The 71,321-nt window shown below is 41.3% G+C and overlaps 4 protein-coding genes across 7 annotated transcripts in view; 3 read left to right on the top strand and 1 right to left on the bottom strand.

Moving 5' to 3' along the window:
- LOC138601751 (programmed cell death 1 ligand 1-like) overlaps positions 1-9,021 on the top strand; it is an 11,641-nt gene extending 2,620 nt beyond the window's left edge. Inside the window, exons 5-9 of the mRNA XM_069672913.1 lie at positions 174-440; positions 2,290-2,397; positions 5,513-5,563; positions 6,043-6,169; positions 7,092-9,021. Coding sequence (XP_069529014.1) covers positions 174-440; positions 2,290-2,397; positions 5,513-5,563; positions 6,043-6,169; positions 7,092-7,581 — 1,043 coding nt within the window. The 3' untranslated portion in view covers positions 7,582-9,021. The remainder of the gene's footprint in view (positions 1-173; positions 441-2,289; positions 2,398-5,512; positions 5,564-6,042; positions 6,170-7,091) is intronic.
- Positions 9,022-18,803: 9,782 nt separating this feature from the next.
- mrrf (mitochondrial ribosome recycling factor) lies at positions 18,804-36,799 on the bottom strand. Of its 2 annotated transcripts, XM_069673794.1 has the most exons (7): positions 36,749-36,799; positions 33,115-33,291; positions 32,837-32,989; positions 28,014-28,132; positions 21,871-21,962; positions 20,299-20,458; positions 18,804-19,535 (listed from the first exon to the last, which is right to left on the bottom strand). In XM_069673794.1, exons 2-7 carry the CDS (start codon positions 33,287-33,289, stop codon positions 19,458-19,460), a joined length of 777 nt encoding a protein of 258 aa, XP_069529895.1. In that variant the 5' UTR covers positions 33,290-33,291; positions 36,749-36,799; the 3' UTR covers positions 18,804-19,457. The 2 variants fall into 2 exon arrangements, with proteins under 2 accessions (XP_069529895.1, XP_069529897.1); XM_069673796.1 differs by lacking the exon at positions 33,115-33,291 and having other exon boundaries at positions 36,749-36,773.
- A 243-nt stretch (positions 36,800-37,042) lies between these two features.
- On the top strand, positions 37,043-54,440 carry rbm18 (RNA binding motif protein 18). Of its 2 annotated transcripts, none has more exons than XM_069673798.1 (6): positions 37,043-37,231; positions 38,926-39,039; positions 44,251-44,377; positions 46,305-46,385; positions 49,668-49,768; positions 52,443-54,440. In XM_069673798.1, exons 2-6 carry the CDS (start codon positions 38,933-38,935, stop codon positions 52,624-52,626), a joined length of 600 nt encoding a protein of 199 aa, XP_069529899.1. In that variant the 5' UTR covers positions 37,043-37,231; positions 38,926-38,932; the 3' UTR covers positions 52,627-54,440. The 2 variants fall into 2 exon arrangements, with proteins under 2 accessions (XP_069529899.1, XP_069529898.1); XM_069673797.1 differs by having other exon boundaries at positions 46,305-46,391.
- An 878-nt stretch (positions 54,441-55,318) lies between these two features.
- Positions 55,319-70,833, top strand: lhx6a (LIM homeobox 6a). Of its 2 annotated transcripts, none has more exons than XR_011309186.1 (9): positions 55,319-55,641; positions 56,533-56,604; positions 56,765-56,947; positions 59,022-59,143; positions 68,090-68,310; positions 68,669-68,769; positions 68,877-68,972; positions 69,113-69,267; positions 69,362-69,449. XR_011309186.1 is itself a non-coding variant. In XM_069673322.1 (9 exons), the coding sequence occupies exons 1-9, from the start codon at positions 55,564-55,566 to the stop codon at positions 69,439-69,441; spliced, it is 1,128 nt and encodes a 375-aa protein (XP_069529423.1). In that variant the 5' UTR covers positions 55,319-55,563; the 3' UTR covers positions 69,442-70,833. The 2 variants fall into 2 exon arrangements, 1 of the variants encoding a protein (XP_069529423.1); XM_069673322.1 differs by having other exon boundaries at positions 69,093-69,267; positions 69,362-70,833.
- The last annotated feature ends 488 nt before the right edge of the window (positions 70,834-71,321 follow it).

Here is a 71,321-nt window from a genome sequence, read left to right as displayed (position 1 = left end):
GAGCCTGGCTCATACTGAAAGTAAAACTAAGACTAACATTACTCAATTTTGTAGTGAATGCTTTTAACCTCCTGCTTTTGGATCTTCCCTGTCTTCACAATGTCTTCAAAATTATCATAAATTCATAGAATTGCTACCACAGCTTAGTAATAATGTTTCTGATTCTCTCCTAGCACCTTATAAACCAGTGAAGACAGACATCCAGAAGGCTGAAGAGGGGGATAAGGTGGTGCTAACCTGCCAGTCTGAGGGCTACCCCTTGACCTCTGTTACGTGGAAGAATGGAAAAATGCAGGAAATCAACTCCGACACAGATTTTGTGCAAACAACGGACCAGCTCTTAAAAGTCACCAGTTACATACGCGTCTCATCATCGGACAAAAACAACTATACGTGTAGCTTTTCAAATGACGGCTACTCTAGGACATTTCAGGTTCCAGGTAAATATGTATTCCCAATATTTAACTAGACAAGAGGTGCAATAACAGGGGTATTATTCAGAGAAAAAAATTAAAATTCAGAGATTTATATAGTATATTTGCCAGAAAAAATGGCAAATTTGTCAGATCATAAAGTCATACATTTGCAAGATACAAAAACTAGGAAAATTGTGTTTATTTCGGTGCTCTGCCCTTTTCGCACTGCTGCTTACGCAGTCGGCATGGCACATAGGGGCAGACAGGGCAGACGGGAGCTCAGTCTGTAGGGACTTGGGAATCAGAGGGTGGCTGGTACAAGTCCCATAATGGACCAAGCATGGAATTGGGGCTGGTAGCTGGTGAGGTGCCAGTTCCTTTCCTGGGCATTGTCGAGGTGTCCTTGAGCAAGGCACCGAATCCCCCGACTGCTCGGGGCGCATGTCCATGATCGGCCCCCTCACTCTGACATCCCTCCATTAGCGCATGTCCGCAGAGATCTGTTTGTTTTTCACATACACATAGGCCTAAAATACACAGAGTGAAAAAATTGAACTTCCTCTAAGGGGTTAATAAAGTATGTCTTGATGTCTCGGCCCATATTTAGCCTTTTCTCTGCGCACAAGACGCAGACCTCAGAGCGGAGTAAGATTGAGCGACTGCTGCAAAAAAACACGTTTCAATGCACCCCGTTTGTCCCAGGGGTTAAGATCACACATGAACTAATAACGCAGAAAAAGAACGTGCATTATGGACAAAAAATATACAAAACTACTTTAAATCAATTTGGCTTTCATTACAGTTCTAAATTTAATTCAAGATCAGACAGCACAACTCCTTCTGAAGGAGACAACATGGCGGCTTACAAACGGAATGATGAAAAAATGCACAGACTCGGGCCAGCATGTTCTCACTGATGTGCCATTTATTCTCACAAATTTACTTTTTTTTTTTTTTTACAATGGCCCTAATACACCGTCGTACCTTTGATGTATAAAAGGGATAAAAGACTCAATTTTAAAAGCAAACAAAGATCATAAGTATGAGAGTAAGTATATCTTTAGTCATGAGTATATCGATTGTTTTCCTTGATAGTGTCCATGTTTCAAGCTCCCTTCTGTATATTGTCCTACTTTTAATTTACGTTTAAGTTTGAACCTCAGAAGCCAAAACAGGAAATAAAACAGCATCACCTGCGTAGTTATCACCCTCAACTTCCGTTTCCTGTTATGTTCACATTTTCCTTTTTATTTGACGTGTCTACTCCCACCACATATTAAGAATGTTTTTTAACAAGAGGGGGCGTTTTTATCACATTTGAGCTTTTCATCTCTTGCCTACAACTTTTCCGTCAGTAACGAAGTTTTTCACCGCAGCTCAGTGATGCTGTGGGTGTTTGGTTTTTGAGCTTTGAGCGATGCAGCAGCGTGTAGAAGTGCTCTTACAACAGATCTTGTCATGTGGAAACACATGGCTTGGTTGTGTGTTTGTATTTAGGTATCATGTTTCTGCTTATGAGTGTGCTCTTAGACAGAAAGTGTTGTATCTGCTCATCAGGTGTTACAGCTCTGCACATGAGATCAGATAAAAGGAGGTGATTTTAAAGTTTACTGTTAAACAACAAGAAAGTCGGCCTGCGTGCACGGCTAATGAGAAACTATTAAATAAGCTTGAGTCATTTTGATAGCTGTGCTTTTTTAAGTTCTCGACCAAAAAGGGGAAGTGTAAAACAGGCTTTGGTATGTTTGGTTATTTCCATAGTGGTCAAACATATTTGGAGCATCGGTACCTCTCACGTTAGCCAATAAGTAGTCCTGGCTGTGTTATTCCCGTTACACTGCATGTGTTAACATTAATCCACTCTTTTTCACAGATGACCTGCCTCCTTCTAAAGAAAGCAACGATGCTCTGGTCATCATAATATCGTGCCTTGTAGTGATACTGGCTGTCGTTGCACTTGTCATGTATCGACGACGAAAAGGTAAATAATCACTCAGTAACTCAATTCTTGTTCACTCGTTTTAAGACTTAGCACACGGAGCCTCGGACGAACACAGCAAATGCAGGTGTAGATTGCAGACAAAATATTCTACAAAATCTACATCAAATGGAAATTTGTGTTTCGCAGTGCACACCAGGTAAAACAATGTAATGATATTTTCTACAGACAGCGATTAAGATCAGGGTAGGAAAGTAGTTTTAGAAGTGCTTCTCGTTATATTTGTGCTTATTCTCTTTGGATCCAGACAGAAATCTATATAAAATACACAAGGAAAATGTGTTAATCTTAACCATATTAAAAGAGAAGTGCGCTTGTGTAACACAACATACACAACAGGAAGTTCAATGCCCTCCCATTTCCAATTGTTTTTTATATACCAGTGTGACCATGTGACTATGTTATTGTGTTACGGTATTTCACCCAGACCACGGCGCTATAATCAACCTAAAGCTTTGTCACCGCCAATGCAGCCGGCTCCCTCACAACTGTCAACGATACCGTAGGCTGGGCTCAACTACAGCACCGGTAGCTAGCATGCCTGCAGACTCAAAATGGCAAAACAGATGGTTGGCTGTAGTTTGTGTGTTTGAATGTGTTTCAAATGACAGTGAATTTAAAAAGTGTTGAAATAACTTGGATACACGTTTTTATTAAGAAATAGCGATAGAAAACCTTTTAACCTCTGGGATACCCCCCAAAACAGCCTGCATCTTATATTACGGTGCACTCATATTCCGGATTTTACGGTAATGAATTGGTGTCTAAAACAAGCATATTCCTCAAACTAAAGCTAAAAAGTTGCTTTGACATGTTTCAAACTGTATTGTATACTGTATACACACTCTTTAAAGTGGCTAATCGACTGTTCTTAAACTCATGTATGAAGTCATACAGCATAGGACAGCACTGGACATTCAGTCTGAAGCCTGTAAGAAAGAGTACAGGGTAGGCGATGCCAATGTTCCTGTTAGGATGTGCACTGATCAGCAGGAAGTACATAATACATCAAATCTTTTTGTCTTTAGTCCCGTTTCTCACGTACAATAAGGTAGAAGTGGTGAGTCAGCGCTGAGCCATAGCAGCATCTCAGCGGCCTAAACCGGTTTTTGTCACACTGGTAGAAGAATTTGTGTCCTGTCATTGAAAAACTGTGTCACTTCAACCGTAAGGGTAACACATACGAATGCCTGTGATGGGCTTGAGTCAAGTAGTTAGTGAAAAAGAGGAAGTGTTCACTGACTCTAGGTGCTCTATTTGGCCCCGTAATACGTGCAGTTTGGCTTTTTCAGGGAATTTTGTCGACATGTGACGCTCCGAGACATGCTTTCATGTGACCATGACTTAGCTCTTTAGGCTTTTTTTTGTATGTGTCACAACCAGCAGGTTTGGAAACGCCGAGCTTGGTCTTGCTTGTGCGACAGGGGAATTCAAGGGCTGTTTGTGAATGCATGCGTGGTTTTTCAACCAGCTGCATCATATCAATAAAAGGATCACGTTTCTCCTTGTATGAATGTGTGAACATGATAAGAAGTCTCACTTCAGCCACAGATCCGGTAAACATCGCATGGTATTTTTAAGCTGGTATGAGGCTGCGATAAAAAAGAAGTCCTTGCAAACCATTAAGTGTCAGTACTAGGACCATGCGATTAATAAGTTTTATTAGTTTATGTGTTATGAAGAAATGTAATTAATAAGAAGGTAATCTACAATCTTATTCTAAGCTGACCATAATAAACCTGGATAAACCAGCCCTGTGTCACATAAAAAGCTGAACTGTTGCTTTTCAAACTGTCCCAATTTATCAATTTATGAGCTGCATGAATTAAACTGTTGTATCATAGTGTCAGCTAAACCTCCATCCCTCCCTAATTCCGCACAGTCTGATAAGAGGAAGTAACATAAAGTAAAAGTACTTTTTGGTACTTCGGTTGCAAACCACTCAGCCCTAATGTTTGGAAAAGTGCAGCATGAAGTAAATATTAAAGCTCCTGTGAGGAACTTTAGGTTTGTAGTGATTTTGGCGCCCCCCTGTGGAGAAAGCCGCACCTCTTATCTCTTTGCTGATTTTGTCCTGTACATGCTTAAGTGGTGGTTTCGGACAAAAAATCTGTCATATGCTTCACTCACTTTAAATTTTTGCCCTGGAAAATGTAAACAAAGGCAGCGTGCAGTTAATCGCTTCTTCTGACACCTACCCCCCCCGCCAGCGGTTTCTGGCATTAAAAATAACTACATAGAAATAATCAATCTTGTCGCTGATGGTCTGGTTTGCTTTTGTAGGTCATATAGAGGGATCAGAATTAATCTGATGTTAATTAGTCTGTTTCGTAAGCAGCAAAAAACTCCTCACAGTGTCAACAACTGCAACATTTATTGTATTAATTAGTATTTTGCAGCTCAGTTAGTCGTTTTAGTGACTTCTCAAGCAAAAATGTCCAACATTTGCTGGTTTCAGCCTTTTTGAAATGTGAGGATTTGCTGCTTTTGTTATTTATAAATAAAAAGTGTTGGGTTTTAAAGTTGTTTGACAAAAGAAGCAATTTGAAGACGTCACTTTGGGCTATTGGAAACTGTGATGAGCAACTTTACGACATTTTATGGACTGAATGATTAATCTTTTACTCTTAAAAACAATTGATAGATGTATTAAATGCAAAAAAAATAACTATTTGTTGCAGCCTTAGTTTACTTAGGTTCTTTAATGATCATTTGCATCTTAAATTATGTGGTCAAAGCACGTAGCCCATATACAGAGGCACAGCCCTCGACACCCTCTCTTCCCATATTACTGACTCCATCCACTGTCCTATCAAATAAAGGCAGAGGTCAAAAACATATCATTATTAGAAAACATAATATGGCATTCAAATTAAATATCTTGTGAAATAAGTTTTGAAAGCGTGTAAACTCTTACTTTATTACACAAAGTGACTCATTCTACTGAATACAGAAGTGCAAAGATCCCCTTTTCTGTGTATTTTATACATTACACATCATTTAATATTATATTAATTTACTGTAAACCTTACTGACAATAACATGGACTTATGTAGAGCCTCTGTTAGTTTTCTAACAGTGCTGTTCTTTTTTACAGGCCTGAAAGTAAAGCGAGGAAATGAGGAGGAGATAACTATTATTAATGAAGGTAAGACGTTTGTGGCTGTCAGTTGATATATGAAATGTTTAGGGCGTATTTTTATTAGCGATGAACCTGCTAATTATAATGTGATGCCTTTAAAGGTTGTTTGACCAAAGGTTTAAGCCTAAATATGTTCAGTTTACTACCACATTTGATATAGAGAAGCAGCAAGTGGTTACAATGTAGCTGTTTGAATTAGTGTGTGTTTGGTACTGTTGCTTAAAAATGATCAATAAATTATGAAAACAGCTGCCTTATAATATATATTGCATATAAATCTGTTGGGTTTTTTTTGTTTTCTTTGTTTGGGGTTTGAAAACAAAGGTCTGAGAAAAGACTGATTGGTGAAAAACCACCGTTCCAAAGATCTATAATTGTCTGTAACAGCGTTAGACTAACTGAATCACCTATTTTCACATGATGGGATCCCCCTTCATCTAATGACCTGGTTATGAAATCGATTGTGTCTGTTTTAATGTGCGCAGGCAGCATGGAGGAAAATCTGGGGGCAATTGTGAAATCCCGTTACTCTGACCCCACGTTCTGTGCAGAGATGAGACACCACTTGGAGGCCTTTAATGTGGAGGAGCTGCCTCACAGGCTGCTGAACAAGTGAGTCACACAAATTTCGGTATTGATAGACTTCATCTATGATCTCATTTCCTGCGTTTTTAATCTGAACCACTGACGAACGTGTAATCCCGTCTTCTCTATGACTCTCTTTTCCTATAACTGCTGCACATTTTTATTTACGAGAATGACGATTTCGTATCAAGTGTGTCCAGACAGTTTTTTGCCATTGAGAGTTCACTAATGTTGAACTTCCACTTTGCTAGCACATAAATAGCAGTAATTCAATTTAACTGTATGGATTTTGTGAGATTTCGTGGTGTAAATGCTTTCTTTTTGTCTTGGCAAAATCTGGTTTAAAGGGCCAGTTTGCAGATTTTCAACCTCAGTCCTATCATGCTATCATGGGGAGCTAAGGCCATTATGGTAGGGAAAGAAGGCAATTCCGCTCTGTGCCTTTGGAAGACGCTATCCGCTTCTCCAATGGGCCCTGGAAAACCTCCGCCAGACTACGTAAAACTACACTTAATCAATCTAGGACGCCCGCCTCCGATGTCATGTCTCGTTCAAAATCGTCAGGTTTGAAATGTAGACTGCAGACCTGAAGATATTTTGGACGATCCACCGGTATATTCTAGTCGTATTTCGGATTCTGTACCGCTCTGAGCCATTGCCTGCAGCGAAACAGTAGTATTTCACTCCAGCATCTCTCGCTGGGTTGTTTCTTTCAGAGGGAGGGGCGCAATGCACTCTGGGTGTTGTAGGAATGTAGAATGGGCGAAACCACAAGCTGTTTGTGCAACTTTGCCCACAGCTATGGCGCCAATTACAAATATTGTTGCTTCTATCGATTACAGAGAACACCAGCTTTGACTGACAGGGGAGAATTGCTCCTTAAGTTTTTATATTTGTGCAGGACTGTGAATTTATACTCACAATTCTGCTTGTTCTGTTTTTCTCTCAGTGAGGGCCAGCCTGGGTGTCTTCAAGCTTTACTCCCAGGAGCTGGAGAGACACTTTTCCTCGAGGGACAGCCTGGAAGCGGGAAGACGACCTTAGCTCACATCCTGGTCTCTTCTTGGACAGCAGGGCCCACACATTCCTTCGCTGAGCTCCTCAACGTCAGCGCCCTTCGACTTCTCCTTTACGTCGACTGCAGCCGGGCGAAGGGTGACATGTATCAGGAAATAACCACTCAGTTTTCTCTCACGGGAACGATATCAACAGAGGATAAGCTGAGGACGGCGTTGACTCTGTCCGGCGAGGCTCTGCTGTTGTTGGACGGGTACAGGGAAGGAAACCAGTGTTTTGACGAGTCCTTGAGGAGGTTTCTGAGGGAGAGAGAAGGATGCAGGGTGCTGGTCACGGCCTGTCCGGGACACTGCGGGACGCTGAAGGAAATAGTTGGGACAGGACAGGTTCTGGAGCTTCAAACACAGACTGTGAAGTACTGAAGGCACAAAGATTATGTACAGAGACATTAAGCACTTGTTACTTTCTGAACAAACATTTGAATGATGACTTTTTTTTATATTGACTGTGTGGTCGGAGTTTCTAGATGCCCAAATATGCTGCAGAGAAAGTTGAATTCAATATGGAAGATGCACAGTAAATACTGCTTTTGTATTCTTTCCCTGACAGCCATGATTGTTCTTTTTATCTTTACCTGATACCTGACAGTCAGGCTGCAGAAACTGTGCGGTACAATCAGTGATCCACCATTACTTTCTTTACGCTGTCAAGAGACTCCACATGAAAAACCTCTCAGTTTCTAATACACATATTAGTTCTGATACTTTATTGATGAGTATCAGAGTATCAGCAGTTGTTTCTGTTTCTGTTATGTGTCAGTGAAAACCGAAAGGTCGTCATTCGGGTCGTTTACTAGACTGCAAGCAAAGCAACGAAAAAGGGAAGCGATTCTATGAGTGTTCCTGGCAGGCAGACTCGATGATTCCAGTAACATTAGATTAAAACACCTATTAATAAATACTTATTTCACTGTGTTAATGATCATTCTCCAGGAATCTGATATGACTAATTCAGGTTTTCACTCACTCAGCATATTTGGCTCGTTTCACGTTGCGCTCATTCAGCATAAAGGATTTGATTTACCTGGTAAGCAGAGAAGCAAAGCACATGTTGCAGGTAGTGATGACCATGGTGGAGCAGACAGGGGAAGGTAGCATACACTGGATTCAGAAAACTCTCACAAGTCAGTGACCAGAAGAGCCCTGACCCTCCAGAATCTTTACATGTATTAGCTTTGGGTCGAATAATTATATACAGTTCCTCCCAGCACTCATTTAGCTCATTGTTTTGTGGCCTGCAATTTTATCCTTTGAGGTTAGTCTATCATTGCCTGTGCTTCTCGCTGCAGCGGGAGGTTGTTTTCTGTAAGCAGACAGATAGACAGAGAGAGAGGAAGTGAAAGATTATCTGCTAAACATAGTGAAACAAGTATCTTCTAAAAAGCCCGATATTTTCTCCGGGAGTTGGTGGAGACCAAAAACAGAGCTATGAGGAGACTAGGAACGTTAAGAGGGTTAATTTTGCTCGATAGCTGCTGGATGTTTAGATAAGGTAAATGTTGGGCATACGTGTAAAAAATTCAGTATTTACATTTTGTATAGGAAAAATATCCTTCATCTGCTTGAACTAATGGAGCTTGCAAAGTGATTTGATAGAACCGTTCTGTTTCCCAATGTATGTATATCATGTTTTTGTGTGTGTGTATGTGTGTATATCTCTGTATACAAATGTGTGTTTTGTAAAAACATCTAACATCCCTAAAGTAAGTATGTGTCAATGTACCCAGGAGTACACTCATCCAATTTTTTTATACTGCTAATGTTGAAAAAAAAGATTTCAAAAATAAAAATCCATCATGCACATTTAAGCCGAGATTTTCTGCTTAATTGCTTTACTCAGAAACTTGATGATGACCCCCTTTAACTTGCAATCTCAGCTGTGATTAATACTCCGACTGTCCCTTTGTTATTCACTGCTGTGAACTCTGATTATTAGCATTCAGTCACTCTGGAAGACCCGGTCAGCATTTGCGTGAAGAGGAACAAGGATCATAAACCTATATGTTAGAGCTACAGTCATTTAGACAAAAAACACACAACAGATTTGAGGATTATGATGATAATTCACCAAATTCAAACAGCAGCCATTTTCCTTTAACACCATGCTCGGGGTGGGAAGATCAGAAGCTGTTATAATGTCTTACGCCTGCGGTTGTGTCGTATAAACTTAGGGTATCTGACTATTACTTTTTCACTACTTCTCACCGCTGATGAGCAACTGAAAAGACAGTTTGGAGGGATGTCGGGCCGTATTTTAAGATAAAACAAGCTATGTGATAAGCAGTTAGCCACCGTTAATCAACAGCTAACGCTAGCATTCAACCTCCTCCTAGCTAACAAGAAGTAAATTCCTTATATATTAATATAAGTATAATATTATAAATAATATTATGTTAAATATGAAGTTAAGCCTTTCCTATGTATCATGTGACACTACTAAAACAGTAATATCAGCTCACCCTCACCCTCTGAGAACATTAGCAAAATAAGTGGCTGAATGCTAACGTTAGTTTGTGTCTGACCAAAGCTAACAGGTTATCAGATAACCAGATAAAGCCAGATTTCCCTCCAGATTTTCAATGTTAATTGTTTTTTTTTCAGTTCAAATGTATCCACATTAAAACCTGGAACACAGCAGGATGATATTATAACAGCATTTGACCTTCCAGCACTTGGCATGACATCAGAGGAAAACAGCCGCTGTGTGAATATGCTCAGTAAGCTGAATCATGGGAATTACCAAATGAGTTGCAATACTTTGGAATAAGTGTGTCTGGAAGATAAAAATGTACAAAGGAGAAGTGGTTTATGATGCAAGAAGAGTTTAAACTACAACTATAAGAATTCTTATTTATTTTTTACCACCATGAAAATGTATCACTATCGGGATCTCTTTTAAGGAACATGATTTGGACTTACGTCGAACAGTTTTCTCTGTCAATAAGGGAACTTTTTGAAAGCTGCCTTTTATGGCCTTTTGAAAGGAAGTGTTTATTATTATTTTTTGGGTGAGTAATACCGTAAGCATGTTTTATCAGCCTCTCTTTGCATATTTATTTATCTTATACGTATTGTTAAAGTGCATTCTTGCATTCAATTTGAGTATTAGTTTGTTTATACCTCAACTACTACTTATTATATTCCCACAAACATTATTTCAGTCATTACAACTTAGTTTCACTAGATGGCGCCATCCTCCTTTCCATGCGGGCTCAGAGTGAGAGCTTGTGAAGGATTCAGATGTTGACCGATTATGAATCCATGAAATTATGTCCACTTATGTGGGTAATCTTGGAACCGGGGGGTCAAAGGCAAAATAATTCAGACATAAAATATACAAAAAAAGCACTTTTTTATGATGATGCTCTGATTTTCTCTTTATTTGTTTATGTCTCTTTACTGTCTATCTTATTATAGAGCTCTATGATGTCTATTTAATTGTTTCGTATACTTTTGCATGTCCAAAGTTGTTAGCTCTGTGGTTTTGGTCGCAGTTTAATGTTAGACTTTAGGATGAACAATAGAAATTGTTTAACTTGCAGGCTAAACATTTTAGTCGGGTTAAGCTGCGAGATGTTTGCTTTTTGGGAAAATGAAACCTTCCCACTTTATTAACCCTGAAAAGGCCTCGCCGTGTTCGCCTGAACATTATTTTCTTTGGGAAAAGAAAGTTTTAATTCTGTGCCAAAAATACAACTATGTGATGTCCAGCTGTCCAAAACGCATCCCCATGAAACCCAACTCCCCAACAAAGCTGATGCTACACCCCATCCCCTTCACCCCCTCCTGCCACTGCACAGCGCCACAAACCACACACGCACACACACAAACTCAGAATGAGAGTTAACCCCATCAAAAAGGACGGCCTCCTCCATGCGCGGCCCCCATTTCCTCCTCCGACCTCAACCCCCCAGACCAAAGCGGCGGTTTCATCATTTGGTAATTAATATTCTGGGGAAGAGGAAGAGCATCGGGAAACAATTATGCAATAATGTATGGATGTAAACGCACACTGTGTCCACACGAAAACACACACGTGCACGAGCGTGTATATATCACCGTGATCGACTCTTCCTCTCGGTCGGCATCAGGTTTCTCTCATACATGCGAGACAACAGAGTGAATGTGATGGATGGGACATATAGAGGGCGATGTCTTGCATTTAAAACATACAAGGCTGTGGCTTACATACAAATGTTGTGTTTTATAGTCTTGTGAGATTCTGCTTTAACATATGCCCCTTATTGGGTGCCGGTTTAGCTCAGGGGTTTAATCCCATGTATAGAGGTTACAGTCCTCGATGCAGCGGCCCAGGGTTTGACCCCCACCCTCGGCCCTTCGCTGTGTGTCATCCCTGCTCTCTCTTCCCTGTTTCCAACACTAGCCACTGTCCTCCCTCTAAATAAAGGCATAAAAGGCCTAAAAAAACCAAACAAAACATAGGCCTCTTATACAGCCACAGTGTTCTCATTACATGCCTCCAATACTTCCTGAACTGCAGGACAGTCGCCGGCTGATCATCTGTTAAAGAAAAAACACAACTGATTTCAATTCTTCTTCACTGCTCAAAAACAGAAGCCTACCCAGCAAGTTACATTGTTCTGCCACCATGTTTTTCTCACGACTACCACTAATGTTTCAGAGCAGCGAATGCCTGATTTCAGGTTATTTATAGCGTCACGACAGCAGACAACAACAGTGAGAATCTAGCAGACAATCAAAGATAGTCGGAGCGCAAAAATGTCGGCAATTTGGTAATAATTCACAGTGGAAGAAAATCCACCAGAAAAATCTGTGTACGGCATGAATGTCTTCAGTGTTAATAGGCAGCACTAGGGTTGCTATGCACGGTTATAAGCGCAGGTCTAGGGCACAGTCCAACAAGATGTTAAGAGTTAGCGTACGCTGCTACACGGATGCAACACTTGTTATAATCGTGCATTTAGTCTGCCTTTATCATGCTACGTAAACAAGCAAACAAGCAGCTGCAAAGTTATGAGCCAGGTTTAACACAGTGTCCTAAATCTGCCCTGATTACTTATACTTTTTTATATTAAAATATGACGCTTTAGCTAAGCGGTTAAACAGCACATCGCATGTACAGAGGCTCCCACCCTCGGCCCCTTGCCGCGTGTCGCCTCCCCAGTTTCAGACACTAACTGCTGTCCTCTCTCCTTCAATAAAGGAATAAAAGACCCCAAAAATTCATGACATTACAGGACATGTCCTTATATTCACTAAGCTATAATATGATCTCATAATGAGCTGACAGTTCAGCTTATAAAACCAAGTGATATTGATACCTGGAAATGCATCACCAGCAAAGGTGCAATCCAAGTACAAAGACTTGATTTGCCTGGATGTTATGCCTTAGTAATTTTTTAAATACACTAAAAAGGAAGTGCATTTATGTATACTTATTAAAGTGATATGGGTCACTGTCATACTGTCTGCTACAGCACTGCGATTAGACGGATTTCAAGGTGGTTTTGAGGTGAGATTCCACAGCTGATAAAGAACTATAACATCTCCATGTCTCACTAAGTCTACAAGCCAGACCTAAACCTAAACACAGTTACAGACATCAGATGAGTTTTTTCTTAACTTAACTTAATTAAAGGGAGCATGGTTCACATTGGGGGCGGTTTGTGATTGTTGTTTTAATCCAAAAAGATGCCACACTCTGCCACTGTGATCCAACACACCACTACAGTCTGTGCGCGCACATCCTCCGCGGGCTCTGACCCAGCGTGTCTGGTAATTGGGATCAGATGAGTGGCAGCAAAAGCGAGGCGACCCGGGCTCCCCGGGACCCGCTCTAACCTGGAAGCATTTATTTTATAGAAAAGATGTTTAGTTAAAGTGCGGCGCGGCAGCCTGCAGCCCAGCCCCTCTAATGACTCTCCAGCCTCTCCTGCTCGGGCCTGGAGACAGAGCGGTGTGATGGATATGACTGGTGAAACAGGGACACACACACACACACACACACACACACACACACACACACACACACACACACGCTGCCATCAGCGTGCACCGTGATGGATATGACTGGTGAAAGCTCTGAACACCGTTTCCTGAGTCCTTCACTTCCTTCCTCTCGAGCCTCGGTCGGCCGAGCTGAGTTTCACTCGACTCGGGCCGGATTGGATTGCAGATTAACTGGCTTCCTGTCCAATCGGTTGGCTGCGTTCATCTGCTTTCCTAACGGTCACTTTTATTTACGAGCAGGCGGTGACGTTATTGAGGATGAATGAGTGTCTTCAGGATGGATGAGATCCTGGAGGCTGCTGGGGGGGGATGATTTACAGAGAGGAGGGTGTTGTTTAGCAACTTATCGTGGAGACTTTAAGGCTTTTTTTCTGTTCGTTGGCTAATTAAACTGATGATTAAAAAGTGCTCTGTGTCCATGTATGCATATATTAATGCTTTCCCCTGCATTTATTAGCTTTCACTTTTCCATTTCTGTGCACTATATTTTTTCGGAGGAGTTTAATTTTCTAAAAGCAGTGATTGCACTGCAAAAATCTCCATATCACCAAATTTTCATATCATTTTTTGTCTGTTATTTAGCCCTGAAAGTCTTTACTTCCTCAAACAAGAGAATAAATCTCCCACTTCATATTAACTCGATGCAAGAGTTATTAAGAACCAGGTGTTATTTCTCTATATACAACTCTTAGTTCCGACCAAGTAATCTGATTGGACGAGAGACATTCCATGAGTGCTGATATAGAGCGTAACATCACTCTGCCTCAGCCAGGTGTTCTGAATACTGTTAATTAACATCACAGCAGACAGTGTACGTCTACATTGATCGAGCTGGTGCCTCTGAATCACACAGCAGACTGTTATTTCACTGGTTGATGATTAATTAACAATAACAAATGTACATGATAAAAACAGCTCATCTGTGGTAACCTGTAGATGGAGTGCAGGAGAATGTTTGGGTTGCTAGGCAACAAAAAAACAGTTCTTTTAAGTTGTGGAACTAGTTGAGTTGGTGGAGCAAAAAATAACCTGTTGTTGATTATTACTTTGTGCCACTATTAACCACTTCTATAACTGTTGTATAAAAACAATATCACACTCAAGGTTGTGATGTTATACTGAATATCAGCACGGCTGTGATTATCTACGTGATGATATTCATGACCTTGAGTGTGATATTGCTTAAATATATTGGAGATGCCATCTGCCTTATTGTGTCACTAAATTAGCTTTTTATAAGAAACAAGTGGAAATAATTTTAGCTTTTACAGTAAGAAAACATGCATTTTTGTTTTAATAAAAGAGGAATATTACTTAAAGACATTTTTGCAAGAGCTTTAAAATATTTTAAATGTTGTATGTTGATCAAATGGCAGTAATTTCACCTGTTGCAGCAATTATAGTTTAGTTATTTGAACATGAGAAAAATGGATTTCACAATAAAAGCACGCTATTATTTTCTAAAATTATTTACAATTACACCACTGAAAATATTCAATGTAAAAATGTTATTCTGTACGTTACACTCGGCTCCACTCTTCAGTATTTTCTTAGGACGTAGAGATGTATTTGTAAATTGGGTCCATTGTCATTCCCTCCACCATCCCATCACTACAGGCCTCCAACACCACCCACCCCTCACCTCTCATCCTCCTCCCTCCCTCTCTCTCTCTCTCCTGCTGGCAGCCCTTGATTACACTTGTCTCCCGGGGGAAGGTTTCAACTCCTCAGAGATAGTAATATCGAGGGCACTACTGGCTAGTCACTTCAGATCAGGGCGGGGGGAGGAAATGGCGACGGACATAAAGCTAAATATATAATTCCTCCCATGCCGGTAATCACGATGTCCAGACGATTTGAAATGACAGTTTAACCACTTTAGACTGAGGAACGCTTTGTTCCCATTTGAGAAGCGGGAGGTGTGTGTGCTGGATGGGGAGCCTCCTCGTGGGGCCCGTGTGGTCCTCTGCGAGTGCACGTTGGTGGGGGGAAAGAGCGCACGTTCCACTGAGTTAAAATGGCTCGCAGACCAGACAGGAGCAATTCTGTGAATGACTGACATACGGAGGGCTCCGGAAGGAAACACTCTCACCGCCCGGTATTAGTTTACCTGATTATTAGGATATCCAGCTTCCTTCTAAAATGGCCGCCAATTTCCCTGTTACATCCAGAAAGAGCGGCCACCTGGATTAGGCCTAAACGTGGTCTGCATTACACCAGCGACAACAGCGCCGGCACGCCGCACAGCTCATCCAATTACATCTATAAATATTAATAGGCTAATCTGCACATATTCTTCTTCCTGTTACTTCATCCCCGAAAGGGTCAGAGAGACTCTTACGAGCATCAAATCCATTTAAAGCTTTAGTTCAATTTGCATATGCAGAGATTTCTCGCCTCAGACGGGCTCTCTCGGTGTCTTTCTCCCCCCATCATCACATCGCAAGAGGAGAGGGCATTTGGTATTCACGCTCTGATTGGATCCTTGATGAGATCTTCAGGGTGGCTTCTCACACTCTGACGCTCTTAACACTCCAGAGGTGATGAGAAGAGAGAGAGAGAGGGAGGGAGAGGAGAGAGAGAGAAGGAGGGAATAAGAGGTGTGTGTGCGTGTGTGCAGGATCTATCCAATTCAGTCCACGCTGAAGTGGTCAGCTCTGTCGCCTCCCGGCTCTGCCGACTCCTCAGCGGTTCGGCTGCTGCAGGAGCATGGCGGGTATAATCACAGGCGGCATAAAGGGAAGACCGAAAGCAGAGGGGAATCATATAGACATCCTCTCTCCTATTTCACACACACTCTCACAGCTATACAATATAATGGTGGCCTCTTTGGCAAACTAGTGCGAGCCCTTGGTCCCAAGCTTCTCTTAACAGATATGAATAATGCAGAAGAGGAATCAGCATGAAAAGTAGAGATATTGAGACGTAGAAGAGGATAGAGAGCAACACTCTTTGCTTCGATATCAGTTTCAATTGTGCTCCCCCACAGCGCGGGTCTGATAGTCGTGTTGTCTGAAAACGAGTAAAGGGATAAAATTGGATTCAGTGAGGAGGCTCTTTAAGAATCTTTTCAAAAAGATCCCTGTTTTGAGTTTTTAAAGAAGATTAAAATCCAAAGACTGAAAACTTGAGCTGTGTCCAAAATCGCTCCACATTCACGATATAGTCGTCGATATAGTCTACATGCTCGTTTTGCATTGCAGTTCCGCCACAGCGCTGCAGCGAAGCTCCTTTGTCATTTTAGATTGGACAAAGCCACGTGTGTGTATAGCCGCCCCAGTGTGTTTTTTTGCTTAGCGGAAACAAAGTACACAAGGTGTAAACAAACTACGGAAGCCCTTAGCAGACATGCATCCATACATTCCATTTCCTCCGTTTTCCCGTGATAACGAGTCATTTCTGGTCGTTTTTCTTCTCGACTCATTTTTCTCATTATCTCGGGATAACAAAGCTGGTTTTCCTATTATAACGGGTCAATTTATCTCGAGATTTTCCGGCGATCTAGAAAACAACAACAGCTGGTCACTGAGATATTACAGACCAGGACGTGCCATGCTGCTATCGCCTACACTAATCAGGTGAGTTTTTTTTTTTGTGCTTTTACAGCTCGAGTTATGATCATCTGACGCTAGCGGCCAAGCAGCCAGCGGTTAAATCGGCGACCATGTACAGAGGCTACAATCCTCGATGCGGCGGCCCCGGGTTCAACTCCCGCCCTCTGCCGCGTGTCATCCCCACTCTCTCTTCCCCCATTTCTGTCTATCCACTGTCCTCTCTAAAAAATAAAGACATAAAAAGTCAAAAAAATCATCTTTAAAAAATAAAAAAATAAAGAGTAAATAAATGTATGGATGCATGTCCGCTTAGGGCTTCCGTAACAAACAGCTCTTGCTTCACACGCCCTGCCGGCTCTGCTGTTCACACCTACGCCGTTTTGCCTCTGCCACTACCTCTGATGCCGGCTCAGAGGCAAAGTGACATCACCCCACCGTTCCTCCTCCGTGCGTTTTACATAGAAGACAGAACGCAACAGAGGCGTATTAATCCCGCCTTGAGCCGGCAGTGTCAAAGGTCATATAGTCAGTACTTTATAGGCAGTTTGCCATTTGTAGTGTTGTCCTAACGTTTAGTGAGACATTAATCATTAATTTATGACCTGTGTTATTATACATTTTAAGATTTACAAATATCCCATAAATAAATGTGACGTTTGCAGGTTAACTTTTGCTTATGAGCCGCAAACTCGACTACAAGTTAACAAAAGAGTCGCTTCAACTCTTGAGATATCTTGATTTACATTTGGATTTCTGTCATGCAAAAACACTGTTATAAAAATTCAGCTCAAGCTGTACGTTCAAATTGCTTTCCTCTCTGTAAATGCACCAGCGATAAATAAAAAGCCACGCTATCAAAACAAATGTTTGCTGAACTGATTCAGGCTTGTATATTTTTGTGAGGAATCGCCAAAGGACACAACAGAGCTTACACAAAGAGGAAACGCTATTTCTCCCTCACACACACATACACGCACGCACTCATGTCAAAAGGCGCTGCTAGTAGTAGTAAACATTTGAAAGGAACAGGGGTAATTCACTTGATAAATGTCAACCGAAATGAAGCTATCAGCTGAAAGCAATTTCCTCGTGCTCGCCTGTGTTCTGCGCCAGGGACTGGGGAGATTTTCACCCCTCCATCGATCATGAAGCCTCTGTTTTAGGCCAAGGTACACAATGCCCTCAAATTGCTGACATATGGACCCAGAATCACCACAAAAAAAACCTGCCGTTTCCACCGCGCCCCTCCTCTGTCCCGACCCAGCCACTCCTCTGCTAAACTCTTGTTTATCCAATGACTCCGCTCTGTTTGGGCCATTACAGCAGAGCCGTGCGGGGAGGGCGAGGGCCAAGGCAAATGTAATAAAGCCACAACCTGTAGCGTGCAACTAGCAGCTAACACCAAAGACAACAAGAAAAACCACCTCTGAATCTGCATCGTCACTACTCCTCCATTCATTTTCTTCATTTGAAAGGAGTCGGACAGCATTTTGATAAACATAATTAGAAGTTTGGGATGTCGCAAAAGCGCTGTAATCATGAAATGACTGGGTGTCTGTAAGACCAAGTGTGTGGGCAAACTTTTAAAATTAAACCCGTCTGCCGTGTGGGCCGCCTGCGACCAGTAGCAGAGGAGGCAAAACAAATCATGACAAAGATGAAGACACGGACCGCATAATGGTACGGAGAGCCTCTAGCTGGTGTAAACAGCGGCGAGATGAAGGCAGAGTCATGTGTGTGTCGCTGGGTAGGTTCCCCATTTCAACATGCACTTTGAGTAACTTCCAAGAGTCCTTTAAAAAGTGCAGCTATTTAAAGACAAAGAGGGCCAAGTGTGCAACATTAAAAAGCCACTTTTCCTGATGGACAATCGTGGTGCCAGCAGCCGGGGCCTGGAGGTCCGTACACAGGAAAAGTCCATTATCACTCTAAGTAACGGAGGAGGAGGGAGGAGGAGGAGGAGGGAGGGCGACTTCAAACCAAAAGTGCAGAAAAAGAAAAGAAAACAAGAGAGAGAAAGATGACGCACACGGTACAAAGCGCTGTTTCTTTAATGGAGTCCATCAATAACGTTATTTTCCCGACTTTATTGTCGAGAGAGCAGTCGTGTTATCAATCGCAGACATGGGCAGAAATTAAAGTCCTTTTTTTTCCTCCCCTTAAGTGCGTTTCGAATCAATGTGAAACAAATGTTTGGCAACACGCTAATGACATCCTGCGACTCTGGAACAAACTCTCTCCTAACGCTCTTGCCACCGAGAAAAACCCGCAGCCAGTTTACACGCAGACGGGTGCGCTTGTTTTATATAAACAGACAGCCCTTGTGGCAAGAGGTTTGATTAGGAGGAGGCCCGCAAATCCCATTAAAAGTCCATTTGCAAGCTCGTTCGGTGTTTGTTTGAAGACAGGAAGAGAAACAAGGGTGGAGGAAGGTGGCGGGCAGGCTGCTGTTGTTGTTGGTGTTGTTTCCGTGCCAAAGTCTGTTCGCGCGGTGACGGCAGATCATTGCAAGTGATGTCAGCAGGAACCAGTAATCCCAGTTTCTTCCGGTAGTACCGAATTGTACACAACTTGACAAAGACTGTACCTTCTCCAAGTCTATAATTAACACAGTATGAATGACATGTGGCGGCTGTAGGTTCAGCTTTAACCAAATGACGCTGTGTAAAAGATAGGACCTTTTTGTTTGCAGAGTCAGCCTAACAGCTCCTTTGTCTTGGCTGCGAGCTGTTTGTCGATGTCCGCTAAGATGTTGTCCGACATCTGCTGGATCTGTGAGGAAAGAGAGGACGATTTTAAAACACATTTATCGGCTCATTTACGTCTCTTTAGTTTATGTTTTGTAAAGAAAGATATTATGTAGCTTCGGTTTGACAGAGCATGATGGGCCAGATGATGAATTTCCTTCCTACTTTTGTGCCATTTTGGATCTTACAAATAATAGTGATAGGAAATTTATTGTTAGGACATTACTTAAGCTACAGATTTAGTGATAGTTAAGCCGCTTTCCCACTGGTCAAAAAAACAGCTTACAGCAAATGACTCTGCAGTAGACCCGGGTAATTATCACCTCGGGCAACACGCTAATCTCCGCCCCAATTCCGCCCTTCTCTGTCCGAACAGCGCTCAAACATCGTTCCAAAATTGTCAGGGCCGAATTTCCCAGAGGGAGTCATCCCAAAGGGATCAATAAAGTTGAGTCTAAGTCTAAGTCTAAGTCTAATAAACAGACTGAATGAGTAATAGATACAATAAGGCCCTAACCACAGTAACGTCTGACCCTGTTTAGGGCGCGTTCGTGACATCAGACGGTGACGCAGCAGAAAAGAGACCGACAGGAGTATACTCCACTGGCAATGGGAAAAGAGACAATCGGCATTTATATGCGGGTCTTCCCGGGTCTGAAAAACCCGCGTCAGCACGCTCATTTTGTGGGAAATTGGCGGGAAAGGGGAATTATAGTATAGAGAAAACTGCAACTACCTTTGGGTGGTTAGGGATGCATTTGTTTCAGGTCCTCTTCCCTGTCTCTTACCTGTTTCTCTACAAGTCGTAAAGTGTCCTCTGAGTGTCCTTCCTTTGCCTTTTTGACCTGAGCGACAGCGTTAGATCTCACTTTCCTCAGCGAGTCTTTCGCCTTGTTGCTTAACTGCTTGGCCAGCTTGGAGAGGTTCTCTCTGTGTTCCCGCGTCACTCTGCAGGGGCAAAAAGAAATGAGCTAATATTAGCTTAGCTCAGGTTTTCTATGGGTAACAGCTCCTGTGCAGTACCTGATATCAGACATCCAAGAAAATATGATAAACCTAAACTTTCAGCATACCTTCAAAATGCACAAAGAAACTTAAAGAGAAAGGGTTGGTGTGTCGTGTGCAGAAAACACACACTGTGCATGCACAGACGATCATAAAACACTGTGTCCTCACTTGTGCAAATGAGACTGTTAAGTGCTCGTAGGCCTGAAGTCTAATCATTTTAGTATCAGCCATCTAACAACAATCACTTCCCGAGGTCTCAGACCAGAGCCGAAACATCCGTCATCCCAACAACTTTGCATCCACTTTGCATTTGTTAATCACTCAGAAAATCCTACTTCCCATTTCACTCTCCTTCTTTGTCCTTAATTGGCTTTTTTTCCCCTTGTTTTTTGCCTCGGCGACTATTTGCAAACAATCCAAGTGCAGCGTCTATTTACCACAAACAATACGGCCTAATTACTGATTCCAGGGCCAATCAAGGAGCGCCTTCTCTTTGGAAATGCAAATGCGGGCTCGGAGCGTGCCGAGACTGATTGCAGGGGGAAAGGCAGTCTGACTCTTGTCTCCCTCCTCTGCCAGACTAACACCTGCTGCTCCGTGCGCGCACACACACACACAAACATGCACATAAACACAGACTGGCCTTTATGCTTTTATACTTACGTGCACATGCGTGTATATGTAGAAAAATATACTGTATATGCACAGAGCATGTTATTGAGTGAGTGACGGATAGTTTTGTGTGAGGTTGTTTGACTTGGCAGAGAAAGAGGGAGTGAGTGAGTGAGAGAGGTAAAGACAGAATAAAGAGAGAGAGAGTGACCGGAGCCTCACATCAACACAACGGGGGTCTCCATACAGCTACAAACAAGAGCCCATAAATCTGTCAGTTACAACTCTGACTGGTGGCTTTATAGGAGGGGAGAAATTCTAAACCATGAATGAGGCATATTTTAAGGTTTAGCTTTGATAATTAGCATCATTTATTGATTATTTTATAGATTTTTTTGTTCATTATTTAGTCTGTAAAACTAAAAAACGTCAAATGTCAAAGGTCAGAGAGGTTAGCGGAGCATTAAAATAGGTCCTAAAATTATGTATTTTGTCTAAAAAATAGCAACAAAAACATCTTTTATTGTTTCAAAATTATCAATTAACTTATTGATTTATTAGTCACCAAATTTAGGTAAATATTAAAGCACAATAAGTGGAAAAATTAGGCGGACACATAAAGGGGATTGACAGCGCTTGAAGCAGGAAAGTGTTTCTGCGCTTGAGGCGATGTGTGTGTGTGTGTGTGTGTGTGTGTGTGTGTGTGTGTGTGTGTGTGTGTGTACGAGAAAGAGACTCACTTGGGAACGGGCACCTTGATGATCGTCCCGTCCACCTCAGGGTTAAGGTTCATGCTACTCTCTTCCAGGGCGCGGGTGGCAGCCGCTGTAGCCTGGGGGCGCACACAGACACATACACACAAACAGAAACACACACACACACCATGTTGTAAATGGAAAGGCAGCGCTGCAACTGCAGGTAGTGGCCCTGCTCCAGCTGGCAATCATTACGGTGTTGTGGTGTGTATGCAGTGTGTGTGTGTGTGTGTTTGGTTGGGTGGGGAGTGTGTGTCTGGGGAAGCCCGTGCAGTGTGGAAGTGCCTCGGGCCACTGTCAGCGCACGGCCCTGTGGGACGGGACTGAGAGGTTGCAGGGCAGGGCATTGACCCGTGGTGACCTCACAGGAGAGGCTGCTTGTGTATGATACATACACACACAAACACACACGTAGAACTGTAGTTTAATTTAAATATAAAGCTCTGAATTAAGAAGTGAAAGGGTTATTGTGTTAGGTGATGGAATGACAGATCGCTTGGACAGAGAGCAGACACTTCTCATGTGCGTATGTGGGGTGAAAAGGAGGCTAAACTCTGCAGGGTTTAACCAAAATATTGGACGTAGGAGGCAACACATTTGGAGATGACGCGCACATAGGTTACACATATTAAAAGACATTTACATTGAGCACAAGGGCCATGATTGTAACATTTAAGTAAACATGGATAACGGTTTATTGGTGTATTTCTATCCATTAAAAGTAATTAAGATTGTTGAATAAATACAAAATATTGGTGTGCATACAAAACAGACAGATGATGTTTGAGATCCATCTAGGATTTTAGAAACTACAGACACGTTCGTCATTCAGAGCAAACATGTTTCTGCTCTGTATTGAGCAACTGCATCAACAGATGTAAACAAAACGTGGACGGTCCTGGCCATATTAGTCTGAAAAGAGAACATCTGCAGAAAACGTCCGTCTTCTCAGCTGTTTGGAAAGTAAACTAATATTGCAACAACACCATCTGTTGTCTTTTTAAGGGATGAGGATAATCAGAGGGAAATGAAAATAAGAGCATGATGTGTTTTGCGAGGGAGAACGAGCGAATCCGGTGTCAGCGTGGACACATGTCTGGAGAGGCAGCTGTGCTCGTGAACGCTGAAATATATCTTAACATAACATGTGATCAGAAGAAGATGTTGAGAAGTGTTGATCTGCAGTCACGAAAGACTTAATAATAATAAAGGAGGGAGTTACAGTAATCGTGTGGAGAAGACGAGTGCGTGGATGACTGTCAAGGTCCGATTGAGAGTGTTATTCTGGAGATGGAGCGTATTTGAAAGGTTGCAAGACTGTACAACTTTTTTGTTGTGTGTTTCGGAGCTAAGATGACAATAAAACATTACTTCTAAATTTCTGGCAGCTGGCATTATATTTGCCCGATATCTGATTTTGGATTTCTTGAGTTACAGCAGCTAGGCTTCTCGGCTCCCCAGGTCTCAAAGGAAGGTTATCAGTGTGTCGTCTGCGTAGTAGAGGTGGGCGGTGTACAGGTTTAAGTACCGTCACCGGTGTCACTGTCTGCCACGACATAGATTTTGCAATACTCTCATTACCGGCATAAAAACACACCTTTGACCTACGTTAACACCCACAGCAGTGTTTCCCACACAGATACTATACCTGAGCGGGCCGCCCAGGTATATCAACAGCCACCCAGGTATATTTGGCAACTAATTCTATCATGTTTCGTATTTTATCTGTCCAAGATCTTCAACCACTATTGATTAATGTTCTGATCATCCTGCCCTCGCATTCTGACGTACCCGTGGTAAACACACATACAGAGAGAGAGACAGGCCGCTGTGCGCAGGTACAGCAGAGGGGAAGGTGTGTGGAGGGAAGCCAGTTCCATCTACTTAATTAGGATATCTTGAAGCCAGAAGAGGACAGAACTCAGACCCAGGTTGCTCACTCACGGCTCGAAACAGGGCAGGCTACTCCTCACAAAACACATGAAGGCAGGCCATTCCTATTTTGCACCAATGAATACATTTGTTCATTTAAAAAACATTTTTTCTCTGCTAAGAGATGTTCCCTTATATTAACAATAGAGCAAAGAGTGCTAGAATCACCTACTGAGAAGAGTACCCCTTTTCATTTTCTAATACCACGATATAATACCGTCACCGCCAGAAGCAGAAAAAACCCTGTGATATAAATTTTAGGTCATATCGTGCACCCCTACTGCATAGCAATGAAAAGAGACATTTGTACGCTTAAATATTTGGCTGAGTTGAAGCATATAAATAGAGAATAAAATTGGGCCTAAAACTGAACCTTGCGGTACACCGCAGGTAAAGCTAGTGGTAGAGGAAAAGTAATTACCGATAGTGACCAAAGGTACGGCTTTGTCCACAGGGGGGCACCAAAATCAACACAGCTTTAAGACACTGAATTAATACATAGTGGCTTCTTTGGAATTTTATTAATAGGAAAACTAAAAAGGAAATATTAAAACTGCATCTAAATCAATATATTCAACATAATCCTTCAGTCCGGCAGATCCATTCGAACCAGACAGCTACAGTTACACTTTCATACAGAAAAGGAGCAGGATGCCAAATCCTTTGAATTACTGAAAACAAAGTCACACTCCTCAAACTAATTCTGCAACCGCATGACAATTCCCTCAGCTGAGTTCACAAACCCTGCTAATGTGCAATGCGAGGAAAAAGAGCGTAACGTTTCCTCTTCTTTTTTTTACCCCTTTCTACCCTGCTCCCCTTTCCTGACAGCTCCTTCTGGCCTTTTCCGCTGGGGGAAAGAATATGGCAGCGAGATTAAAGGAATTTATTTGTGCGCATTAAAAGAATTCATGAGGTTTCTTTTTCTTTTCCTTTGTTAAAGTCATCCGGCGCGCAGGCCTCTGGGTGCTCCCTTTGAGTGTGGGGTGATAGATTCGGCAAATACCTATGTTTGATTGTTCTCAGCATCAAATTCATCACTGCCCCCCCCCCCCCCCTTCTCTGACGACCACTCCGGTGGTTAAGGAAAAACAAGGCAGAATTTCTCTGGAAAAAAAAGAGGCTTTCGCGGGATCTGGTTAATATGTTGGAGAGGAAGAGAAATTACACCGAAGTTTCACATCAAACGCTCGGCGGCTCGGTACAAAGCAAAGAGGAATGTGTGTGTGTGTTAGTCCTGAAGAAAACACTCTATGAACAAAGTGATGCACATACACACAAGCATCCTTAACACACATGTAAAACTGCCTCCTGATCTAAGCATGCTGGTAGTTGTTGTTCCACTGTGCCTTCCCAGGCAGCCCCTAATGAATGAATGGAAAACAATGGCAGGGCCTCTGGAGTCGCTGGTAATGGATAGTCTTCATTATAAACCTATTAGCTCCGGGTAGCGGGGACTCACCTCTGTCTGGGACATGGGCAACGTAGGGCACGACAGGGCTAGCGTGTGTGTACATGGGCGTGTGTGTGTCAGCGTGTGTGTGGTCCGTAGTCAGAGTTTCTGGGAAGGAAAGCGACTCACTGAGAGATCATTCAGCCTGATTCAACCTGAAACTGGATTTTAAGATTTGAGGTGCTGATAAACACAAAGATTTGCATGTTGTTTTGTGATATCCGCACAAAAGGTGAACAAAGAGGTGGAACCACGCGTCTCAATTCAGAAAAGGTGAACTGTATGAAAACAGGAGGTGGTGGATGACAAATGCAGAGGCTGTTTTTTTGGTAGTGACAGACAGGTGGTTCTCTAAAAACACAAACTGCTTTTGAACGCTCAGTGTTCTGGAGATGTCAATGTCGGTCTGTAAGTCAGCCAAAAACTTTGCTCCAGACTGAAATATTTCAACAACAATGTTTAACAGGTGTTTCATTGTCCCCTGAGGGGGTTTTCACTTATCCAGTGAAATATTTCAACATCTACTGGATAGATTTGCATAAAATTAGGCACACACATTCATGGCTCGCAGACTTTGAGTGAAATGTCTCAACAACTATAGGAGTGATCGCCATGAACTTACAGTAGATAAACACAGTCACGCTTCCCTGAGGTTGAATTCTTATAACTTTGGTGATCCATGAACATGTCAATTAGCCCGACAGTCAGGTCTCACTCGCAGTTTGTCCAGTACTATACGTTTATGACCATCAATGTTGCCAGATCAGATCGACAGTTTCCAGCCCAATTCATACATACGCAATAGAAAACAGATCATAAGCATGCAAAGGTCCAAAGATAAAATGTTAGATAAATATGCAACCTAAAAGGAGTGCAGTTAGACAACCACATACACAAATTGGCGTCATGGTGGCACCTGGTCGAAACCACAATAAAGTGATGCCATGAAATGTGACAGTCGAACCTATTTAAAAACTATAGAATTAATGAGGAATAAAGCTGCCAAAATAAAACATAAATAAATAAAACATATAAATAAATGAATATTACATTAAATGCACCAGAAATATAAAGAAAATAAGGCATTACTTAGGCATTGATTAATGATCAAATGTGACTTAAATTGATATTTCTGATTTAAGAGCTCATAAGCCTCCTCCATGTTAACAGATGGGACATGAATCAAACTATAAAATCAAATTACACGCCAAATACATTCTTCTCAAACATGGAAGTAAATCAGCATGATAAGAACTAATATCAGAAACCAAGAGTTCATTTTTCTGACAAGTTTATTTTTTAATTAGTTATCTGATGCTGTAAAAAGGATGATTGACAGCTCTGTTGACAAATACGGCTCCTGCAGCCGATCTGTTCCTGATTAGCAGAGTAGAGGAGGAACGGCGAGAGGAGACGTAACTAAAACAATTACTACAGTCATTGAAGTTTACATACCTCTGAATGTTAACCTCAGACCAACACAAGAAGCTGTTCTGATGTTAAACACGCCGACGTGCGGGATCTTTGCTGCTTTTATCCCGGCAATTTAAGTGTGTGTTTTGGTTAGAGGAAGTGGCTACAACGGCTCCATCTGCCGATATCAACTGCGCAGCTCAGGCTCCAAATTACGTCACCATCGCAAGATGGCAGAGCCTATCACAGGGGTATTTTGGCTGAGAGTAGATGGAGACACGTCGTCAATCTAAAAATACAGTCATTGGTATTAGCTTGGAGCATAGCCTCACATTGCAGCTAGCATTGCACTTAAGTATATGCGGTGTCTTTTTGCACTTAGCTCAGTCTCTCAGTTACATATTGTATATGCCGGCATCACTTGAAATGTAATGTAATTTTCTTTAATCCAGTAATCTGAATTTCTGAGTTCTCAGGTGTTTCATATGTTTTCTCATCTTTTTGTCTATGAGTCTTCATTTCAGAATGATTAAAATGTTCTACTAGTCTAGTTTTTTTTCATTTAAACAAACATGTTTAGAATCCTAAGAGCATTCTCACAAGAGTTTCACTACATGATTTATAAAACTGTATTTTTGACTTTATGTTTGAACTTTTTGCACCTCGTGGTAAGAGGAGAAGATCTGGAAAAAAGACATGTAGCTGTAGACCTGCACCACGGCTAATCATATCAAAGTGTACAACAAAAGCTGGCACAACTTTCCACAGATATACAATTGTTTATTGTCCTGTTAAACTCTAAACAAGCTCATTAAAGTTTTCCAGACCACCAAAGAGTCTGAGCACTAATACAGCGAGCTCCACCGTGGACAAAATGTCTTTCTGCTGCTCTGATTAGTGCAGCGTTGTATCATCTAAGAAGGAGCGCGGGGAGAGAAAAGGAAGTGAAAAAAGAAAAATAATCCGTTCCTTCCTAACCTGGGGGTAAAATGAGGTAATTTCCTTTTCTGTGACAGCTCACACGCAGACAAAACCACATCTCAGAGCGTGCACACACAGAGTTCATGTTGCTATCTTTCAGCCAAGAACAAAGGGCTCACCGAGTGATCAATCAATTAGCATCAGAGAGAGGGGCGACTCGGGTTTCATTTACACAGAGACGCGGAGCTTAAGAGTTCTGGTCTGACTCACTTTTCCTTTTATAACGTCTTTGGGTTATTTTTATAAAGCTTTAAGTTACTTTGTGCTTATGCGCTTGTTCATGTTTAGCTGTGTGTGTGTGTGTGTGTGTGTGTGTGTGTGTGTGTGTGTGTGTGTGTGATCGTCCTACCTCTGGGAAGCTGCTCATGTTGACCATAATGAACTGAGGTGACTTCATGGAGATCTGACCCAGCTGGTTGAGAGGAAACTTCCCATCTTGAGTCGTCACTACAATGTGATCCAGAGCTCCTAAACAAACGCAGATAAAAGTCATTATTTATTCACTTATTTACATTTATTATATATATTTTTTTTACCTGCATAGATGCTTTATGGCATTATTTTACTGTTGCTGTTTACATCGCATGCACAAGGATTTTGTGCAACAATTCATCTGCAGGCTAATTATTAAGTATTCTAGTATCAGTCGGGCTGTGGTGAATACAGTAGCTTTTCTTGATGATGCCACTGCCCACATACAGGCAATAATTCAGCCAGACAGCCGTATTTACAAACAAATTGACAGACAGATAAATGAGCAGCAGAAACCACAAATTGTATGAGTAAGTAAGGGGGAAAAAATCAGAGTCCACTGTCAGACTGTTAAGACTTTCCATGATCTATTGTCTCCCCTCACTGTCAACACGAGAGAAGCGAAGGTAATATTGCCAACATGAGTTGACTTCTGTCCCCCGCCTCCCCCCTCTCTCTCTTTCTCTCTCCATCCATCCATCCACCCGCCCCGCTCCCTCTCCTCCATCTGGCTAAGCTCAGACGCAGTTGTTTCCTTCTTCCCCACCTCTGCCTTACATCACCCGCTCCCTGCTTACACACAGGGGGGGCCGCGCTGGTGGTGTGTGCTGAAAAGAGGGGGGTGAAGAAAAGGTGAGCCAATGGTGTAATTTTCCCTGCAGGATCAATTTGTCTTGTGATTTCAAAAAGATGCACCAGTCAGAGATTAAAAATAAATGGTTGGTGTGATGTGATGCAGTGACTACCTTTAATAACAAGACTAGTTCAATGTGGCTGACCGCATCAGGTCAAGGGGCGCTTTTGTGGGCAACACTGGAAGCGTGGCGTGTGCGTGACGGCTGACGGACGTGTTCGTTCGTCAATGCTGGCGTGACACGCGCTTATCCCGCATGACTCGCGCGCCGAAAATGTAGCGAATAAGAGGCTCGCCTTTTTTTTTTTTTACCGCGAGGGGCTCTCTGTAAAAATACACGGTGAATATAAAGTAAAAATAGTAAAAGTCACAGGCATGGAGAGTACAGTAGGTCAACACTTCCTGTATACTTTTTCAAAGTAAAAGCCCGATCTGGAATTCTGGCTCCCCTCGTTTGTACACAATACTTTTATTTTGAAGTGTTTCCCGGGCCGTTGTTGTCATTTTTATTTTACTTTATTTAGCTCTGAAATGACCGTCACTCAGTCAGTCACATACAGACCCATGTGTAGGGCAGACCCCGGCAGTCAGCCAAAAAGATACTCCAAATCCACATCTAAGACCTTCTGCTTGTCCGTCTGTGCCCTGATAATGAGCACCAAAGTTACTAACAGTTAACAGTTAATCGATACTGATTATTTGTCATTCGTATTCACCAGACTGAGATTAATGATCAACATAATCACATCTATTCAGGTCTACAATGACTTTTTTTAACCACTCTGGATACAAAAGCTAGTCAGTAACACTTTGGGAAACAGTTGCCTTGATCAGCAGAAATGTGGGTAAATATGTTTAGTTAGCTTTCACATTCATAAATGTGTCATCACCCGAGTTTGGTCCAGTCTGACCACATAAAAACTAGCCAGCTTTAGCTAGAAATTCGTCAAGAGCATTGACTTCTCCTCATGTTTGTACAGTTGTCTGGTTTGCAACAGAGCCTAAGCGCAAACTTAAGGGGGGAGGGGGGGTAATTGCAAGCTTAATATTTAACTCTGTGATACCTGTGGAGCAGCATAATTGGTGCTGGTGCTCTGTGCAGGCCCTCATACAGCCTCTGCCTGAAACGACTCAGTCAGCTCTATCCCTTTAAGAAACCACGCTTTCTTTTGATTGGCCAGCTCTCCGAAGCCTGCACTGAGTGGTGTAGAAAAAACTGTGTGAAAACCTGGCTTGCAGACTGAGCTGAGAGGCCTGGGGATTACTCCAACATACTTTTACCTACAAATTTGAAACTTCACCTTTAGTCTGGACATCCAACATTGTAACATTATGTATAATGTGAAACAGCATAATGCCCCCTCTTTAACAAACTGATACAGCGATGACATATCCACACCTTTTAAGGTGATATGGTGAACATGTTGGGATAAAGTTGCTAATGTACACATACAGCAGTCACAAACAACATTAGTATTTATTTGGAGTTATGTTGCTGGCCACCTGGTGTATTCAAGTCCAACATGTACCCTGCTTTTTACTCCTATTTTGGTCTCCACCAACTCCTGAGAGAAATACTGGACTCTTTAGTAGATAGTTTGCTGTTTTGTTGTTTGGTGCTAAAAAGCTAGCATACAGTTTTTTTTCCCCCAGAGCTTTCTTGCTGAAAAAGCTTCCTCACACCGAAATCAGAGTGGGAGTTAAACTGAACCAAATCAAAAATGGCTGCCCTGGGCTGTAAAACCAAAACAATGAGCTAAAAGATATTGAAGCGGGTGCGGAAATTATTTTTTTCTAATAGTTTGTCAATGTCAGCAATCTTTTTCACATAACATAGACATTTGGATACATTATTGGTATATAAAATTAGACAAACACAACTTGAACTCTACATGCAATGTTTTATGGGGGATTAGTTGCTCGAACGTAATGGATTCCGTCTGACACCTTGAAGTTGGCTGGCAACCAGCAGACACTCACAGTCATTCGATGTTATTCTGGCAACTTGCACTTTCACATTTCACTTTTGTAGTCATTAATCAAACAAGATATCAGATGTCGTTTAGCAACCTTTGGTGGTGCTGGGAGGCATATTTGGTTTTCTTTGTTTGGACAAAACCAACTGCTTTCAGGTTTTATGCTAGGCTAGGCTAAGCTAACCAGCTTCTGGCCGTGGCCTTACATTCCCCAGAAAGATGAGAGTGGTATCAATGTTCTCATCTAATACTCGGCAATAAAGCTAATAACTGTATTTTCTATAATGTCGGACTATTAACTCTTATCTTCAACTTGGACGTCATGGTACTGGAATTTATATTGACGTCTTTCAGTACTGTTGTTGTTGTTCAACGTCTCAGTCCACTCTGTGTGGACGTTTCCATGGAAACAAGCTAGTTTTGGCAAGTTTTTTACCATCTGTGACAAACCACGATACGGTGGTCATAGCACTGATGGCTTCTTCCTACATCTATGACTTTCTGCTTTAAACACAAACAGTCATATCCACACACAGTCTGCGTTTATGGCAACGCACTACAGTACATACAGTCGTATCCACACATGTACTCATAAGCTTAATGAGAGCCAGATGAGAGGTTCGTGGAGCAAACACACACAGACACGCACACACAAACACACACACATTCGGACAGCTGACGTAATTCCATTCCACCATCTCATCTCTCCTGTCAGCTCTAAGTCCTGCTGCCTCCCTGGATTACTGTGCAGCTGGACAGAGGAGAGAGGAGGATGGAGGGATGGATGGAGGGGAGCAGAGATGGAGGGAGGACTTTTGAGATTCTGGCCATGTAAACAAATGTTTCCCCGCAGGTCAAAAAGAAATTTGAAAACAAGAGCATGAGGTGAAGGTAGGCCAAAATATAAAGCTGGGAATAAGTGGAAAAATAAAAGAGCAGTGTAAGGAGGGTTAAAAGGGAGGGGCGGAAGACAGAAAATGACTCAGACCAAGAAATTGCTGAATGATGAGCTGAAGATGAAGAATTAGTGGAAAATTCATAAAGACCAATGAAACAGTCAGAAAGCTACAAGACATAAAAATGTTAACCACAAAGTATCCGGGTTGTGTTTGTTGTGAGACAAAGTCTGCACATGCTGAAGATCAAATGTCAGAGAAAGTGCACTTTCATGTGAGGAGGAAACTAAGTAAAAGCTTTAAGTTCGAAGTCTCCTCCCTCGGGAGATTCCATAACACACCCCACCTCTGACTCCCCCCGAGCACTGCACCCAGAGGCAAAGCGTCATGACCCGGATGTAGTTGGGGAAATAGAGGTCAACCTTGGGTCAAGGTAAGGTCGCACTTGGGTTCACTCTAAGCCCTCGGGTGCTTTGTAAGGTAGATGTAAACAAAGAGGAACTTTAACTTTATGTTTTAGTTTCAGGAAAAATGTACCTGTGATGTGCTGTTTAGGAGGATGCAGTTGACGAATAAAACTACACTGCCCATTAAACAGTTAAAGGGCCAGTTCGCCGATTTTCAACCTCAGTCCTATCGTGCTTTTATGGGGAGCTAATGCCATTATGGTAGGAAAAAAATGCAATTTCGCTCTGTGCCTTTGGAGGACGCTATCTGCTTCTCCAATGGACCCTGGAAAACCTCCACCAGAATATGTAAAACACGTCATCTGGCGGAGGCCAGGGAGCTCGCTAATCTACACTTCCTCAATATAGGCCGCCCGCCTCCGATGTCATGTCTCGTTCAAAATCGTCAGGTTTGAAATGTAGACTGCAGATCTGAAGATTTAGATGATCCACTGGTATATTCTCGTCATATTTCGCATTCTGTACCGCTCTGAGCTGTTGCCTGCAGAGATCAATGTCCTTGACTGGAAAACGGTAGTATTTCACGCCAGCATCTCTCGCCGGGCCGTTCCTTTCAGAGGAAGGGGCACAATGCACGCTGGGTGTTGTAGGAATGTAGAATGGGCGAAACCGCGAGCTGTTTGTACAACTTTCTTCACAGCTATAGGTACAAGAGTGATGTAAGGAGACACAAGCTAGCAGACAACATGAAAGTGAGTCCAAGAAAGAAACAGAGATAAGCTGAATACCTGGCGAGGTCCGGATGCTGAGGTTGCGTGTGAAGTCGTCTTTCAGTGCACTGAGAACATCCGTCATGTCCTCCTTCACCTCATCCAGACTGATGATTTCTTCCACCAGAGTTGAATTAATATTCACCTTAGCTGACTGGCCCTTTGCCTTGGCTGCGACGACAAAAAGAAAGAAAAGCCGTCAAAAAAGAGCTGAAACTTATATCAAAGGCAAATAATAAGTACTAATGTAATCCAAAGAGGTTGCACTCAAGTGAACTCCAATCTCTACAATCCACCTTTTGCCTTCTTGGTGGCATAGAGTCTGGAGCATACAGCGGGTGGGTAGCACGAAGTGCTGGGGTACAGAGGTAGTCGGCTGACCCTGGAGGGGGCCACGAGGGGAGACCGGACCTGTCGCAGGAGGGTCTGACACAGCAGAGGACGCAGCAGGTTCAGCTGATTCAGAGCCATGACTGTGGAAAGAAGAAGGAGAATTCAGAAAGTAGATCACAATGTTGTTAGAAGAAGTATATAAACACAAATGTTTGGTTTATAAGGACAAGATTTTATTTAATTTGATACAAAATGGGTGGGCCTTTCTGTGCGGAGTTTGCATGTTCTCCCCCCCTGCATGTGTCCCTCCGGGGTCTCCGGCTTCCTCCCACAGTCCAAAGACATGCTCGTTAGGTTCATTGGTGACTCTAAATTTCCCATAGGTGTGGGTGTGAGTGCGAAAGGTTGTCTGTCTCTATGTGTCAGCCCTGTGATTGACTGGCGACCAGTCCAGGGTGCACCCCGCCCTTCGCCCAATGACAGCTGGGATAGGCTCCAGCCCCCCCCCGCGACCCTGAACAGGATAAGCGATATAGATAACGGATGGATGGATGATACAAAATGTTCCCAGATCAGTTAAAGGCATCACCATTCATATGAATTAAAATGAAGTAATAACTCATATCAGCCAGTAGGAGGAGAGCCTACATCTTCTCCTGGTATTTACAACATAGTTCCTTTTTCTCTGTGTTGACTGTCAGTTCTATATTTTCTTTGCAATATACAGTATAAATATCTCTTTACAGCCCACTCTCTGCAGCCAACTTAAAAGCCATGTCGATGACAACTGTATAACAACTTCTAATTTTGATGGTGGGGTGACTCTTTTGTTTACTCTTGGATCTAGGCTTGAAATAATAGTTAGTTTAATTATCCATTGATCTGTCATAAAAAAGTCAGAGGAAAGGCACAGGTGTAATCAAAAACATTAATATGGCAAGCAAAAATGTCTTTCTTTCTTAACTAATCAATAATTATATGGTCTGTAAAAAGGTCACACAATGGTAAAAGAGTAAAGCCACAATTTCCTAGACTCCATATGTCTTGTCATGTCCATACAACTCTCCAATACTTAAAGGTATAATAAGTCGGATTTTCCTAGAAAAATAAAATAACATTTTACAAATATAATATAATATAAATCTTCACTTATGGGCCCCTATACATGTGTGTTCGTTAGTGTGTGCAGACCCTTGTGAGACCCTTCCTTCTGCATCTATTCTGTTGTTTTGCTTTGCACGGGATGTTTTCAGGAGGGGCGCTGTTGTGGTTCCCTAAGCCAATCACAGCGTATAGGTGAGTGTGGGAGTGATTCAAGTTAGCAACTGGGCCCCATTCAGACCGGCGAACACGGCGAAAGAGCGATGACGAGTTGGCCTTCTTTCTGTTGGACAGGTAGGTGCCTCAAACCGGGTAGGACAAACTAACCAGCGGTTAGCATGCTAGCGCAAAGCTAACCGGCAGTTAGCATGCTAGCGCAAAGGTAACCGCGATGCTGCCGGTGTTAGCTCGGCGGGGTGGGCGTGTTTTTCGCACGTGAGAGTGAGAGTCAGAGGGAGGGGCCCAGTTTGAATGTGTTGTTGAAATCCTACTTATTATACCTACAAAATCACATCACATCAGAGAAACAACAACAGTAAATCATTACAATAGAGAAGCTGGAAATGTGAATCAAATTACACATGGCTCTTGTTGTTTAAAGTCCTGCACTCAACTAAACAGGACACTTTAAATTGAGTTACATAAAATATACAAGTTCTCTCCCTCACATGGACTAAAGCTAGAGGCCAAAACAAAGTCTACACTCATCCCACGCACAGTTGTTTGGGAATTCCTAAAGGGGAACCTCCCTTTCAAAAAAAAAGTCACAATATGAAACCAACCGCTCCTTTTCTATGGAATAACCACCTCCCACCTCGCAAACCTGCTCTCCAGTTTGAACTGTGTCAGTGAACCTCAGCGTACGCACACAAGCACAGACAAACTGTGAGGTTTGGAAGCCCACAGACACAAACGCACACTAAAGCCCGTCTTTCACAGTCACTGGTTGTGAACAGCTCGCAGCGTACTTTAGCATGACTGACATCCTGCATTATCTGGGGGGAATTTCTAACTGTTGCAAGTGAGGAGGTACAAATCATGCTGCTGGATTCCTGATACTTTGGCTTTAAATGAGAAGAACATTTATATGTGAATTATATTATTAAATTTCAAGAGTTTTCATTTGAAAACAATGTTTAAATTAGCCTTAAATTACCCATTTTGTGTCTTTTTGTATACTTTTAGAATATAAAGTTCTCCTATAAGGTAATTTAAAGCCAAATATTGCACACACAATAATGATCTCAGTGTCCTCAATGTTTGCGATACCTTGCACAAGTCCATCCTTTGTGTTGATCCGACACTGATAACAGATTTCCCAGAATCCCAAAATATTCCAATGGCAATATTTAGGCTAGACATTGCACCAACACCCACAATACAAACCCAAAACACAAGCTGATACGATACAGGGCACTGTGGCAGAGCAGATACGCTCGGATGAGGGACGCTGACAGATCTCTTCAGAGTGGAAGTCAAGCAGAAAAAGTGAAGCACAGGTGTTCAGTGGGATACTGTAGCCTCACATCCTGTAGATTTCAAACACGGCAGCAGCTGCAGACACACCGCTCCACACTCAAGTGGCAGAAGCCAGCTGGTGAGCCCGCATGATCCCTCTCTCCTCTGCGCACTTTACAGTTTGAGCAGAAAATAATAGAGCAGTGTATCTGATAAGATTCTGTGTGGCTTGTCCACATAAAACAAAATGTTCACACTAGATCTGGACAAATAATAACTTTATATATCAGTAAATCTCTCCGTTATTTTTTATTTTTTTTACTGATTGTTAGTCTATTAAGCGCCCAAAAAAAATAGGTTAGGCTTTTTTGTACAGTTCCCAGTCCATAACTCAAACCTATTTATAGTACACTGCTATAAAAACAGAGAAAAGTGAAATACCCTCACATTTAAGAAGATTAAGGCCGCAAATGTTTGATATTTTTGCTTAGCAACTTACTTAAAATTTGATTATTCGAATTGTTGGTGATTCATATAATCTGATAATCACTTAATCGTTTAATCTTGTTATTACAGGTCATAAGATAAGCACACTGTTTATGTAATTAGACACTAAGTGTGTGAACGTCTGGTTTGACTGACTGAATCCCAGTGCATCCTTTAATCCACTTGGTATTCCATATTGAGAAATATTTTTGATATATTTCAATTTCACAAGGTCTACAGGTTATCATTGTTGATTTTATGCGCATTTAGTCTTGTTTCGTGAATTACTAATCGACTAAAGTAGGACACACGAGGCTGTCGGTGGAGATACTGTGCTATTAAGACCAGTATGTACATATTTAAGAGACAGATTGTAAGTGAAGCGGTGTGAAGGTCGGTGTGATGGGGTCGTGCGTACAGCACTTCTTTACCGTCTCCTACTCATACAAAACTGCCATATAGAGTCGATACGTAGTTGTGAAACATAACACTGTCAGCAAAAACACAGAAAACACTGAATATAACTGTAAATTACCCACACAGCATACTTACTTAAGGTTTACAGTCCTCAGAGAAGAAGCATGTTAGTTAGGAAAGAGCCACATATGACGTGTATGTCGTCATCATCTCGCGCCGTCTCTTTGCGCCGCCCGGTTTAGTGTTTGATATGTTATACGGCGTACACCGAAAAGGCGGGGTTCAAGCATGACGTTGTAGACAAACTTGACGGGAAGTCTCCGAAAGAGACATACGAGAGATACTAAACACTAAACCGAGTGCCTCCTCTGGACTCCGCAAACGGTTAAACAAACTACCACATCACCCCGCGCCTTTGTTGTGAGACGATAGCAAGGCGACTGTTTATTATTTGAGCTAGCTAACCTTGTCACTTTTACGGGAGAAAAACGTAAAATTAGCTCAAAATGATTTGTATTACGTTTTGACGTAGCTCAATCATCCCAAAAGTGGGATCCAAAGTAAATTAAGTCGAAGAAGGCAGCAGCAATCAAAGAGGAAGTTTGACAGATCAAGGAGGTAAAGTGATATTATCAATGCTAGCAAACTGCTAGCAAACCACTGCCCGTGTGTAATTGACATTTAACCGTTTAGTGGATAGATTTTGCTCACGTTTAGCTTAACTGAACATTCAACACCTTGGAGGACAGACGTTAGTTTGACATGACATATACGATCTTATCTAGGAAACGCTGATAACTCGCGGACTCGAAATTATCGATTAACTGCGGTTAGCTAAGCTAAGGTTAGCTACCAGCAGGACAACGTTTGTCAAGAGGAAACAGTGGACTTCATTTGAGAGGCTTTACAAGAACCAAATGTCTTACTGACACCCGAATAAAAGTTACTCACGCCTCATTATTTCCGGATTCTGTTCAAAATAATACATGGAGAAACTTAATATTTAATCTTTTAATAAAAACTGAGGAACATTTATAATCAGTGTGCTGTGTGTAGACTGCCTCTCCGTCTTTACTGTATGTTTACATTATGCTTAGTCAAAATATTTGCGAGAAAAGATCCTGTCTCTGTGAGCTAAGACAAGATTGTGACATTTTTAAAAGTAGTGGAAATGATCTATATCACATCAGACATATTCAAACCTTTATCACAGAATAATTCACTGTACTGGACTTTTGGTTTTTTGTTTTTTAGCTAATGTTGGCTTTGTCTAAGTGCTATTTGCACTACATATACACTTGATGGCCTCTTGAATTGGTACAATTGTACAATCTATTGTTAAACAATACAACAGTTCTGCTATAAATTTAGCCTTTTAATTAGGGATGCACGATATTATTGGTACGTTATCGGTATCTGCAGATTATGGCTTGAAAATGACATCGGTATTGGCAGATATGTCATTTTTCTGCCCATATTTTCTGCCAATAAAACAATGCTTTAATTATGCCTAAATGCTTGATGTTTCCCTAAGAAAGCCTGACCTAATGCTACGACATTAACTCTGCGTTTTTCAAAGTTTCTGAAACGGACAGCAAGTTTGTGCTCAGCATCAGTCATGCGAGAAGGGTCCTTCATTCAGCACTACAAATTTAATCGCCCATCTCAAGAATCTGCCAGTGGGCCACTACAATAAGAGTAGGCATGATATCAATTCTACTACAGGGGAGACTTGATGTGCCCTGCAATTAGGTGGAAAAAAACATGTACCTAATATATCGGTATTGAAATCGGCAATGGGCAAGGAGGGTTGGAAAATATCGGCATATCGTATATCGGCAAAAAATCCAATATTGTGCATCCCTACATAAAATGATTGGGGTTTTTTTCACAGTTGGAGTTGAACACGACTGTATTATATTGACAGCTGCCCCAAATATTATTTCACCAAGTTGACATACATGAGAGGGGCACTATATTAGAAACAACTTTCAATTGAATCCTATGGCATACCACCTCCCACTCATAAACATGAACTACAAAATTTGACCTTACTGACAGTGTAATAAAAACTAACAAATCACAAGCTTGGCAAAAGTAGGAATCATGTTAGAGTTGTTGTGTTGGATCACTTGTACAGGTGTAACAAAGCGGCTGGTGAGTGTATGTGTAGGCTTGATTGTTGATCCATCTCTAAGTTGTGTGCCAGTATTCACCACCCTTAATGACTGCTATAAGTATCAACACAACTGCAAAAATGCTAACTTATATCTGCATTTTCTTTGTAATTCTTTTTCCTCTGTCTGTCACAGAGTACACATGTCGTCTGCCGCAGGGACAGTGGAAAATGCCTCCATCATTTCAGAGAGTGTGGCCCATGACGGAAACCGATTATGGATAGGAAACATCGATCCCAAAATCACAGAGTGAGTCAGAGGTTCCCCACATTTTTGGAAGGTGTTTATATGGAAGTCTAAGTTTTTAAACAGACTTTAAAATCATAATCGGCTTGAAACAAAAGAGATCACAGTCAGCTTGTTGCATATTTATACATAAAAAGCATGAAAAACAAGGTTAGTTTTTGATTTAAGTAGCAACAAGTGTTCGATTTAAGATTGCTGTAAGGCCGTCCATGTTATGAACCTGAAGCATTGCTTTTTAACTCGCTCTGCCTTACATAGAGGCAATGCATTGTGAATGCGTATATGATTGATGAACTGTGTGCGCAGCGTGAGTGTGTACGTCGCAGGCTGAGACTGAGCAGACAGGGCTGGGTGTGTGAAAGAGAGGCAGCGAGGCGTGGAGACCTGCTCTGCTAAGGAGCAGCCATCATTCCTCACTCACCTGCGCTGTTTACTCTCTCTGTGTCAACCTGATTGTGTGTGTGTCTGAGAGTGTGTGTATGTGTGTTAGCATGTTTAAATACACAGTTGATGTTTTTGTGGCAGCTGGTTGTGGTGCGGTTTCAACACACTGAGGTGTTTGTGTATATTGATAGGGTGTCTCACTTTAAACAACATCACGTGTGCATGCAAACGTCCTTGCATTGTTGCATTAGTGCAAAGAGCAGCACCCCTACATGTATTGTGATGGCAAGAAGGTACTTTTTTAGGGGTGAGGGGTGTGCTTTTGTGCCTGTGGGGGCTGCTGGAGAATGTATGAGCTGCAGCTCTGGTGGGCGTCTAGACAGGCGTTTCCTTCCCCTCCTCCTGCTCTGCTCTACTTCTCCTTAAATAGCCCACCGCTTCACAGCAGGGAGGGAAAAACAGGAGAAATGCCCGTGGCCCCTGGTGCTGATTGGGAAGATTAATTAGCTCCTGTGTAGCATACGTAGTACTCCCTCTGTCCCTCTGTTTGTCCCGGTGAGCCAAACCACAACTCTGAAATGCAAGGTGTCGATTATGGCTACTTGAAACTCAATCAATGAACATTTGACACTTAAAATTAATAGTTAATAAAACCTTTTGAAGACATGAATCGTGTACTAAAAATCAGTTGCTAAGTAATGTAAAACTCAGCGTTTAAGACACACTTTTAATTTTGTTTTTTTCATCTAAAAAGTGGGCTGCTTCCTTTATACTGGTGCAACACATATACCAGTATAAAATGCAGAGGGAGGTATGTTATTGTGTCACGGTGTAACAATCAAACGTTACCATTGGCTGCCAGCTACCGCTAGCTACAGCACCTGTAGCTAGCAGGATTGCAAACTTGACATGGCAAAAACAGATGGTAGGCTGTAATTTGCGTGTGTTTTGAATGTTTTTCAAATGAAAATGAATTTAAATAGTGTTGAAATAACTTGTATGCACGTTTTTAATAATAAATACCTGTAGAAAACCTTTTTCCCTCTGGAATACCCCCAAAAGCAGACTGCCTCTTATATTCCAGATTTTACGGTAATTGATTGCTGTGTTTTTTTAACAGTGTATCGTCATGTTTTATTTCTTTTGAGATGTTTCTTTATATTTTGAGGTACACATTTTTCATTCATTTAAAAATATGGCCGAATTAAAGCAAAATTTAACGATTGGCATTATTTGCTGATCAGAGAACTTGGAAGGCGTCCGATTTTCCTTTGGTTGATTGGGGAGAAATATTAGATCCATTAGGTTGCTTTGAGCAAAGAAGTGTGCAGTTATATTTTGTGTAATGTGTCCTCCATCAGGAAGATGATTTTCGGCGTGTTTGTGTGTGTAGTTATGGTTATGACTGATCTCAGTTTCCAAAAATGGTCAAAAGATTCCTGTTAAGGCCGTTAGATCTTCCAAACTTGGGCCAAAATTGATTCCAAGAATGTGATTCTGAAAGATTTCTCCTCTCGTTTCTATGCACGTTGCAACTCTGAAGGCTTCGGCATCCAGGAAATAATCACACTCTTTTAACTTTAAAGGATTTTTCTGTTTCACATCCTGTCAGATTTTTGTATCCTTCCTCAGCTTGCGCACAGAGGCTGAGCAGGTGTAACTAGAGCTTTCACCACGTATGCATGTTGTGTGCTTTTGGCTTTTCAGAGAGGGAATTTCTTGTTCGTGGTCATCCATCACGTCTACCTCTTTGTTGTGTCCTCTTTCAGTTGCGTACCTGGAAAATATCACGATTTATATTAGAACGTTCAACCCCCAGCTCCCCCATTTAATGAAAGTATTAAAACAAAACATACCCCCCCTCCCCCTTTTTTGAATCTCTTATATTATTTTGGACTGGACTCACATCCCCCCTTTTCCTTCCTTCCTCTTCTTTGCTTCCTACCTGGCTTCTCACCTCCTCATCTTCTTTTGGTTTCACCCCTCCTCCTCCTCCTCCTCCTCCTCCTCCTTCCACAACATCCCAGATCTGAACTTTCCTCTCCCTCTCCCCAGCTTTCCCTCCCTTTCCTCCCCCTTCTTCTCCTCCTTTTCCTCCGGTGGTTTTTACAGCCCCCAGGAGGGGCGCTCCATTGTGGTTTTGGTCGCTAGCATCCAAAAGTGTTCTTAGAGTTTCAGCCATCGAATCTCTCTTAGATGTATACATTTACACACACACACAGGGTAGCCATTTATTTGAAAATGAAGCCGTTATAAAAGGTGAGGTAAGAGCAGAAAAGTGTCATAAATACTTGATTATACAAATACTTGACAATGTTTTGAGTGTAAATGAGGCTCGTGCTTGAAGAGGCCACCTTCACATGGGAGTCTTGCAGGGTGTTGTCTGGGAAAAGCACAAATTCTCCTTGGCCTAAAGCCCTCCAGGGAGTCATAGACATTAGTACAACCTGTAGCTAAGACACACACACTTCACCCTCCGCATTCCCACATTGAATCCCATCTTTGTGGTGACACACAAACAAACCACTTCAGGATTAAAAATAACAAGCATTCAAACAATAAAAGGCTTGAAGCATTGATTCCTGTTGAACAGTTGTACTGAACACCTGAGGTCACTGCGAGGCCTGGACAGTCACACAAGGTAAACGCTCTGAAACAAAATCACAGGAAGGTGTTATTGTTTGCGCATTTTCGGTTTTGTTTTGATTGTTTAAAAGACCTTTTTTTGGTTGAAGACGTGTTGTCTTCTTACAGCAGGCGAAGCACAGTTGTAGAATACAATGAATAATGGCTGAATTCTTTTGTGCTTGCTTTCCATATTACATGACTTACCGGGACACTCGTTAATGTTAATAAGTAACACCTGTGCTTCTCCGACCACATCAGGTTTCTCCTGTATTCTATTGTTTGTGTCTGCATCAAATTATTTTGTATGCAAGATGTATCCAACTTTAGTATTGGATGTCTGTAGGCCTTCATGGAGATCATTTTTTTACATTGAGTAGTCTCACTGTCCTTATCTGTCAATCAAGGACTTAACGAGCTACTTCACAGGTGCATTCAATGATGAATCAATCAGGTGGACACTGTGTACTGCTACTATTTGTGGTTGAGGGACAATCACTATTCACAGATTGTGCATAAAAATGTGGACTCTGTATGCACAGGACTGAATTTTGGTATATGAGATATTCTGGTTTCCATTTGTTGTACGTTTGTAGTCTGAGTAGTACTCACCAATCACGTATCAGCAGGCTTTGGTGGCATGCAGGAAAAACAGTCCGTGTAGAGAGCAAAACGCAATCCGCCATAATGCCATCCCGTCTCCCATTGGTGGTCATCTGCTTTTTAATAATCTCTATAAACACGTATCTATATGCAAGTGCAGCCAACAATCAGCTATTAGGCGTTTACATTGGGGGTAACAGCATAGGAATACAAAAATCCCACATAGCAATCAAACACCAAAAAAAGCAGAAAGAGAATAAAACGAAAACATATAAACAAAGCCACACATGCTACCATCGGTGATCACACACACACACACACACACACAGAGAGTAACTATTTGTACGCTCGGGAGAATAAATAAGTGTTGAGTTTAGTTTTAAAAATAGACACGGTTGTAATGGACCTCAGGTCAACAGGCAGCTTGTTCCAGAGACAGGGACCACAGTAACTAAAGGCCCCCTCACCGGACTGAGATCTAATTCTGGGTACAGCTAAAAGACCTACACAGCTAATATACCTAAAACATTTGCTTGATTTTATTCTAATTCATTTAATTCTTAGACCGAAAATAAATCGTCAAACAATTTCAGATTTTTAGTCCCTTTTTTTTGCCCTCCAAAACTGTCAAATACTTGCTGGTTTTAGCTTCTTAAATGGTAATATTAGCTTGGTTCCTTTAAATTCTATACCAGTGAATTAATTATCTCATCTGAATATTTAAATATCAGACAAAACATACAATTTGAATATGAATCTGGGCTTTGGGATGTTATTTTCTGTCTTGTTAGTTGCAGCCCATCAAATAAACAGCCGGCCTCAGACAAACCCTTACTCACACCTTATTCTGCACAAGAGCTGGGACAGTTTATGAAGTGGAAAAGCACCTGCTGCTCAGCTTGCATTGGAAACATTCAAACAGCACCCGAGCACAGTGACATAGCATTGGATGCAGTCTATTGGTGACCTTGAGCTTGTTGCTCTTTTCCACGCTGTCAGAAGTCTTTTTCCCATGGCTGCTAGCATTCACTTACATGCAGACCTACAAATCCTCACAGTGCCGCATAGCTCTTAAATGAGCACATATCTATGTTCGTATGCTGCCCAACAGTCCCAGGCAGCTCCGCACAGCGAGTGGATGTTGTTTGTGCCGAGCTGGGTGCTCAGGGGGGATTTGAGGCTTCCTCTTTTTTATTCCCTCATTGTCCTGCTACTGTATCCTCAGCATTGTCTCAGTGAGAGATTTACTGTCACTGCGCCGCCTAACCCAGCTGGCCCGCTGCTAAAAAGGTGGAAGAGAAAGCTGTCGTTCTCATTAGCCACTTAACAGATTCACAGACAGTACTGTATAGTGCATTTTAATCATGGAAATACAAAATAAGAGTCAGTCTGATGCTGTAATGTTATTGAGGAATCATTAAAATGAGAAAAAGCATCTTCATTTCATCACACTTCCCCTTCCTATATTTGCTTTTTTTGTGATACCGTTTTTAAATGCTTTATTACAATGCCTCCAGAATTAAGATTATTCTCTCTTAAAGTCTTTACAGTCTTATCCTGTACCTTGTTTTGCTCTCTCTCACATCATCCCTCTCTCGGCAGGTACCACCTGGTGAAGCTGTTGGAGAAGTTTGGCAACGTGAAACAGTTTGACTTCCTGTTTCATAAGTCAGGGCCTTTGGAGGGACAGCCACGGGGCTACTGCTTTGTAAACTTCAACACCAGAGAGGTACGTGCAAGATTACGGTAGGGACAAAATATCGATACGGCAGTATATCGCCGTCCTGACTCAAGGTGCGGTGGCGCTTATGACACGTGTGAGGGACGGAAATTAATTGGCCGAAGAAGAAGTTAATCAGATATCAAGTCTCTGTATCGCGATATTATCGTGGGCCACGTGTGAGTTACCCGTGATTCCCACCCCCATGTAAGACTCATTTATATATTATTGACTTTATTTTACTTTATTTGCTATAAAGCTATTTTTATTTTAAAACTGTATAAACTTAGACATGTAAAAAGCTACGTTTTCGAGTAATAAAAGATTTGTCTCAAAAATACTATTTGCAGTGACGTAATAATGTAAACTAATGAATTAATGCAAATGTATTTCCACAATCTGTAACTTATTTGCAGAATAATAAATCATGGATAAAAACAGATGTTGCATTTTAAAGGATCTGTGGAAGCCCTTAGCGGACATACATCCATACATTTTTATTTTCTCATTTTCCCCGTGATAGCGAGTTATTTCAGGTCATATCCCGAGATCTCAACTTTCTTGTTAGCTTGGGACAACAAAGCTTTTTCCAATGTTTTCCATTATAATTAGGGATGCACGATATTGGATTTTTTGCTGATATCCGATATGCCGATATTTTACAACTCATTTAGCCGATTACCGATACCTATATTTTTTTCCCGCACACCTTTTTTCATTGCAGAGATCATCAACTCTCTTCTGTATTGGAATTAGCGTACAGTATAATGGTGATACTCTTATCACATTTGTTACAACGGTCGGGGTGACGGGTCTTGAGATGGTTAATCAAGTTTGTAGTGTTGAAAGACTTTGCCTTGGCTCCTCCTCGCATCACCGAAGCTGAGCAGTTGCGAATGGCAGTTTTGCCATATTTCGGACACTTTGAAAAACTTTTGGCTTCTAACTCTCTCATGCTGCAGGTAGACACACGTGACGTCATCACGCTGCACGCAGGTCTTCCTCACTCTGGGGACATTGCGCTGAGGTCGGGCATTTCATCAAGTATGCAGCAGCCCAGTATTTTATCAGTTAATTATACCGGCGGATATCGGCGTGTTGGCCGATATCCAATAGTTAATTTTTAAGCCAATATCGGCCGATACCGATAACGTGCCGATAATATCGTGCATCCCTAATTATAATAGATTCATTTGGCCCATTAAAAAGCTTGTTTTCTCCTGATAACGTGATAAATAAGTGATCTTGAGAAAAAGACCAGAAATAACTTGTTATCACGGGAAACGGAAGAAATATAATGTCTGGATGCATGTCCGCTAAGTGCTTCCATATGGATCAGCCAATGATGATATCCACATATGGCTTAAGAAAGCTTTATTAGTCATCTTCAAGCAGTCAGCTGGACCTCGCTGTGTCTCTCTGAAATGGACCACATTTCTATAAAAAGCACTTTAAAGGAGCCGCTCAGCCTCACAGGTTCACTGTTTGTTTTGGAGTGAGCCTGGGGGGATCGTGATAAGCATCTAGTTTCACAGCTAGTGTCTATCAGTGGGATATGAAGCCCTCCCAGAAGGATTATACAGAGGAAGTGTGTGTTTACTTTCCCCACTCACACACACACACAGAAAAAGTGCTTCATTAATATCATTTAGCATCAACGCCACATATTCATTTGATTACACAAAACTACTTTTTCCTCTCTCTGCCTTCAAACACACAACAGAAACACACTCTTACACACACACACACGTCACTTATGGTCTATGTGGAGGCACATCATCACCTCTTATTGTTTTTGCCATCTCTCCATTGTGAGGACTAATTATTTAATGACTCGGTTGCAATCATCAAGGCTGATTTTTAATCATAATTGTAAAAAGATCTCTTCCTCTTTTCCTCTGTCTGTGTGTGTGTGTGTGTGTGTGTGTGTCTGCAGGAGGCAGAGAGAGCCATCCAGTGTTTAAACGGGAAGCTAGCTCTGTCCAAGAAGCTGGTGGTGCGTTGGGCGCACGCACAGGTGAGGGTAAGTGTCAAACTCAGTTTCATCTTCTAAAACTAAAACTCTTAAACGTCCTGACAGCTACTGAAGGAGTCGGCTTACAGTTAGCAGTGAAATCCCAGCTCAACCTATGCCTGTCTCTTAACAATAGACAGCCTGCTGGCATTGGGTGAAAGGATATCCTGTATAGAGACGAATCACGCCCTACACGCACACGCGTACACACATGCATAGAAGAGGGAGGTCAAGGTCAATGCTGCCGCCTTTAAGACAACATGTAGGATAAATCTGTGCACAGATTCCATCTAACTGGGTTTAATCCACCTTTACAACCAAAAGTAGTTCTTATTATTGAGACTATTATTCTGTTTCTATCCCAAGTGTTCAGTTAATACACATCTGATTGTGTCATCTGTGACTTAATTGCAAACATGTTTGAACTACTTTACTCACAGCGTCTGTCAACACCTTCTGCAGCCCTTCCCTAAATGTTGTCAGTGATCTCAGTTGATTACTACCATCACGGACTGAATGTTCTCAAAGTCAATACTTTACTATGAGAGTTTGATACAAATGATGCAGCACTTTTATTCAGAGGTGGCAAAAGTAATAACATTCTCTACTCAAGTAGGAGTTTAAAAAAAAAGTACAGGCTCTGAAATCAATGTATTAATGTAAGAATGAGCCATCTGAAGGGACATTTCGACCAGCTGTTTTGGTCCCTAACTAAACATGACATCAAATGTGGGAGGTGATTATACTTGAATCATTCTGACTTAAAATAAAAACACAATATAATGAAAATAGTGGAAAATAAACTTTGCTCAAATGAGCAAATCAGACTGGCCTCGCTGCTCTGAATCTGCTGTGACTTCAAGTTTCCCTGTTCGTCACGGAAATCTCATCACAAGATGCTTCGTCTCTGCGGTCGAGTTTCCCACTTCTGTCTCGTTCGTCTCTCTGTGTTTTTTTGTTCTGTTATGTCTGTCATATTTGGTATGCACTGAATGAATGATCTTTTCTGTGTGTTATTGTTGCGTTATTTAAGGTCAAAGTCGCTCTTGATGTTGGGAAGGCGGGGCTTAAAGATGCAAAATGATAATAACTGATAATTCCCCTCAAATGCATTAAGGCTAAAGTAACGAGCCTCTTTGGAAATGTCAGAAGTAGAAAGAACGGGTGTTTGTTCAAATGTAAGGGGTAAAGTAAAAAGTATTTATTATTACACGGCTGTGTTAATACTCTATTCTGATTGGTTAATTACTGCATTCTGAGGTCTGTTATTTCTCGATAACAGACCGTTGTTATGAAGAACAGACCGTTGCTAGGGATTCAGCTCTAATCACACAATCCGGAGGACTAACTGCAATCATATCAATCCGCAGAAAGAAGACCTGTAAATTTGACGTTTGTTTGTTGACAGAGGGAAAAAAAGAAAAGAGACGAAACAGCAAAGAGAAGCAATAAAGGTTAAACGATTCAAAAACTGAAGGCTACGACAGAGAGATCTGCAAAACTGAAGACGGCACATGAAGTAAACATTAAACATAACACAGAATGGGATGTGGCGGTGTTCAAAGACGCAAATGGAAAAGAAAATATCAACAGACTAAGACAGTGATGAGACAGAAAACCTCAATCAGGTGCTGCGGTCCTGTTAACTTGGTCTTACTTCACCATCAGAGGAAATGTTTCTGTTTAATGCGAGTAGAAACAGCTAGCTTAGCTCATCTTAAGAAGACTACACAACTGTTGCTATGGACGCAACATGAGCTCTTAATGTAAATGTAACACACTATTTGTAATCGGAAATATTTGCCATGTAATAAGCGGGATAATTTATAGTGAGCAGGTTGTTATCGCAGAAATTCCGTAAAGAAATTGGTTTCTGCTAACTTACTGGAAGAGGTGTTTTAGCTCCATGCATTATAAGCAGTCATGGTAGATCAACAACCACGGTATGTGTGTGTGAATTTACTCTCACTACTGAACAGCAGGAGACGAAATGCTCCGAGGTTTATCGGCAAACCTGTCAGTCAGCAGTCCAAAAAAGTCCCTCCACTTGTTCCGACCCAGAAGTGACGTGCCGGCATCAGTGAGTCAGAGACAAGTCGGCGGTGAGGTTGCTGTCTCACATCCAGCCTTACATCTTGACTTTATTACTTTGCTTTGAAGGAGAGGAAATCAAGTTGAAGAGCGTTTATTGAAATGTTTCCCACAAAAACTCTTCGCAAACATCCACGACTTTTCCAAATAAGAGTTAAACATTTGTGTCCTAATTCATTACTGTAATAATGTGTGTTTATCAATATGCTAGTTGGCCACAGTTCATATTATGCAGGTCTGGTTCTTCTTGCGCAAAACTCTCAAAATAGACTCATAAATTCACCCACTTTAACACTTTAACACACAGCTTTAATGCAAATGAAGCTTTTAAAGCTTTAAACGCAGAGATTGAGCGAAACATTTGAACCTAACTTTCACTGTTTACAGATTGAGTGCGCTCTGATTGGCTCCATGTAGATCCATATGCATTCCAGAGCTGGCCCTTTAGAAATAGGTGGAAGGGAAGGGTCCTGGCTGTTGTAACGGTCATTGTTTTAGACCTATTCTTGGCCATACATGTTATTTATTTCTGGGGACAGTATGTGAGACCATGTGTGTTCTTTTGCACATTTATGTAACTTCTAACCAGCTTGATTCGGTGCCAGTTACGCCTCATGATTCCTCAGCGTCGCGGCTCCTTCTGCTGCGCCGAGCGCTGGAGTTTCTCCCTCCCTTTGTGACCGTTTCCGTTTTTTGTCTTTTTTTTTTCCTTTCTTCGCAGGTTTTCAAGAGTTCTGTGTTGGCTGGTGGAGATGTTTGGAGGGTGGTTTGTGAAAGGAATGAGTGCAGACGTTGGTTGTTGCTCCTCAGCTGCTCCCTCTTGCGATTATGAGCCGGATGCGCAGTCCTGCTCGTCTGTTTGAGCAGACGCAAAGAGAATCGATGCTTGAGTTTGATAATGTGGGATGATTGTGGGAGGAAGATGGAGTACGCTCTAAAAAAAAAGCTGCTTTCAGTGTTTATTAGGAGGTCTGACGACTTCTAGATGTCTGGTTGACATGATTTTATCTTATTCGTTCTTTTCTCCTCTTCTTCTTCTTCTTATGTGGTCAAACTTGGCACTTCCTTTTGTTTTCCTCCACCTTCCTGTGTTTTTGTTTCCTACCCCCTTGTTTTTTACCCCTCTCCATCTGTCCGTGTTTCCATCGCCATTTGTTTGGGTCACTTTGTTTTGGCCACGTGTCTCGTCTGCAGAGGTTTGAAGGTTTCCGTAATGAAAAGACGATGCCTCCGAGCCTTGAACCGTCATGCAGCGGGGCGGCAGAGGACGGAGCTGTAACCGCCAATCACCTCAGGTCGGTACCAAACACACACACAAGTACCGTCTTTCCTCTACGTTAGTCCACGATAGTCAAAACTGTTCATACCATTTGGTACTTCTGTTAAATCAAGCAGCAGTGTCCTCAGGGGGATTAATCTGAAAACCTGCCCACCCTGTGATCACTCATTTTAAATGTCAATATAACCTATTCAAGATTACAGAAGCTGTAAAGTTGTCCCTATACCGCTACATCCCAACTGCTGGTCCAACTGACCCATTGCTAAGTCCCGCCCCCCTTGGTTACTGTTGCTACGCCTGTCATGGTTATGGCGTTTTCAACTATAACAGTTAGAGATGTTTTAGGGGAAATAATAGCAAATTTCTGTAAAAATAGTTCCCACATGTCAGAGAGAAATGAACAGAAAGGGCGACAATACGCATTTGAAAGCTTCATCCAGAACATAATTTGTCAGCGGAGTGTTGAGAATGAAGAGGACATAAAAATCGAGGCTTCCACAATTTTTAATTCATGTCCGACATTAATTTTTGGCTTGAAATATGGAATATATGACACTCCCCTGTGTAGGCCTACCGCGCCTAGTTACGGTTGCTAACGTAGGATTGCGCAGTGGCCGTTCAAGGGAGGGTCTTAGCGACTTTTAAACACATCTTCCAGTGAGGCCACTCAGGACAGCTATAAACACTCTTCCCTCAAGATGTGATTGGTAAACACCTATAAACCCATCTGTTTAGATCATACTGACACTTTAACGTATTTATCTTTATTTTCTCACATGATGACATCGCCGTCATAGAATAGATGCTAGGTTTGATGCTTGTGTTCACTTGTCTGACAACCAAAGCAGGCTGTATTGGAACACACTACAGGTGACCAAGGAGTGCAGGAGGTGACAGTGGAAGTTTGACTAGCCTGGCTGATCAGGGATTTTTGAGACTGTTACAGAGGGGAAAATGAATTGATTACAGATATGGCACCTGATATAGAAAATTTTAATCTTGAAAGAAAATTGCACTCATTTTGCACCAATATGACTGTAAAAGTACTTAATCAAACCCAAATCATTGTTTTCTGAATGATATGTCCTGTACAAAAAAAACTCACAATGCACATAATACAAGAAAAATATGCTGATGCACATATATCTGTAGGTCAGTATTGGTCATTAATATCTGCAAACCAATATATTGGTCGTGGTCTAGACTTCAGTGGACTGTGTCTGTTCCACGCCTCACCAGTTGTTGGATGTTGCAAACCAAAAGAGATAAATGAAGTGATTTTGCATTTTTTAAATTCTGTTCAGATCTTTTAAAATGATTAAAAACTGGCGGTTTGGTTGTAAGTGCAATTCCAGATTTAGCAGGCCTAGTGTGGACATGTCTTGGGCTTTTTTTAAATGCTACCTTAACAAATCCTCCATTCAACTTAAAGGTATAATAAGTAGGATTTTTCCTTTGCATTTTGTCAACAATACATTCAAACTGGGCCCCTCCTCCTGGGCTCTTCGTCACCAGAAGCTCACTCTCACTCTCTCATGCTAGAACACGCCCATCCCGCCGATCTAACACCGACAGCATCACAGTAACCTTTGCGCTAGTATGCTAACCACCGGTTACCTTTACGCTAGCATTCTAACTGCCAGTTAGCTTGTCCTACCCGGTTTAAGGCACCTACCTGTCCAACAGAAAGAAGGCCAACTCTGCATCACTCTTTCGCCAGGTTCGTGTGAATGGGGCCCAGCTGCTAATTTGAACCACTCCCACACTCACCTACTCTGTGATTGGCTCAGGGAACCACAACAGCACCCGTCCTGAAAACGTGATGTGCAAAGCAAAACAACAAAATAGATGCGGAGGGAAGGGTCTCACACATTCACCAACACACATGTATAGAGGCCCATAAGTGATGATTTATATTACATTATATTTGTAAAAGTGTATTTTATTTTTCTAGGAAAATCCTACTTATTATCCCTTTAAGCTTCATCCTAAAGTTAATATAGGAGAGTCTGTGGGCAAAGTTCATCTGAGCACAACTGGATCAACACCTTTGTTGAAAGTACGTCTGCACTAGTGTAGTGAAGTTCTTTTAAAGCGTATTCTAACATGTTCCATTATTGAGGTCCACATTCAGATGCAAACACACACAAGTCAAATGGAGCTGTAACGCCTGTAAAGGCCTCTTCTGCTCACAGTTTCAACTCTTTCCGAGACAGTCCAGCATGTGTAGCAACTTATCGGCTATCAGGATTCTTCTCAGGATCATCTCCACACTTTGGTTGTCGTGTAAACTTCGGATTGACTCTCTCCACACAACACAAGAGGAAATATAAACACTTTCCTCTTCACTTCTTCCCCTTAAGGCTTCCTCTCTTTACACACACTTCTTCCCTCAGTCACCTGCACTGTAATCATTCCTGCGCACTCCTCTCGCTTTGCTCCTTCAAATTCAGTTTCACTATTTAAATGCAAGTTTTCCTCCAATTCTCATACTGGTAATCTCCTGCTTGTGCTCCGTGTTTCCGAGCATCTGCGCCCTCCCTCCTGTTACAAAGAGTGCTAAAAACTCCTCTTCTTATCCCCTCAGCCGGAGCAGACATCTGTCCATCACTCAGCACGTCCCTTAGCACACACACTGGTTATTTCCCCCTCAACATCGCCGCTATAACATCTCTTTTTGTCTTCTTCAGTACGAGTGCGAAGATCCGCGCCATCGAGGCCAAGCTCCAGATGATGGAGGAGAATCCAGACGATGACTACTCGGGCCCGTCGGCCTACGTTTACAACAAACCGCCGGAGAGGAAGCGCTGGGAGCCGTACTCCAAATCCCACCACAATAACCAGAGCAGGCCCTTCCGCAAGTTTAGGAGATGACCCATCATTCCCCAGACCCCCCCCCCCCCCCCTTCCTCCATACACACCTCAACCCCCACCTACACACAAACAGACTGTACACTAGATACTATAAAGACTATACACATCCTATCTGGGGATAAGAGGTTCTCAAGTGGTTCATAATACTTTGAAAAACTGGACTTTTTGGGAGTAATCGCAGCAATCAAGGACGAGTATTTCAAGTGTTTTTTTTCGGGTAACAACACCTGTTATTATTTAGTCTTAACAAACGTCCTGTACCTGACTGCCGTGCAGGTCGGATCAAATATCAATCGAACTGCTTTCTCACTTTTGCAGAGATTTAATGCAGGTGAATCAAACAGACGTGACGTGATGCAAAGAAAGAGAAATGTTATTATAAAGGAGTCTAAATGCTGATTCTGTCGTTGTTTTTGACGTGTTTTACTTTTAGATTTCATTATTTAAAGGAGAAATACTTTTTTTTTTTTTTCTGAAGAGGAAGTGAAACAGATTTGTAACAGGTTTGTATTCATGGATTTGACACAATAACTCAGCGACACTTACTGTAAGTTTCAGTATTTTTCTGTGATGTTTTTTTCCCTTAATATTTGACCTTTTTTCTTCCTTGGATCCAATTTTTTATACGACTGCAGTCTTTTAACTGACTCTTTGTGGTGTGTAGACTTTTGGTATTTCCTTTTGCCACAGTCTCTTTATTTTAATTAAAGACGATCAAATATCAGCAGAGTCTGCAGCGTGGTGTTGTATGGCGGTTCGTAGAGCCGAGACTTCCCTCGTCAGATTTATGCTCTTCTGAAGCGCTGGTGTTGTTTCGTGAGAGGTTTTGGTAAACCATCTGAATCTCATTAATAGGAGGCTTAAGAGGACGGCTCGCTAAAGGCAAACCCAGGGAGATAACTACGATCCTCAGCGCTGACACAGTGTGTTCAGACGTTTGATAATCCTGCTTATTTCAGCATTGATTGTGTCTTTTTGCACCCAGGTCATTTTAAAAGTGTTATTATTTTGTGTGCAGTCTACTTAAAGTTGCTGGTAATAATTTTAATATTAAATAGCATATACATAAGTTTAATGTGGAAATAATTTTAAACGTTTATTTTTAATGTGATCTGTGTTTTCCTGCGGGTGTGACATGCAGTGTGAGAACAAAAAGACATTTTGAGGGTAAAAAGACCAAAAAAAAAGTATTTTTGTGTGAATTTGTTTTCTTGAATGAATTTTCCAACCAAAGATCCTCTGCAGAGCCGGTGGTTTTAAGAGTTTACTAATATTTAACTCTTATTTTAGACTACATGACAATGCAGGGATGGAGATCAAACAACAAGATGAAAAGAGAGCGTGCACAGAAAAAAACAACTCCTACCTCTTGACGTCAGCAAGCCCTTTTTAAATAAAGTTTTGTTGTTGTTACTCCTGCAGAGTATTTCTGAAAGCCATTAAATCAGATTAACGATTCCTCTGAAATGTGGGTTTTTGTTTTGAATAAAAGGCCTTTATTCGTTTAATATATTCATATAGAATTTTTGGATTAATTTCTGGACTGATTAAGACATTTTTTCTTTTTTTTTTCTAGGTCTGTTTTATTTTGATGGGATCATTTACGGAACTGTAATTTAACGGATAATTTTGGGATCCCTCCGTGACTGACACGTCGATCTAACCCGGTGTGCGCGCTCACACTTTTCTATCCTGTAATTATCAGGCTTCCGCTTCGTTAAATCACTTCGCGTGAGCGTTTTGTTTCATCCGCTCATCTTCTGTTACGAATAAATAACAAAATAATCCTTTTTTTTTAATTACAATTGCTTTGTTTGGACTATACTGTAAAGTCTAAAATAATTGTGTCAAAATAAAAGCCCAATTTATAAGGATTAAAATACAACCCTTACTATTTAAACATCGTCTGTGGATATTTTTTGTTGGTTTTTTTGCCCATTAAATCAAATACGCACCAGCTAAACATACATTTGCCTTGATTTTGTTCACAAGAAAAATTTGTTAAAATAAAGACTATTATTTTGAAATCAAAAGAAGCCTTAAATCATTACCATTAAAATACGTGTGTTTAAGGATTTGATACGCCACTGAAATTAACTAATTTAATAATTTTTTTACAAAAAATAGTTTGAATTAATGAATATTTTGGAGATATTATTGTTTTTGTTGTTCTGGTGTAGATTAAGTTGATCGTGAATATACAGAATAAAGCAGCATGTGTACGGAGACGTATAAAAAGCTCGATTTAAATACCCGAGCATGTACGTTAATTATTACGTTGCAGCCTATACAGGTCTTGTATATTCCTAGTAGCAAATAAATGGCAATTATATAAATAACTATAATTTACATTGGGTATTTTTTCCTCTGGCAGCCGCTATAAATGCCGGACATATCAAACAGGCTGCAGCAGAGTTTGAGTAAGTTTCTGTCATAACTGTTCCAAAGTGTGTCCACCCTTCTCACGCATATGAAACTCCGTGTTCACCCTCCCCCCTCTTTAACTGTGAGGCAGGCCAGATAGCCGCGCAAACTTTCACTGCAGCTCTGCACAGTCACTCCGGTCCTTGCGCTCTCGTCGACTTCGCAGCCCTGAAGTCTCCTTGGAAGCCTTTGGAGTAAAAGCTTCCAACCCCTCACTCTGATTCACTTCCTGTAGTCAGACTCCTTCCCTAAAGTGGAGAGAGGGGGACACTGGGGAGAGGAAGAAATCTTTCTGTTCTAAATAAGGCTCTCTGTGGAGCAGCAAGCAACTCCTCAACTCTGCAAAGCTTCAGAACTTTTGCAGTTTGTGCCGTTGGTCGTCACCGTGCGCCAGTTACGACAGAATCCACGCATGGTACGGATGCTACAAGTTCTGACGCCCATCGCCGAGTCTTCTCCTCAATCCACGCGCCGAATTTGGAGACACTGTACGCTGTGAGACTGAAGGGGTTCATGTACTGGAAAAATGAAGTTTTGTCCCCTCTCTCAGAGGGAAATAAGATTCTGTCGGAAGGAATTCCCACGAAGCAGGTACTCAAACTTTGGAAACGCTAAGCGTCAACTTTGTGCGTAAAAGGTTCAAATTGGAGAGGTAGCACACGTCTGCACTGTATGGGCCCTCACTATGTGTTCTAGACTCATTTAGCGTTTTATGTCATGACGTTTAATACGAAATATTTTGTATACAGACCAATGTGCAGCCTCAATGTGAAATAATTTTGATTTCCCAGGTTATTTATCTTCTTTCTTGAGCGCTTGGTTGGATCTATTTTCTGTTGCAAACACCCGCACTTTATTTGCAAGCCCGCAGCGTCGTGTGCGTGAGTTTTGTTTTGTCTCTCAGTGATGTCACAAGAATCACCGCTTGTGTACTGAGATCAGCTGCACGCGCCAGCCGCTGTGAAGAGGCACGCGCCTCTCTGTTATGAATAGCGTGATTTGCGGTCCGCGAGCCCTCTCGAGCGCTGCCAATTCGCCTGAGAAGAATTGGATTTTAATTACAGCCATTAAAAATCAAATTTGCAATTCTTTGGGTGACCCGTTGCCTTTTTCTGATTGACAGTTGAAATTGACACTCCGGGTCCCTCTTATCCGCAGCGTTTCAAGCTATTTGTAATTACAGGTAGTTTTTTCTCCCCCCTCCACTCTCGTGTCCTGGATTGCGAAGAAAATACTATTATTGTGAGAGGCATGGGTTAAGGGGAAGGGAAAAATCAATCCAAATTGAAATAGCTTCATTAAAATGTGCCTTTTGTTGCGGGGGCCCTTTTTAACAGTTTTAACCGGGGTTTATTGTCAGGACTACTTTATATAGGAGTAGCCTTGAGGAGCTGCCTGCAAATGTGTCCCGAGGATTTCTCAGCTAAAGATGAGACGGGGAGAGTGATGAAGACTTGCCGCTTACTGAACGTTGTCTTATAGGTGATCTGTACCGAGCATCAGAGTACACCGGGAGCCTCGCGCTGCAGTGTGGACTCGAAACACACTTCAATGGTGAGAGATTTGATTTCTGCTTTGAAAACGTTTGGATAAATCAGTGACGTAATATAGTTAAAATTAATATATTTAACATTTGTGAATTATGCTTATAAATTGCTACATCATAAAAAAAATGGCGACATGTGCATTATCTTGTGCATATCCTCTCTTTCAGTCTCACTCGGACGGAGAATCGCAGCGGTCCAACATGGAGCGGGAGGACACGCGCTCGTCCCCCAGCACCCCGTCCACCCCCTCCGCGTGCTCGCCGACCTCCACCACCAGCTCGGTGCCGTCCACCGGGAAGAACGTGTGTGCCAGCTGCGGGCAGGAGATCCTGGACAGATACTTGCTGAAGGTGAGAGGCCGACCGTGCACCCTTCGACATCAGAAATGACCTTCTTCTTGGGGTAGCCTTTCTTGTTTGTTTGTTTAGGCTGCTCTTTTTTTATTTGTACGCCGATATTAATCCAGACAGACAACTAGCTTGTCTGCGTAAGATTAGCAGAAGCGAGTGGCATGATTTATCTGGTTCTGTTTTGTTTTGAACAGTTCTGCTGTGTTTTTAAACTAATGTAGCGTAATAAAATCAAGGCCTGGACTGAACTTTCAATTTACCCTCTATGACAATAAAATAAAACATCAGGGAGACATACAACTACAAAAGTAAAAGGGGAAGAAATAGGTCACTGATAGCTATTGACAGCTACGATATCCAATAGCAGCCTACACTGTAAAACATGTACGTAGTCTACGTAATAGAACAATGTATCATTAGTATAAAGACAGTTTGATCCATAACCTTTCCTACATTAAATAAATGTAAATTAATTACATTTATCTGCACTGAAAAAAATGTAGGTAACAAAGATAAAGTAAAAGATGTTGTTTTGGAGACAGCAGACACACCGAGGATGTTTTCAGTTTTACAGCCTCAACGTCAAAACGCCATGTCTTGTCGCGTGCGCCCGCGTGCTTCCAGCACTCTTCAGTCGCGCGCTAATGGGCGTGTTTGTCAGGAAGTGTGAAGATCATTAGTCCATTATCTGACTGCAGAGCTGATAACGTGAAGGAAACATTGTTTGGACAAGAAATACTGTGACGGTTTTTTTTTTAATGGGCCCATTTAATGTGCATTGAAATACATATTAGAAAGTATATAATTTCGAAATTCTCGATATTATATTTGCAAATAATCGATAAAATGAAAAAAAATATTTTGTTGTTAAGTCCAGGCATTTTAGGACTTTATCCAAAGCCTTTTGAATTGTTTTTTTTTAACTGACCAAAAACATTAAATTCAATTTGTTTTACAGGTAATAAATAACAAATGATCAAATTGATGATACACTAAAGTTTCATCAGTGCAGCACTTAATATGGTCGTCATCTCCCTTTTAGAAAATTACATGCACTCTGTATTTTTTTAAATGTATTTCCTACGCAGCTATTTCAAACTGGCCAGTGCTGTGAATAAACGTAGGCCTACGTAAATATCTGAAATGGTAGCCTTCAATTAATTACGCTGGAATTGCCGTCATTTCTTTTTTACAACTATATTTTTATAAGCAGTTTATTAGCTATAAAAACCATTCCAAAACCAAGTTCCACTTTAACCAAATTTATATAATTAAAATGAACAGAACACAGGACCGTAATTTTCTTTAGGCTACACTAGTTAGAGGTTTTATAATGCTGTATTTTTATACTTCAGCTCTCTCCGTGAATAATTAGGCCCATTTTATTTTGAAAAATATTTCGACAATGGGGCAGCGAGATGACTGACGCCGATCGTTTCATCAGTCGTCATCAGAGATTGGTTACTTGATCTCCATGCATGACAATTGTGTTCTTGTTTAGTTTGTTAGTTTTTCCTAACCATTGTTGCTGAAGATAATAAACATAACATTTTAGAAGCGAAGGTACGATGCTTTATGCTCCAATATTTCTCAATGTGGATTTATTTCAGCAGCATTATTGTCTAAATTTCGATTCGGCTAATATTCTATGTAGGCTGGATGTGTTAGCAATGTTTCCAGAGACAAAACTAAAGTCCAAGAAATATTTGCTCTATTAAGAAAACACTAACATATTACACCACGACAAGGCAACACTGTCTCAATTAAATACCGTAATATATTAAAGTTAATATAATAGCGCCATAGAAAAAAATATAATAAGCCTAAAGAATATAAAACAATAATAAATCAACACATTTTTATATGTAAATTATTCGGACATATATATGTGTTGGTATTATGCAATGATACCTTAAAATAGCCTTACGTTAATATAAACTTTTAATTAATCTAACAGTAGGTTTAAGGAATAAAATATGTAGGCCTATACAATGTATTATTCAACAACACAGTACGTCTCTGCTGCAGCGATCTATCGACAGTGTGTGATGACATATCTGTCGCCTTTTCGCAGGTAAACAACCTGATCTGGCACGTGCGCTGTCTGGAGTGTTCCGTCTGCAGGACGTCACTACGTCAGCACAGCAGCTGCTACATCAAAAACAAAGAGATCTTCTGTAAAATGGATTATTTCAGGTAGGGTAAGTTTATGACCATGTTTTCAAAATACCACGTATCCTCTGCCTCCCCTCGTCTGTATCCCCCCCCCCCCACACACACACACATATGCACGTATACACACACACTCTCTCTCCCTCTTTTACACACGCACACACACTCTCTCTATCTCTTCCTTTGAGTTAGATGCGGGTAGCCTAATGTGATCTTGAAAGACCTTTTGAAAAACACTCAAAGTCTGTAACAGAATAAAAGTCTTTAACTACAGTGCATAGTTGAAAGATAAACCGTTTTGTTATGGCTATTCAAAACGCAACATAATAAAAGGAAAAATAATAACTAATTATTGGAGTTATTATTAGTTTAAAGTACAGTAAGCTATAGGCCTATTGTAGTTTTTTGAGGTTATATGTCTTTGGAGATTAATCTTTTAAACACGTTTCACCACCGCTCAAATCAAATCAGATCTTACGTGGCGTGCTAAATTGACGTTTTTCGATTATTTTATGAGGTTAATTGCCTGTTGACCATGTCAGAATTACGACAGGCCCTGAACACACCTTCATTTAACCACAACATGATACATTTTCCAACTCCCTGCAAATAAAAGCTAAACTCACACCCTTAGCAGAGATAGAGCAGTCATAAACATATCAACAGTAAATGCACCACGTGCAACGCAGCGCGTGCATGGTTGCTGTTTTATCAGCTCGGGAGGGACACGTGAAACAAGCGGAAATAAGCGGAAATGGCCGTTTGAATGCGATGCCATGCGAATGTAGTCGCTCCCTGTAGGTAAACAAAGCGTCAAATGACAAGAAAACTCATAACAGAGAGAAAAAGGGCAACATTATTTAATGTTCTTTTCTTTCCCTATCAAACTGATGGCCTTTAGTGCCCACCAGCATCCAGCGGATGTGGAAATAGACGGATTTGTCGTTAAATTGCGTTTTCAAATTAATAAAACATGTCACACGCTTCATATTTATTTTCTTATATTCAAATAAAGCAATATAAAAGTACACAATAATGATATAATTGATTCTGTGTTCAGGCTCAAGTGCAATAAATAGCATACCAATATTCTATCTACCTGTCTACTTGTCTATCTTCATTTTAGACACACTCAGACTATGAGGGAAAGGAGAGTGTTGTTAGACAGAGAGACAGAAAGAGTGAGAGACTATGTAGATTCATTGTAATTTAAGGGTGAATATATCATTATTTGCATTTATTCATCGCACGCTTATACGTATTTGCAACTAGAAGCGAGGGAATAAGTCTTGGTCGACAAGTGGATGTTTTTACTCATAGATTCCTATTAACTTTCATTTTTGATAGTGTGTGTGTGCTTGTGTGCGTGCGTGCGTGCGTGTGTGGAACCTGAGGTTAAATGGGGTTCACACCAGCAACAGCATAGTACATTTTTGTGTTGTATCCTGAAGATATGGACACACATACTGTACGTGTTTTGTGCACATAATTTGTGTTTGTGTGTGTGTGTGTGTGTGTGTGAGAGAGAGAGAGCGTGCTTGGAGCTGTGAGTGAGCTTTGGTGTGTGTCTGATTGAAACCTGACACCAGGGCACCGCTCTGAGGTTTATAATCACCAGCAATTAGTTGTCCTCCACCCCAGACCCTCAGGCCTCCAGACCAGCAATTAGACTGCCCCGAGTGCCTGGTCAGCATGTTTCTGGTCTGAATGTGACTTCTATCCAAGCTAAAAAACACACACACACTTACACATTGACACACAACTAAACATGAAAACATGAATATGATTTACATGCCAATATTAGTTAAAACACACTGCACACATTGCCTCCTTTTACAACTTAAAACGCACATGTACTTGCACTCTCGCATATAAACACACACTGATACCTCTGTTTATTTATGCACGTCCAGTAGCTGCCAATCATTTTGCCCATTTTTTCTCAAAATGGAGATTTGTGTTTGCTCGGCCACATCATAATAATATTTTACCTGACCCGTCTCCATTTAAATGCTTCTTCTCCGCTCACCCCTCTCGCCCTCAGCTCTGCTCCCAGCTCTGTGAGCCTCTATTAAACATGCAGGGAAAATGGTAATAAGTGGTAGTGATGTAGCCGGCACTGGGTCACACATTATATAGTCATCAGTGAAATCCTACACTGTAATTATGCGAAGTAAAGTAGATGTGAAAACTAAGTATGTCTACATATGGACGCTATAAATGTGTTTGCACGTTTTGCCATAAACTAGCAAAGGATTGCTGTACAACTCAAACTCTTTAAGCAGTTTTATGTCAACCCATGTGCAGCAGAGTCTTATGTTTGTACTATACATCAAAGTATATGCTGCGGTTACATACACAAAAAGACTTAAACTCGACCAGCCTCAAATTAAAACTCTTTTAGGCCCTATAGTTGCAGCTTGTTAATATTGTAAATTAGCCCGTATCCCCAAGAAGAGTTAAAATGTACTAAGAAAATAATGTTTTGGAAGTGATTTGCGACCAAAATCTGACATACGTTTAATAATATGAAACATTGTTAAGCCACAGAAATGCATCATTTTCAACATTATGTGAACTAACACACAGGGGCTAAAGACCAAAGCGCTGAGATGGCACTACGGCTATAAATTAGCTTGTGAGCGACAGCTAGCTTAGGCTTAAGCCAAATGAGCTTAGCCAAGGAAGTAAGATAAACCTGTTTAGTGTAATTGAAAGACAAATTTAGAAGTTCCAACATCTTATTAACTGAATTTGTGATACCAATTTAATAAGGCAGCGTCTAAGTCTAATCATAAGGAAGAAAATAAAAGCTAACACCACATAAATAAGTCCTGCTAAATCTAAGAATCCTAGCTTAGCGTAGCTGTGACTACAGTGTGAACTTTCGACCTTACTCAAAGTTATTTACACGTTATGTGTAATGTGATTTGGTGAAGCTACTCTGAATTCACATATTAAAGTCTTTAGGTTTATACTTATTTGCCGGAATAGACAGGACAGTTAAGAGAACGTTTTATCTGCAGACAAAAAGAGTGTAAATAAAGCTTTTACAACTTGTCGGCTACATCGGCAACAAAGATGTACAAAGTCACCTTTAAATTTTAAATCCTTTTTTCCAACCTCCTTTGGTAATTTAATAAATTTGCACCCCTAGAAGTGCAATAACTATGGATATAATGCTATCTATAGTGATTCTAAAGAGGATAGACACACACAGTGATGTACTGAAGGTCAAACTGTTGACCTCAGCTGTATCTTTTACTCAGAATGGTTACAATCACAAGAGAAAAATCCTCCTTTTCATTATGATATTTGATTTCCTTGGACGTCACACTGGAAAAGGAGATGTTATTTAGAAAATCTTGCAGTAACGGTGAAGCTTCGCTGCAGGGCCGGGGCCTGTACAAAGGTTACCTCTGTAAATATAAACTGTAATCTGGGTTTAGGCCAGATTTAAACAAGGCTAAACACCACTGTGAGTCCAGATCCTCTGGGCTGGTTTCAAACCTCTGGAGATATTTCCTCATCTGTGTCAGCCTCTCATCTGGCTTTGGACTGACAGCTGCTTTAATGGGGCGTAATAGCAGGAAATCAGACTGGGTTTCCCTCCTTATACGTGTGTGTGTGTGCGAGTATGGGGGGAGGAAGGTGGTGTGTGTGTGTACGTTGGGATAGGGGGCGCAGGACAGAGCCCACGCTGTGCCTCTCAAACCAGGCCTTAGGGCTTACGCACACACACACACGCAAACCATTTCTTTATCAGCCTCCTCCCCTGACCCCCCTCGCCTCCCTCTACCCCTCCCTCACCTCGCTCCGTAGAAACATCATCCTCGTTCGTGAGCTGCAGGCCACACAGGAAGTTGCATTGCTTCACTAATCAGAGGCACCCTGGGATACTGACAGCGTAACCAGAGTCCGTGTATGTAGGGAACTTTGTGCGTTAGATGTGTGCATGTGTACGTGTCTCTTTATGTGTGTGTATGCGTATTGTAATGATAATTATTCATCAACCCACCTCTGGTAAGATGATTAGGTCTCCGTTGCAAGAGAGAAAAGAGTACAAAGAGTGAGTTGGGTTTTATTAAGAGCTGAATGAAGCGAAATTATAATAAGACAGCTGTCGCACAATGCTGCACATTTAGAAAGACTATTCAAAGCAATGAAATAGAATGAAATTTGTGATGCAGATTACGAAAAAATGCCTGAATTCACAGATACCGAAGTCCTAAAAAACGTGAATAAAATAAGGTTTATTTTGTGTAGGGTTCATGTTAAATCCTGATAATATGTTAAATCTATATTTAGATCAATTTCTTCCAGTACAAAGGCCTAAAACGAGCCTTGCCTCTTCAAACCACACAGTCAAGCAAGTAATCTCTTCGGACAAATCTAATAGAGATTAGGTTATTCTCATAGCAGAGAAATAATCCAAAAAACGTGTACCTCCTCAAGCCCCTCTTTCAGCAGCAGGTGAATTACTGTTAAAAAAAAGAGTAAAGATTAGACGATAAAATGGGAGCAAATAGGAGAGGTTTGGGGAAAAGGGGAGTTTTGCGGTGCAAGATTTTCCCTCTTGTGAGCGATAAAGGGGGCAGTGAGGATTGACATTGCTCCAAAATAAACACCAGGTTTTTGGTGCAAGGACAAAACGAGATACAAAAAAAAAAGGAAGGAGGGAGGGAGGGAGGGGGAAGAGGGGAGGAAGATGGAGGAGCAGGAGGGGGTTAAAACAAGGGATGATTTGCAGCTTTTCTGGGTTCTGTCTCGGAGCACGAAACTGACAAGCTGTCATGCTGGATTAGCTGCAACGTTCCACAATGTTTTCCTCTTTACTGTAGGAACAGCCTGGAATTCTCCATAACAATCTGAAATGATACTTACACACAGAACAGTAAGTCAAGGAGACGATTTGTCTCCGGAATGGCTTTATTGGGTTATGAGAGGTTTTTTTTTGCTTAAGTTGCACATATCTGTGACAAGTTAAGCCCCCTGTAAGTGCTACGCCGGCTAATTTTATTTCATGGTCACCACAAGAACACTTTTCCCCATGGTTTCATTGCCCTAATGCTCTAATGCTGAAGTGAATTTGTTCGGCAAGAGGAATAACAAGCATAGTAAAGCGTAGAGGCTCTGTTTTTATTTGGGCACTGCTGTGTTAATTAAATATAACCTACTTGACAGAGATAGTTCACCGTATTCACACGGCCGCCATCTTACTCTCAGGGCAGGAAGCTCTCATACTAATACAGTATAATGTTCTATGTTCCAAGTTGTACGTTTTGTTGTTGTTATAATCTGATTTATTTCTCATTGATCAGCACCTGAAACACAATGAACATTGAAAATCTGGAGAGACATTGGGCAATATTTCAAAGTAAACAACATATTTGATAAACGATTAGCTAGCGTTAGACAACGGCTAAAATGAGCGTTCAACTGCTTCCTAGCTAACCTTATGTTAGTTAAGGATTTAGGCTTTTCCTATTGTATATTGTTTAACGCTTCCAAACTGCTGTCAGCCCCTTGGTGGCGATGGGTAATATGAGCTAGAATGTGGCTGAAGCTAACGTAAGCTGTCAACTGACTGTATCGAATGTGTAATTTGTATTTTTGTAGGGTATCTAACCATCGTTATCATTTCTTTGCTTTTCGATGCATTGGCAACTGTTAACACAATGATTGTTGAAAATCCAGAGGGAGCATATTTCCAAGTAAAACAACATATTTGATAACACATTAGCTCACAGCTAGCATTCAACCACTTTCTAGCTAACACTATGTTAGCTGAGAATGTATGCTTTTTCTATTGTATATTATTTAATGCTAGCAAACTGTAATATTTGCTGTCAACTGGCTGGTTGGTAGCTAGGGGTAATATGAGCTAGTAAGTGGCTGAAGCTAACGTAAGCTGTTGAAAGACTGTAGCGAAGTTTCAAGTTGTATTTATGTAGGGTATCTGACCGTTATCATTTCTTTGCTTTCCGACTGATGAGCAACTGTTAACACAATGAACATGGAAATGCTGGAGGGACATTGGGCCATACTTCAAAGCCACATCATTCCTAGCTAACAATGCGTTAGCTAGCTAACAATGCGTTTACTAGAAATGTATGCTTTTCCTATAATGCTACTAAACTGTAATATTAGCTGTCAGCCCCACTGAAAACAAAATGCACATTGAAAATCTCGAGGGACACTGAGCCATATTTAAATGTAAAACAACATATCCGATAACCCATTAGCTACTGTTTGACGACAGCTAATGTTAGCATTCAACCACTTTCTAGCTAACGTTACGAAGCTAGATATTTACGCTTTTCCTATTGTATATTTTTTAAGCTATCAAACGTTGAGCTGTCAGCCGCTTGGTAGATATCGGTAATATTAGCTAATAAGTGGCTGAAGCTTATGCTAGCTGTCATCTAACTGTAGCAAATGGGTTAATAGATATGCTGTTTTTACTTGATAAATAGCTGGATTTCCCTCTGTATTTTTACTACTTGTCGTCTTGTCAGTCGCTGCTCAATCCAGAAGCAGTGAAATGATAAAAAATTTCAGCAGTACAACATTATAACTGCATTTGTTCTCCCAACCTGAGCGTTAACTCATTGGAAAATGGCCGCTGTGTGAATATGGTGATGTTAAATGTAGGAAGGCCGATGCAGAACGAGACTCAAACACAGTACTCACTCCTTGATGCGCTTTGAATATTCTCTACCACACAGGAAAATACATCTTCTGCTCAACAAGCTCATATACATGAGGAGGGCTACGAGTTTGAGAGATGTCGGGGATATAGTATGCTTTCATCCCAGATAGAGTGGACTTGAGTGCACTGATGCGCTGCCAAACCCACTCACTTGGCAACCCTCGTGCTCTCCGTCCCCCAGCTCTCTCTTTCTCTCTCTCTGCCATCCTCGCTCTTTACTTTGCTATTTCCCTCTGCCACTTACTTCCTCTCTCCATGTCTACTCTTTTCATCCTGCCCTCACCAGTTCTAGCCTCCTTCATACCTTTCAGCTATTGACTGCTCTTTGAATTTGGCTCATGTTTGTGATGCTGTGCTTTTCTTGTGTGAGTAGCTACATGTGTTAGTAGAACTGTCAGAAATGTTGAGTCAGCCATTAGCTCTTGAGGTCCGTGTTAGTGCCTCTTTTATAGAATAATCCCATCAATATGGAAATGTTTCTAATTTGAGAGAGAGAAAAAAAAACAGGCGGAATAGTTGAGCGTTATTCTGTTTTACCCTTGAGGCAGCACTTTTTTCTCAGGCTGCTTACAAATCCGGCCTCCCTCTCCAGAACTGGCAGCTGCTGACCCCAACAATGGCTCTTAACCTAACCATAACCTAAAGCGCTTTATACCCATTAAACCCATAATGTGCTCTTTAAATGAGAAGCTTAATCTCTTTTCATTCTTGTGTCAAACAGGAAATTTGTATAATATTTCAGCTGTATTAAAGTGCCATCTGTTCGCTGAACCCTATTTCAGTTTAAGGATAAACTTGTTATATTCTATATTACTTAATATACATATTTTTATCCAAAACCTTATTTCGCACCTAACTTAAACTATTAAAAACACGATCCATACCGTTGCACTCATTTTCTCATTACAGTGAACACGGGTGCTGTAGTTTATTTTGATACCGTTCTTTACAGCCCTGAACCTGTATACGCTTGCTAAAACACCAAATGTGTATACATCCACAGCTGAAAATAGTCCCTGTTAAATGCATTGCTTACTCTTGTTTGAATTCTTTTTTTGCAAAATGACATTAGCCAGCTTTTTAAGGAAGCTAACCAGCTTTTTTTTTTTTCAATATATAACTATATTTATGACCAATTTCAACAGATTAAACTAGATTTGGTCTGAGTGCTACAGACAGGGTGAGGAAACCCAAAATACTAAGAGGGACTAACCTACTACTTATTTTCTCTTTCATGGAATCACTCAAGAGTAACAAAAATAAAGAATAATGTCTGATTATCGTCGCACAATCTTCTTATTATAATGAATGTTATGTTTGAATGTTATGAATTTATACAAATCCACACAATCCTGCCGCTGTAGATACTCTCTAAAACATCAAATGGGAATTAATCCGCAGCTGAAAATAGTCCCTGTAAAATGTTTGTTTGAATGACATTTGTGAAAAATGACTGCAGCCAGCTCTTTCAGGCAGCGACACAATTTTTTAAATAAATGAATGCATGTATTTATGATGCATTTTAACAAATTGAATGGGCGTTGGGCTGAGTAGCAAAGAAAGGGTAATCATGGCAGCTCAGTCACATTCAAATGTTTCAAATAATGAGAGCTTTATTTGAAACTGACTTAACAAATGTATGCCGCCCGTTCTCTGTCCATTTATCTTTCATCGTCTCCCTCTTTGGCCCTCAAACCCGCCCCCCCTTTAGAACAGTAAGTCAGGTGGTTTGGGTTTACTATATGCAGCCTGACCTCACTGTTGCTATCAGTTACAGCGGGCCGATCTCCAGTGATGTCATGCAAGTCTTTCTTCGTCTTCCACCGTGTGTAAAACCACCCTGGTTTACATGTGTGTTCCCCGGTGTGTGTGTGTGTGTGTGTGTTTGTGTGCGAGCGCGTGCATATGTCAGGGCCTTCAGGCATCAGCCAGGAAATTGCAGGTGTTGGTTTGTTTGCATTCAAAGCTCAGCTTGCAGCCGCAGCCAGGAGTCTTTTTCTGAGGGCCATATCCTCCTCCAAGGTTTCTTCCTTAAACCCTTTGAGTTGTGCCAAAAGTTTAAATTCAAAAACATTTATTTTGACTTCAGCTCTCTTGAGGTGATCTCAAAGAAAATAACGTGTTTAATTCTGTGTGTACTATCTGGAAACGGCCTTGAGTTAAGATTTAAAAGATGTTCTCTGTTGAAATCAACTCACTAATTCCTCATTCTGTGTCTCTTTCCTGCTTTCGTCTCTTCTCTTTTCTCTCCCTCACAGTAGGTTTGGTACTAAGTGTGCCCGCTGTGGGCGGCAGATATACGCCAGCGACTGGGTGCGCCGTGCCAGAGGAAACGCATACCACTTGGCATGTTTTGCCTGCTACTCGTGTAAGAGGCAATTGTCGACGGGAGAGGAGTTTGGCTTGGTGGAGGAGAAGGTTCTGTGTAGGATCCACTACGACACCATGGTGGAGAACCTCAAACGGGCGGCTGAGAGCGGTGAGTGCTGGTTCTGGCTGATTTACTGCAGAGGCTCCTTGTGGCTGTCCACATGCTTGCATAAGAGATTATCTGATTTGGGCTTTTTAATATACTTCATTACATCTCCATAGGGTTATTTTTTTTTACAATTTCCTTTTATAATTTGGGGGATTTATTTGGTTTGGCCTCCTCTTTTTTTTTGTTTATCTTTGATTCTGATTGATGCCCGCATAATAACTGTATCACTTGATCATGTTACAAGAGCTTAAGGCCCTCAAATTACGATCCCAGTAGATAAAGAAATCCCAATGTGATATGGTGTCCTCTGATTCACACGCATTTGTCTGACATCTCATATGTCTTTCCTTTCTTTCAGGCAATGGTATCACATTAGAAGGAGCCGTTCCAACAGAACAAGACAGTCAACCCAAACCGGCCAAAAGGGCGCGGACATCCTTCACTGCGGAGCAGCTACAGGTCAGACACACACATAAAAACAATGTGTTTATAATACAGCTTATTTTCTTACATTTTATATTCCATTGTAAGCAGATTTCATGCTAATGTTTTAATCCAACACGCAGATCATGCAGGCTCAGTTTGCCCAGGACAACAATCCAGATGCCCAGACGTTACAGAAGCTAGCCGACATGACGGGCCTCAGCAGGAGAGTTATACAGGTCAGTACACACAGGTCCTCGCTCTTCCTCTACTAATAAATCTTATGTTATTGAAATAATGAACATTTTCTTTTTCAAGAATATAGCTACATGATGTCTGGTTACATTGCGTCTTCATAGGTGTGGTTTCAAAACTGCAGAGCAAGACACAAAAAGCACACGCCCCAGCACAGTGGGGCTCCGCAAGGTCATCCCCAGTCCAGGATACCCTCGTCCCTGCCCGATGAGCTGCATTACTCCCCCTTCGGAAGTCCTGAGCGGGCGCGCATGGTGGCCCTGCACGGGTACATCGACAGTGAGTTTGAGTTTTTGTGCAGTAGAAAATACTTTTATTGATATTGGGTGTTTTATTCTTTATTTCATTACATGTTCTTTTGTGTGCTGTCCAGGTCATCCCTTCTCCATGCTGACCTCTCAGGGTCTCCCTCACCAGGCCATGTCGCTGCCCCAGCTCCCCCTCAGCCGCTAGCGCTCCACCACTACGACCCCTATGACCCCTAAACCTCTGGATCTCGGACCTGCGTGAGGTCACGCAGGAGTCAGCTTAGAGGAGCACTTCTCAACCGGAACAGCGAAAGAAATGGAAAAAAACCCCCCACAAGAATCGTCCGTCCTTACGTTTTTTCATTCTCTCGAGGACGGGATTATTCCTCCTGCAGCCACTCAGTCAGAAATTAGCATGAAGCTATCATTTGCAGGAACTCACTGACTGTGTTTTACACCACCTTGAGGACCCATGTACAGCATCCTCCATTCTACTCATACATCCTCCAACTTGAAGGTGGAGGGAGTTTTTAGGAGGTGAAACTGACCAAGTAAGCAGGACTGTGTGCTGTCAGTACTATAAGACAGACTGGAAAATTAAAAGGGGACTATCATTGTGCCAGGCATACACAGTAGAGGACATTAAAGGTAAGACTCCGCCCTCTTTTCTTGCTAAGCAACCATGAAGGAAACCTACATGTAAATGAAATATGTTGACTGTTGAATTTTCCTTAGGAATGGCATAGTGACTTTAAGGCATCTCAAAGTACATTTTAGGACAACTTGCAGCTGAAATACGGTGTCAAATTAGATTTCTGTGACAGAATGAAAACATTGTGTGCCTTACGTTTTCCACTATTAAAATAAAATGCATTTGTCTATAAAACAAATTGCAGTTCTAGTCTGAAATTCGTCACTTAGCAAACATTTGGATGTTTATTTCATTTAATTTTTTCATAGAAATTACTGGAATTTTAAATCAGCCATTGAAAGAAAACCATATGAAAAGCATTTACTTTAAAATGAAGGAAAAGCACAATGTCTTGGCTCGTGTATTATTTAATTATGGCTGTAATATTAGAAGTGTAGGAGCAGATTTTAATCCGAAACAATCCTGATGAATTTCTCTAATCTGAGAGAAAAACAGAGTTTGAGATGAGCACTCGTCATTTCCTATAAAATCTGAAATGTTACATATTTTCATAATTCCCAACAATTGTATTGTCACTAATTTATAATTTCTATGGTAAGCCTCCTGTGTGTGTGTGTGAGCGTCTTTCACACGAGGAGGAAATGGAGTTTTGTTATATTGGTACAATATGGACAATACGAAACAGACTGGGGTTGTACATGCGTGTATTTTAGTGTGTGCGTGCGTGTGTGTGTGTGTGTGTGTGTGGCAGGGGTCGAGAGTGTGCATCTGTATCTTAGTGCCATGGCCATTGTGTGAAGAACAGGATCCAACAAGACCTCAATGTCCTTGTATTTATTGAGATGGTAAATCCCTGTAAAGCACTTTTTTTTTCCCCTCTGAAAATTTGTTTTGTTTTGTTAAAACACTTTGAATGAAATGAAACAAAAAACTTTATTTGATAGACTGTGCATCATAAATGTTTTGTGTACTAAAATGCAATAAAATAGAATGTGATATTTTTGTGTTCTTGGATCATTTTTTGAGGATTAATAATGGAGCGAGGGTGCGACAGAAGCCGAAAAAATATCCATTTAGGAACAACTGGCAAGGATTTTTCAAATTAAAAGCGTGCAAATTAAATTATAAATTATAATTGAATCCTTATGGTTTTTTTTATGTTTGCATGATGCCACTTCTTTTGCTTGTGGTTTGGTACATTTTTCGTTCCTGGTTGTGGGTGTATGTAATAGCTCCTTTATTTGCTGGTAGTTGTGGATAATCATCCTGCTGTGAGAGTGTGTTTTTGCTACACTGCTGCTTTTAAAAGACTTAATGTTTATTTATTCGACTTTAAACCGGTGAAGTTGTCTAAGTGATTCGACTAAAGACAGTTTATGGCAATAAGACGTTGAAGAGTAGTTTGGTCTTTTAAGATTACATGGCCTGCACAC

The sequence above is a fragment of the Semicossyphus pulcher genome, unplaced genomic scaffold, assembly GCF_022749685.1.
Source record: "Semicossyphus pulcher isolate SPU_LCO1_2020_fin unplaced genomic scaffold, fSemPul1.0.p SCAF_22, whole genome shotgun sequence".
In the NCBI taxonomy this organism is placed as follows: domain Eukaryota; kingdom Metazoa; phylum Chordata; class Actinopteri; order Labriformes; family Labridae; genus Semicossyphus; species Semicossyphus pulcher.
The sequence above is the reverse complement of the archived record's forward strand: the minus strand, read 5'-3'. Positions and strand labels throughout refer to the sequence as shown.

Excerpts from the sequence above, each read along its gene's own strand:
- lhx6a (XM_069673322.1), top strand. The coding sequence starts at position 55,564 with ATGTACTGGAAAAATGAAGTTTTGTCCCCTCTCTCAGAGGGAAATAAG. Across the intron at positions 56,948-59,021 it reads TGGACAGATACTTGCTGAAG|GTAAACAACCTGATCTGGCA; the intron begins GTGAGAGGCCGA and ends GCCTTTTCGCAG. Across the intron at positions 69,268-69,361 it reads CCTGCACGGGTACATCGACA|GTCATCCCTTCTCCATGCTG; the intron begins GTGAGTTTGAGT and ends TGTGCTGTCCAG.
- mrrf (XM_069673794.1), bottom strand. The coding sequence starts at position 33,289 with ATGGCTCTGAATCAGCTGAACCTGCTGCGTCCTCTGCTGTGTCAGACC. Across the intron at positions 32,990-33,114 it reads TGCCACCAAGAAGGCAAAAG|CCAAGGCAAAGGGCCAGTCA; the intron begins GTGGATTGTAGA and ends TTGTCGTCGCAG. Across the intron at positions 19,536-20,298 it reads TACGACTTGTAGAGAAACAG|ATCCAGCAGATGTCGGACAA; the intron begins GTAAGAGACAGG and ends CTTTCCTCACAG.
- rbm18 (XM_069673797.1), top strand. The coding sequence starts at position 38,933 with ATGTCGTCTGCCGCAGGGACAGTGGAAAATGCCTCCATCATTTCAGAG. Across the intron at positions 46,392-49,667 it reads GGGCGCACGCACAGGTGAGG|AGGTTTGAAGGTTTCCGTAA; the intron begins GTAAGTGTCAAA and ends TCTCGTCTGCAG. Across the intron at positions 49,769-52,442 it reads GTAACCGCCAATCACCTCAG|TACGAGTGCGAAGATCCGCG; the intron begins GTCGGTACCAAA and ends TGTCTTCTTCAG.